Source organism: Momordica charantia (assembly GCF_013281855.1).
Source record: "Momordica charantia cultivar OHB3-1 chromosome 2 unlocalized genomic scaffold, Mcharantia_2.0 BLBB01000002.1, whole genome shotgun sequence".
In the NCBI taxonomy this organism is placed as follows: domain Eukaryota; kingdom Viridiplantae; phylum Streptophyta; class Magnoliopsida; order Cucurbitales; family Cucurbitaceae; genus Momordica; species Momordica charantia.
Window position 1 is genome coordinate 15,568,483 of NW_028275160.1, and position 72,089 is coordinate 15,640,571.

Genomic DNA, 72,089 nt, shown 5'->3' on the forward strand with positions numbered 1-72,089 from the left:
TGAGCTTAAACCAATGATGTTCCAAATGTTGCAGACAATTGGACATTTTGGAGGGCAGGAACATGAGGATCCACATGATCATCTGAAATCATTCATTCAAATTGCAAATGCATTTCGATTACCTGGTATAACAGACGATGCTCTGAGACTAACACTTTTTCCATTTTCTTTGAAGGACCAAGCTAGAGCATGGCTCAATGCATTTCCACCGGGATCCATCACCACATGGGGGTCGTTAGTGGAGAAGTTCTTAACAAAATTCTTCCCACCTACTCGCCACGCTGATATCAGAGAGGAGATCATCTCCTTTAGACAGTATGATCGTGAACCTGTTCACGAGGCGTGGGAGAGATTTAAAGAACTAATCAGGAAATGTCCGAACCATGGCTTGCCGGCATGCATCCAGATAGAACATTTCTTTAGAGGTTTAGATCATCCTACTAAGATGATGCTAAACAATGCTGCCAACGGAGCCTTTACAAAGAAGACATTCAACGAGATAGTTGACATCCTAAATGACTTAGCTTCACACAACGAACTATGGTGTTCGCAAAGATCTAGGGCAGCACCAAAGAAGCAAGATCCAGCTGGAGTTTTGGCTCTGGACATTGCGACCTCGATGCAAAAAGAGATGGTTACAATGAACCAGAGGCTAAAAGAGATGGCATTGGGAATAAAAAATCCATTAGCCACGCCGATACAACCTGTGCAGTCGGATTATTGCACTCCTGCCCCTGTTTGCCAAGACAACGATCTCATTTGTTCATTTTGCAGTGAAAACCATATTTATGATAATTGTCCACATAACCCTGCTTCTGTTTTTTATGTAGGACATGGGAACAATAGGAACTTTAACCCATATTCGAACACCTACAACCCAGGTTGGAGGCACCACCCTAATTTCTCATGGGGAGGACAAGGAGGTTCGAGCGGTTTTAATCAAGGGCAGAGCCAACAGAACAAGCAGCCCTATGTTCCACCTACACAACAATACATCCCACCACCGCAACAGCAGTACAATCAGAGAACACAGACTCCACCAGTTCACAATAACAACTCAAATCTTGAGAATATGATGAAGGAGTACATGGCCCGAACCGACGCAGTGATACAATCCCAAGCGGCATCAATGAGGAATTTCGAGACCCAATTGGGACAGCTCGCCAATGAATTGAAGAATAGACCACAAGGTTCTTTTCCAGGCCATACTGAATTACCAAAACGAGAAGGGAAAGAACAGTGCAAAGCTGTCACCCTTAGGAGTGGACTGGCATATGATGGACCAACAATGCCAACAACAGATGTACAGATTCCGTCCACTGAACCAATTGTAAAGATACCAGAAAATCCAACAACACCAGAAAAAGAAAATATTAGAAAAGGTAATGAGGACACCCCGAGTGTTCCTCCACAGGTACAGCCTTCTTTTACCCCTACTCCCCCGTTTCCACAAAGATTAGTTAAGAAAAATAATGATTCCTAGTTTAGAAAATTTTTAGATATTTTAAAACAACTGCATATAAATATACCATTAGTAGATGCTCTAGAACATATGCCAAATTATGCTAAGTTTTTGAAAGATATAGTTTCTAGGAAGAAAAAAATAGGAGAGCATGAACTGGTAGCTATGACAAAATGTAGTAGTGAAGCTGTAGGCAGCCCGCTACCCATGAAATGTAATGATCCTGGCAGTTTTACCATTCCATGTTCCATAGGAGGAAAAAACTTAGGTAGGGCATTATGTGATCTAGGCGCTAGCATTAATCTTATGCCATTATCAGTTTTCAAATCTTTAGGCATAGGAGAAGCTAGACCTACTACGGTTACCCTCCAACTAGCAGATAGATCTATCATAAGACCTGAGGGAAAGATAGAAGATGTTTTAGTCCAGGTGGACAAATTCATTTTCCCTGCGGACTTTATCATTCTAGATTGCGAGGCAGACTTAGACGTTCCCATTATTTTGGGAAGACCATTTCTAGCCACTGGGGATACAGTTTTTAATGTAAGGAAGGGAGAAATTACAATGAGGGTAAATAATGAAGAAGTTAAATTTAACGTTCTAGATGCCATGAAATTACCAGGAGACTTTGAAGAGTGCTCTGCTATAAATAGCTTGAATCCTGTTATGTTTGATGAGTTTTATGACTTATTAGTTACAGAGATTGAAGAAGAGCTTGATAAGATAGCAGAAGGACCAGAAGATGTGGCTAATCCTATTGAAAAAATACAAAAAGAAGAATGCAAGTCGTTACTTCCGTCCATAGTGGAACCACCCACGTTGGAGCAGAAGCCATTGCCGTCGCATTTGAAATATGCGTATCTAGGGGATAACGACACTTTACCAGTTATTATAGCTTCCAATTTATCACCTACTAATGAATATTCTTTATTGCAGATTTTGGAGAAGCACAAAAAGGCCATTGGATGGACGATAGCAGATATCCGAGGGATAAGCCCAGCCTTTTGCATGCACAAAATTCTATTGGAAGAAGATGCTAAGAACTCTATTGAGAGTCAAAGGCGGTTGAACCCGAAGATGAAAGAGGTTGTAAGGAAAGAAATTCTTAAATGGCTTGACGCCGGTGTTATATACCCAATATCCGACAGCAGCTGGGTAAGCCCAGTACAGTGTGTACCAAAGAAAGGGGGTATTACCGTGGTGGCCAACGAGGAGAATGAGCTCATCTCAACCCGAACTGTGAGCGGGTGGAGAGTTTGCATTGACTATCGCAAACTCAACAAGGTAACAAAGAAAGACCATTTTCCTCTCCCGTTTATTGACCAGATGCTCGACCGTCTGGCAGGTAAGGATTTCTATTGTTTTTTAGATGGATATTCGGGTTATAATCAAATTACTATTGCTCCAGAAGACCAAGAGAAGACAACATTTACGTGTCCGTATGGTACGTTTGCTTTTAGGCGAATGCCCTTTGGACTATGCAATGCACCCGCGACTTTTCAGAGGTGTATGATGGCCATCTTCTCTGACATGGTAGAAAATATTCTAGAAGTTTTTATGGATGACTTTTCTGTTTTTGGAAATTCTTTTGACGCATGTTTAGTTAATTTGGAGAGAGTATTGGAGAGATGTGAACAAACAAACCTAGTCCTAAATTGGGAGAAGTGTCATTTCATGGTACAAGAGGGTATTGTTTTGGGTCACAAAATTTCCAAGCAAGGAATAGAGGTAGACCACGCTAAGATAGACATCATTTCAAAGCTACCTCCTCCTACAAATGTCAAAGGGATTAGAAGTTTTTTAGGGCATGGGGGATTTTACCGCCGCTTTATAAAAGACTTTGCTAAAATTTCTAAACCCTTGTGTCAATTGTTAGAACATGATAGACCATTTGTTTTTGATGATGACTGTTTAAAATCATTTGAAATATTGAAAGTTGCTCTAAGTTCAGCTCCTATAATTATCGAACCTAATTGGGATTTACCTTTTGAGCTCATGTGTGATGCTAGTGATTATGCAATAGGAGCTATGTTAGGACAACGTAAAAACAAGATCTTGCATCCTGTGTATTATGCTAGTAAGACTCTGACCGGTGCACAACTCAATTACACTACTACTGAAAAGAAACTGTTAGCAGTTGTGTTCGCCTTTGATAAGTTTAGGTCTTACTTGATAGGCACAAAAGTCATTGTTTTTACTGACCATTCTGCTTTAAAATATTTATTTGCTAAAAAAGATGCTAAACCACGTTTGATACGGTGGATTTTGTTACTTCAAGAGTTTGATATTGAAGTTAGGGACAGGAAGGGTACTGAAAACCAAGTTGCTGATCACCTGTCTAGATTGGAATCCCCGCTCTGTGATGATGGAACTGTTATACGTGAACAGTTTATTGACGAGCAACTCTTGCGAGTTGATTCAGTTCCGTGGTATGCCGATATAGCAAATTATTTGGTAAGTCGAATAGTTCCTTATGAGTTCAACAAGCAACAGGTAAAGAAATTTTAAATGAAGTTCGATGTTATCGTTGGGATGAGCCTTTTTTATATAAGCTAGGACCTGACAATATCTTACGCAGGTGTGTCGCAGAAGAAGAGCACGAGGCGATATTAGACGCTTGTCATATGTCTCCATATGGAGGACATTTTGCAGGACACAAAACCGCAGCCAAAGTTTTGCAAAGTGGGTTCTTTTGGCCCACTCTGTTCAAAGATGCACATAAGTTTGCCCAGGTTTGTGACAAATGCCAACGGACAGGTAATATATCTAAACGCCACGAAATGCCTCAAACCCCGATCCTGGAGATTGAAATATTTGATGTGTGGGGTATAGATTTTATGGGTCCATTTCCATCTTCTAATGGTAAGCTTTATATATTGTTAGCAGTAGATTATGTTTCGAAATGGATAGAAGCCATTGCAACTGCTACCAATGATTCCAAAGTTGTTATTCGTTTTCTGCAAAAGCACATTTTTACGCGTTATGGAACCCCGCGTTGTCTGATAAGCGATGGGGGGGCTCATTTTGTGAATAGGTCTATGCAAAAGTTGCTGACTAAATACAATGTGCGTCATAGGGTTGCAACAGCATATCATCCTCAGTCGAATGGGTTAGCCGAAATATCTAATAGGGAGATAAAAAACATTTTAGAAAAAACTGTAAATCTTAACCGTAGGGATTGGTCTTTTAAGCTTGATGATTCACTTTGGGCATATAGGACAGCATTTAAGACTCCCCTCGGCATGTCCCCCTATAGGCTAATCTTTGGAAAAGCATGTCATTTGCCTCTTGAGCTAGAATATAAAGCATTTTGGGCTACTAAGAAATTAAATTTTGATTTGTTGGCTGCAGGTGAAGCGAGGAAGTTACAATTGTTGGAATTAGAAGAACACAGGCACTTTTCTTATGAGAATGCTAAGTTGTTTAAGGAAAAAACTAAACAGTGGCATGATAGGCGTCTTCGGCCGAACAATCTTCAAGAAGGTGATCTGGTTCTGTTATTCAACTTTAGGTTGAAACTTTTCCCTGGAAAACTTAAGTCTAGATGGTCTGGTCCCTTTCAAATTTTTAAAGTCTACCCATATGGGGCAGTGGATCTAGTTGACTCTAAAGGAAATGTTTTTAAAGTAAATGGGCAGAGACTTAAGCCGTATTTTGGAGAACCAGTGGATAGAGGAAAAACCTCTATTCAACTTTCAGGTCAATAAATGTTTGCGAAAAATGTTTTTCCTTCTTATCCGTTTGGAAAGAACAAAAGTAAAGGAAGGAAATTTTTGTATCTTACATTCTTTTTGTCTAATTATAAAAAGTTTTGCTTATTAAGAATGTTTTTGGAAAACGTTGAAAAACAAAAAGAAAGAATGAAAAAAAAAAAAAAAACATTGAAAAATTTTACGCAGGCGCCTGGCGCCTGCCCTTTGCGAAAATAAATCACGCAGGCGCCTGGCGCCTGCCCTGTTTTCCAGCAGTTCGAATTTCATTTTCCTTCACGGTTTGGGTTTTAATTTTCGATAGCATGGGCTTTATTTTGGGTCAAACATTAATCCTCTATGATTTAGCTTTAAGAACTTCTCTTCAAACTCAAATTTTGTTTCCCTAATCCTATTTTGTATTCAAATTTGTTTTCTTTTCCTTTTAGGTTTAGGAAACTTGGTTGAACTTAAATGTCAATCCCTTTCCATTTAGGATTTAGTTTGGGGAAAGCTTTAAATAGACCCATTGCCTAAGCTTTACAACTCCACCCAAACCCACACAACTCTCTTCTTCCCCTTGTTTTTTCGGCAAAAACCCACTCCCTTCATCACCCTTGTTTTCGATTTTCAGCCACCACCAAAGAGAAGAAGAAATTTCCAGCATTTGCTTACATCTATGGCTTCCTCTTCTCAACATACTTCACTTCCTACCTCTTCCACTCAAGCTCCAAATGCCACAAGCATTCCTTTTCCACCATTGGAGAACTTCCAACACCACATGGGTTCAGATTCTAAGCTAGCTGCTGTTAGGGGAGGAAACCCGCTTCAAACATTTGAATGTCCTCCATCCCAAGCTCCTACACAACATCCTATAATGAGCCCACATGGTTATGTTAATTTTCAGCAACTACCCACCTTTAATATACCTCAAAACAGTGAGTTTAGGGCTGAAAATCCTCAACAACTTCCTCCAATGATCAATCCGGGTATGTACCAACCGTTTATGTTTAACCCGGTTCCTTCCTATCATTTTCCCTTGTCTCAAATGCAAATTCCAGCTAGTGTTCATCCTTATGGAATGCCAAACCCATCTACTCTAATTCCTAGCCTTCCACCTTATTATGGAATGGGTCATTGGGTACCTCCACATAATTATGGGATGATTTCACCTAGAGTTCCCCCACCAGCTCAACTTCCATTCCTAGAAAGAGGACCTCAAGCACCCCAATTGAACCCTAACATATCGAGTACTTTCAACATGGGACAACTAAAACCCTTAGAGCCTCCTAGGATGCCAACACCAACCAATATGCCAATGGATGCAGGAGATGAGCATGGAGGAGAGCAAGAGAAGAGTCATAGCCATAGGCTAGAGCCCGGGGTTTCGATAGGGCAAAAGAGGAAGGGCAAGGAGGTGATGATAGACCCAGAAATTGAGGAAGATGAGAGTAGTAGGCGTCTGACGCCTAAGGATTCATCTATGGAGAACAGGGACGAGGAGCAGTTTTATTCATCTCCATTGATTATTACACCGGAAGATGGTAATGATGATTTTCTACTGGTTTCACGAGGACATTGTTCAAATATGCCAGAAACAGAGGATACCGAGAATGAAGTGGTGAGAACAGATACTCAGGAACCTTCCCCATTGGATACACCTACAGAAGGAGCATTTTGTAGTCACCAAGAGTTGCCTACTGGGGCAACTGGATCTACTCCGTTGGCAACGGATGAGTATGTCACACCGATGGCCACTCTACCAGGGGTAAGGGATGCTCACACTATTCCTTCTAATACAGTTAACCCGCTTGGGTGTGATACAGGTAGATCCAAGGTTGGGGAGAATAGTACTCATGAACCTACCAGCGAAGAAGATCCTGAGGACACGCAGACGATAAGGGAAATGTTTTAATACAAGAGGCGGGAGAAAAAGAGTTCAAAACGACGTGCAGTTCAGGCTAAGAAGCCAACAGTGCCCGTGAATGAACCTAAAACGAGAGCTGCGAAAGCTAAAGCAGCTGAAGCTAAGAAGAAGGTAGTGGCACCTGGGCCAGTTGATACAATTGAACTGGACTTGTCTGAGGGAGAGGAGGTCGAGACGAAATGGAACGCAGCAAATTTAGCCACTCGAACTTCATTAATGAAATCCCGTAAGATTATGACAGAATTGGGATTTGATCTCACCCTAGGAGATGTGCCTGATGATTGGAGGGAGACCGCCAGAGACAAAGAATGGAGACCACTCATTCAGCCCATACAATGTGAGGCTTTGGAGTTAGTCAGAGAATTCTATGCTGCAGTCCATCCCCAGTCACATATAGCCATAGTGCGCGGGAAGGAAATACGGTTTGATGCCACTCAGATCAACTACACCTTCAACATTGAGAATATCAGAGATGCTGTGGGCAATAAGATGTTAGTGACTCCGACTCTGGAACAGCTTGATGAGGCTCTAGAATGTGTTGGGAAGCCCTCTGCCACTTGGGATTTGACTACTCATGGCAAGGTACGACTAAAACCCGAGGATGTTTCCCTAGCTGCTGCAAGATGGTTATACATAGTCAAAAACAGAATTCTGCCAACGGAGCATGATGAGCATGTCACTCATGATAGGGCATTGCTGGTTTATGCCATGCTAAAGGGCATAGATGTGAATTATGGAGAATTGATCAATACCAGTATCCATGAGTGTGCCCACCGGACACGTGGTAAGCTTTATCACCCACGTTTGGTCACTTCTTTATGCTTGCGACAAGGTGTACAGCTCCCTGAGGATCAAATTAAGAGAGATGCCCCAATTGTGGAAGAGAAGAATATTCGGCGTATTATCGCCCATGCGTTACAAAGAAGGGAAGGTACTGGGATGTCTCCTACATCGGAGATCCGTCGTCTTCGAGAGGAGAACCACCAGCTGCGAGATCAGGTTCGAGAAGTCGTGCAACATATCTATAACTTAAGGGCTTCATTGGATTTTGCGGTTTTACCTTCATGGCCTCCAACGCTAGCTGCTATCCTTGGTCATCCATCTCCCAGTACTGACACTGATCCTAGTCCACAACCTCCGACTTCATGAAGGGGAGGTTCCTTCTTTGCTATTTTTTGTGTTTTCTTCTTTTGGTTAATGACGTAGTTTGCATATTCTAGCATTACTACGCATGTTTTTTTTTTTTGTATTGATTATGTTTCGAGCTCAGTTGAAGCATGAATAAATTAGTATCGTTTATCTTCTGATCACTTAAAGTATGCCTTCACTTAACCTTAGTTTAGCTTTTCACATGCCTATTTTGAAGCATCTGTGCTGTGCATGTGATTTCATGTCAATGATGATTATAAGAGATTGTTGAGTTTTCTGTTCTATGCCTGACTAAGCTTGGAGCTATTTCCTTTGTTTATGTGATAAACTCATTTTCTTTTATGTCTTTTTGATCTTTACAAACTTTAAGCTTTTTCTTTGCCCCTATATAGGAAGTCCTTGTCCTTTTTATTGTTAAGTCTTTTTCATCCGATGCAAAAGTCTTTTCCCAGTGAGGACACTGTCTCTCTTAAGTTAGGGGGGGACAGTCGTTGTGTGAGTCGTTGTTTCAGAAAGATAAAGTGTTATTTATATTTGAAAAATCATGCTATTTTCTTTTGAAAAAGAGTCAGTTCGAAAAACAAATGCTATTAAAAAAAAAAGAAAGTGTTGAAAAGAAAAAAAAAAACACAAAACAGAAAAAAAAAAAAAAAAATTTTGCAAAAGAGTAAAAAGAGTCTTGTTGAGAGAAAATAAGAGTGGGGAAAAGATTTGTGTTAGAAAGAAAAGAGTGGTAAAAACAATGAGAGTTAAAGAAAATGTAGTTATGATTTCCGAGTCCTACTGTAGACACCCATTTAGTTTTAGGTTGGGTGTTGACTTTGAAAATAGCAGTAAGGATGGTGATAAGTGACTTCGTGTTTCTCATTGTCGTCGTTTTATGACCTAGCTGTTAGTTTCAAAGTCTTTCTACGAGTAGCTGTGGTTGAAACCGATGTTAGTGTGTGGAAACCTCAGGGGCTAGTAGCCGATCTTTCAGATGTAAAAGTCTTAGTGTAAGAAGGGAGTGTGCAGATTCCTTAGGGGTATTTGAAAACGTTTTCTGTTTTTGAAAGAGAAAAAAGATTTTGAAAGAAAAAGTTTTTATCATTTCAAACTTGGTTTATAGTGACTAAGTTTACAAAGGCAATAGAATGGTAGGCTTTGACATCTTTTCCTTGAGACAATTTATGATTGAACATCTCGGTTGCTTTTGCTTTTCCTTGTCCATGTGTTAGAAAGCTGATTAAAGTTGCTAAGTTTTGCTTGAGGACAAGCAAAAAGTTAAGTTTGGGGGTGTGATTACGCTTGTTTACATGCGTAAAAAGAAGGTTTTAGATGCTGTTTTTACTATGTTTCAGCTTTGTTTCGGATTTTTCTCGATCGTTTGAGTTCCAATTCATGCAAAATTCATATATTATGGTTTGTGGTTGGCTTATATTGTATTTATGACATTTTAGGACCATTTGGGAGTGCAAATTAATCAAAAGAAGCAAAAAGACGGAAAAACTTCATGGGAGGCGCCAGGCGCCTGGGAAGCCTGCAGAAAAACTGTTTTTCTTCCAACTTTGCCCTTAATGAAACGCGTCTTCCAATGCGTTTTGGTGGTTCCAACTGATGCATACGTGTAGAAGAAGTGTTCCACTATCAGTTTGAGCACGATTTGGTCAGTCAAAAGAGTTGGAAATGGGTGATTCACCATCGTTTTAGGACCTACCTAACCAATTCTGCACAGCTATAAATTCCAGCAACTTCTCCACCAAATTCATCAAGCCTTGCTTCCTTCTCTTGATCATTTTTAGTGTTTCTTTGTTGCTTTCTAAGTACTTTTGAGTTGCTTTCATTAGTTGCTTTTGGTTTTTAAATCCCGAGTACTTTACATTCTTTTATTGAGCTTTGTTTTGTTTCCATTTGTACTTAGTTATTTTCTACTTATTCAAATATATAAAAATCTAGCACTTTGCTTATTCTCTCTTTGCCTTTACTTTATTTTTAGTTAAGAGAGTTGTGTTTTTGGAGGAAAGAGCACGTGACACTCCCCCTTGCTTGAAAGAGAAGGGCGAAGCTCTCAATCCCGATAAAAACTCTCCGTTAGTTAACTTTTGTTTTTCACACATGCATTCCACATTCAACCATTTTACTTGCTGTATTTTCTTCAATATGTCTTTCTAAATTCTCGTCTCTAGCCTGGTTATGGATAGTTAGCCTTTTATGTCTAAAAAGGGTTGCTAAGAAGTAGTGTTTTTTGCTTTCCATTCATTGCTCAACATGTTTTCCCAAAAAGTTAGGATTTAGAGAAGGCCACTGTAAGTCTTAACAAGTCAATACTGAAAAGGTTGCTTATTTGCATTGTTGAGTGGTTAAACCGAGGAGAGGAGCGCCTTAGACATAAGGGTTCCGCTTAAGTAGCCTAGACATAGGACCTTAACCCGAGGTTGCGACTATTTCCATCCTAAAACTAAGATATCTCTCATAATAGACATATTAGGGAATGTCTTAGGACTTTGAACTTGCTTAGACATAAGTCAAGTGAGAAGCGTAGTCGTTGGTTTCTAAAGTAAAATGCATATTGTCCTTAGCATGTCCTTGATTCTTTGATGGCTAACTTGAAGTAATTCGGGCTAGGTTTTATTATTATAAGTCCAAATCCCAAATCCAAAACCATTATTTGTGACCACTTCCCATTTTACAAGAATCACTCATTTCAACATTCACTATTCTTTAAAACTTCAGAGTTTGGAAATTATTTAGAAGTCCTTGAGGATCGATACTTGGATACTCCATCCATTTTATATTACTCTGACAGGTGTGCGCTTGCATCTATATAATTGTTACCACGCTTAGTGCGTGCGTTCAGCATAAACGCCCAGTCACCTACCTTCAAGACAAGATTCATATGGAGGTAGTGAGTAATTTTCTAACTCGCTTGGAAGTCCACTCTTAACCAATTTCCCAGTCCTGTTGAGATTTATGTGATCTAATATTAAGTGCCAAAGATAAATATTTTCTTTAGGAGAAGTTCTTTGCCTTTTATGTTGAGTTTTAGCATTTTTAAACAACTATGTATTTAAAATTTCTTTAGTTATGGTTGGTCTAAACCGATATAAGTTGTTTTCAAGCTTTGTAGAACAAATATAAACACCATTTCGTGAAATTAACATTTCATTTGTTCTAATTAGGGGTGAAAGGAATCGAACCGACTCGAAAAACCAAATTGAACCGAACCAGTTCGGGTCGGTTCGATTTGAACAAAACATGAAGCGAACCAAACCGAAGTTATTCAGTTCGGTTCGGATTTAACCAAATTAGGTTTCATTTATAACTCCTCTTTTCTCCCCCTCCCTCATTTCACAATAACCTACGCCGCCCCCTACCTCTCACTCCTTCCCTACCTCCTTCTCTATTTGAACGAACCCCGGTGGAAAGCAACACTTTCTATCGGTGGCAGCACAAGGCGATGGAGGCGGCCAACAAAAATGAGGAAGGGGGCAGCGGTGGAGGTAGGACGAACTGGAGGCGGAGGCGGCCAACACTTTCTACCAGAGGTGGTAGGGCGAATCAGAAACCTTGAAGTCGCGGCAGTGGAGGTGGCGACGAGCTTGTGTTTGACATGGGAGATGAAATCAAAGGTTGTTGCTAATTTGGGAGTTTTTGAGCAATAACCATATGAAATTTCTCAACAAAACGCTGATTTCATCTATCTTTTTAAGTTTCTTTTGAAAAAGAAAAAGGAAAAATCGACCAACAAAAGTCAGAGGGAAAAACCATTACAGAAAAAAGAGCTTGTGTTTGAGGTTAACTTTTTTTAAAAATAAACAATAAAACTTTTGGTGTGAAGTGATTAAGAGGAGGGAAAAAAATGTAAGAGCTTTTCTGTTAGTGTTTCTTTTGAAAAAACAAAAAACAATTGGACCATTTCTTTTTCTACTTTTTGGTTTCATGGAAAAGAGGGAAAAAGCCATAGGGTTAGAAGGATAAGGAAGAGAAGAAGAAGAGAAAAAAATGGAATTTAAGTTGGGTTGGGTCGGATTTGACTTGAAAACTATTGGTTCGGGCCGGTTTTCCCCAAAACCCGACCTGACCCGAATCGATTACACCCCTATTTCTAATAGACAAGAAATTGAAATTAAGTTCCTATTTATTTTGGGAATTACATACACATTATCTAATAATATATATGAATTCTTGTCTAAAACGAACTTTAAGTCCTCCATTGCGACTGCCGAGATGACATCTCCCGTTTTGACCTTGAGAGTCATCTCCTTAACTTCAAGCTGTCTCCATAAACTAATTCCCTGAAATGAAGAACAAAAACGGTTAGTGACCTCTGAATCAAGTATCCAGGCAGAATCATTATTCTCCACTAATCAAGTTTCAAGTACAAGTAAATCATATTTACCATCTTTGGCTTTCTTCTTTTTGGGAAGGTATTTCAGGCAGTTTGTCTTCCAGTGCCCATCCACGTTGCAGCGGAAACACTTTTCTTTGGTTGTAACTTTTGCCATCCCTTCTTGGAAGCAACAGTAGGGTCAGTTTTAGGTCCCTTACCACTATTCTTTTTCTTTTTGAAAGTTTTACTTCTAGAAGGAGAAGGTACATATTTGGTTTTTGAGGTCGAACCTCATAGAACCGTTTTGAGGTGACAACATTTGCCTCTACTTCTTGTCCCTTATGTTTCATAAGAGATTGAAAAATCTATAACTCATTTAAGAGTGTGATAAGGTTATACTCTATCTTGTTCATAACAACATTGCTACGAAACTGTTGGAAACTCTTCGAAGAGATTCCATGATAACCTGACTCCCCTCGTCTATGACAGTCCCGTTCATCTCAGCCACATTAAAGTGGACCATCATATTGAGAACGTGTTCTCGCATTGATATTCCCTCTTTCATGCGGACGTGAAAATGAACTGAAAACATCGTGTTGGGCTTGGTGGATGGTTGTCCAAACATGTCCTGCAATGAATCCATGATCTCACTAGCGGTGATCATTCTCATACTTCTTTTCCAACACATTAGATATGTTTGCCAGGATGTAGACCCTGACCTTGTCATTGGCCTTGGTTCACCTGTCATAGGCATCCCGACCAGCTCGGCATGCATTGGGTGCGGGAGCCTGAGGACACTCCTTAGTCAAGATGAACATTAGATCCTCTATCACGAGAATCATAGTCAAGTTCGTTTTATATTGTTTCTAGTTTTCACCATTAAGTTTTTTAGCGGCAAGCATAGCGATAATTAAAGTAGACATGTTGAAATACAAACAAATCTATATTAGACATTTGCATTACTCATTAAAACAAATCAATTTTAGTAAAAAGTAATAATGCACCATAATAATGAAACTTATTTTTGCAACGATGTTTAGTGATTTAGAGCAACAGCTACGATGGGGCAGTCAACTACTCCTTCACTGAATTGAGACATTCTCAACTACATATTACACCAGAATAACTCTTATTTCTATAACAACTAGTCACCGTTTGTTCGATCAAGAAATTATTAACTAACTTAACAATTTCTCGTAAATGTGACCCACCATTTTCAGACCCGACGAAGGAAAGGACAATATTGGTGCAAAACCTAAGAAACCTTTTCCATTTCTAGAGTTCGCATTGATTTTGATTCCATATAATAGACCCTCTGTAGGGGTGGCCACTCCAGGGGACACGTAGGCCGTGTATCTTATATACTTGGTATATATACCTAATCCTCCCACTTAGTATTTTAAAACTAGGGTTTATTACTTAGGTAAAATCCAACTTAATCATATTATCTAAGTTTATTAGTTTGCCTAATATAACTTTTATATTGGATTTATTTAACACTAATGTTTTAGTTTATTAAACATTTTAACGAGCTTACCACATTATTGAATGCTATAAAATATTGACTAATTCAACTTCCAGGTCGATTCCCAAGTAGAGGTGTTCCCTTACGGTCACTTAAGTACCTCAACCGTAGATAGAACTTTCCTTAGACAGAGTTTCCTTATAGGCAATATTTTATACTAATATTTTATTTAGTCATTTTAAACCTATTTAAAACCAAAACAAAAGGCTAATTCTAATAATATTAGAAACTTATAATAAGGTCTAATTAATTTTAAACCCCTTTAAATTCAATTACATAAGGACCCTATGTTTTCATGCAATTCTTTATTATAGGTTTTAATTTCTATTAACTTTATAACCTTTGTAAATTAAAGAAATTTAACCTATAAACATACAACGATGACATACATAAATATAACAATTATATTCACTAAAGTAATGTCATGCTCAATACATTTCAATTTTCATTCAATTAATATAACAATTATATTAACTACTCATGAAAATATAAAACAATGCAAACATATATTATAACACTTATATACATATGGTGCATGTAACATATGGTGGGATTTTAAACTATATGTCATACTTTATGCAACATATATAAATAATTAAACAAACATTCATAATGCATAGTAATTAAATAGCAAAATAGACTGATTTTTGGCATTCTATAACAAAAAAAATAAAATAAAATCTCCCGACGCCGCCCCTCTGTAGCAGCCTTGGGTCCTTTCAGGTGTTGGCAACAAATTGGTAGTGCCTGCAGGGGCAATTCTAGTTTGTTTCTTTTTTCTTGTACTCTTTCACAGTAACTCCTTGCCACAAACAACACGAACTTACAAACTCGATTTACAGAATTAGATGTCCAAAACAACGGGCTCTTAAATTGATCAAATCAACTTAAAAATTGTAAATCTAATGCCAAAAATAAAAAACATCTATTAAGCAAACCTCATACATCAAATGTAGAGTAAAATACCCACCATACTTTTCATTGTAATTCAAAACAAGATTGAAAGCAAAAATTAGCTTTGATATCAATTGAAGGTATCAAATCCAGCAACGGAAGTGCGTGAACGCTTGTTCTTCGATTTTGTTTTAGAAGAACTACAAAGAAAAACAAATAAGCAAAAAAAGTAAAGATACACTACCTTTGAAGACCCTTTATAACGATAGCACCAACGCCACCAAAACACCTTCCCCACTATTCTCTTGGCATGGACCGGTTTGTGGGAGCCGTCTTTTGAAAGTGAGGAAATTTGGTAGTCGTGAGAGAGGGTGTTCAATCTTTAAACAAAATCCACCACTCCTATCTTATAGAGAGGGAGAGGAGTGGGGAGGAAGCAACCTCCCCACCCACTAACTTTCCACCTCCTTGCGAAATGCAAAGAAGTGGGTTGTTTAATTTCATTTACTTAATTCTTAAATTATTGAACTAATTAATTAATGATAATTAAATATCATATATTTAATGAAAGCTTTATTTGAATCATATTCAAGTGTATATTTGTAAGGATAGTATTGTAATTTTGAGTTCAAAAAAAAAAAAAAAGAAAAGTGGGAAAGTGAAGCCGTGTGTGAAGGTGTTGAGGGAACACGTGTAGAGGAAAAATGGGAAAACAGAAAAGATAGAAAAAGGAAGAAAAGGAAAGAAAAAAAGAAGGGAAGTGTAGGGCACGAAACAAAACAGAGAGAGAGGAGGCTGAAAGGGAAGGATTTCATTGCTGAAGAAGGGGGAGGTGAAGGTGGTTTTAGATGAAGAAAAAATTGTAACAGGTAATGGATGGAAGATTAGTTTGTGGGTTTTCTTCTTGTGTTCAATGTATCTCTTGAAATAGGTGGAAACTCTGAATATTTGGTTTGTTTGAACTTTTGTGATGGTTTTCGGCATCTGTGCGTCTTTTCATTGTTGTAGATTTGAGGAATCTGTTGAAATAAAAGAAGAAGAAGAGAAGAAATGGAGGGGAATAAATAGAGGTTTTCGTTGGTTGTGGTTGAGGGAGGAAGAAGGTGAATAGTAGAGGAGAGAAAATGTGTGGGTTTAAATTAAAAATAAAAGCAAATGAAAAAGCAAATGATTGGGAAATTGAAGCTAATCACGTGTGACGAATGGGTTTGGAAGGTTATCAAGGTGGGATGTGGGTCCCACTTGTAAGGAAGATGAGAGAGAAAGAAGTGTAATTGCATGGTAGAGAGAGAATGAGGTTGTTGATTGAATTTGTGGTTTAATTTAAAGAATTGTACAGTTTAATTGGAAATTGAGTGTGAATTGAATTTTAGTTGGTTATTATTTGAGGACTAACAGAAATTGGAGAAGCGTACCATCCGAACTCACCTCGTTCATAGGATTTGTGAGTGGTTACTTTACTAAACGTTTTGGATATTATTATTAGAATTTGTGAGTGGTTATTTTACTAAATATTTTAAGATATCTATTATAGAACTTCAAGAAAATATATATTACGTATGTTTGATCATTTCTATTGAGAAATTGGGTTTGTTGAGAATTTAGAAATGTTTTTGAGAATTTATGAATGTTTCTAAGAATTTTGAAATGCTTTATGATTTTCCAGAGAAACTGCTGTGCATGGTTAGAAAGAAATATGTTTAGAAGTGATTTAAGAAAGAAATATGAGATTGAGAATAGTTTTCAAACCACCATATTATTGTATCCAGGTGATTTACCCGTATGCTATGTGAATGTGTTTCTATAGTATACCCAGAAATAGAAGGTCTTTGGGACCATTTTACTCCACGCGTTGAGAGAAATATTCTGCTGTGTATATTGAGATTACTTTATGCCAGTGGACCAGAAATAGAATTATTATGTTGTGCGTATTGAGATTATTCTACGCTGGTAGACAAAAATAGAATGTTGATACATATGTGGTGTTGAGTTTTTTTAACCGTTTTAGGTTTGAAAGAAGATATTTGATATGTATTTAGAAAGTATATGTTGTTACAAGTTATATGAAGCTTTACTAGAAAAAGCTTATAATTTCAGTTTAAAGAAGTTTGTTATAAGAGTTGAAATTTGAGTTGGTTTATGGAAGAAGTTTTACGAAACTATTTTCTTATTAAATTGTCGCTCACTGAGCTTCCTAGCTCACTGTTTATCATTGTTTTTCTCCACCAGGCTGCATCTGAGTTTTAAAGAGATAGCCGACTAGTTTCTGCCACTCATCGTCTCAGAACTTGCATATCACTTTGTATGTACATTTAGAATGACTTGTAATGGAGTAGTTGTACCTTTTGAGGTTGTACAACATGTTTAGAAGTCGTGGCCGAATAGTTATTTCTGAACTGAATTATGTTACACTTTATGTTTTATATATTGAAGAATAATCTAAATTAGTCTTAGAAATTTAGAAAGAAGTTGACTATAGACTTGGTAGTTGGTTGGGGGTCTGTGGTCGGCGCGGCTTGTCTTAGAGCTAGTAGGTGTTTAGGGTGGGTCGTGTCAGTTTGGTATCAGAGCAAAAGAAAGATCCTGCATAACATGAATAGAAGATCCATTAATGGTTTATGTTATAATTGTGTGATATGCATATCATTTTATTTTATTACGTGAGGGCAGAACGTTGAGGCTTAATGAATTTGAAACTCAACAGGTCCCTGGTATGCAGAATACAATGGCAGAAGACGTAGTTGGTGAGTCTAGCCACCAGCCAGTAGATTCACAAGAGGATATAGTTGATCAGGATGAACGTGTAATGGAAAGAATTGCTGCATTGGGAGCAAGGATGTTATGGAGGGATCCTGAGAAAGACTTTAAGATCAAGCGACTCAGAGCTTTAGGGGCTACTGATTTTTCTGGGACAGCAGATCCAACTGATGCAGAATTGTGGATAAAAAAGTTAGAAAAATGTTTTAATGTGATGGGTTGTCTAGAAGACAGGAAAGTCTGACTGGCTACATTTTTGCTACAAAGAGGAGATGGTGAGTGGTGGGAGTCAGTTATAGCGAGACAACCAAAAGCTGAAAAATTAAGCTGGAAAGAATTCAAAAACTTGTTTAATGAAGCATACTACCCACGATCCTACAGAGATGCAAAAAGAAGTGAGTTCTTGAAGCTAATACAGGGGTCGATGACGGTAGCAGAATATCAGAAAAAATATGTAGAACTTTCAAAGTATGCCACCACTATCATTGAAGATGAGACTGATCGATGTAAACTGTTTGAGGATGGGTTGCGTGAGGAGATTCGAAGCTGTACTACTGTATCTGGGTGGTAGGAATTTTGACCCTTGGTGGAAGCTGCAGCAAGGGTTGAGAAGAGTTTGTTAGACAAGAAAAATCAGAGGGAAGTGTCAAAGAATGTACGTGACACTTTTTCTAACTCTACCAGTTCTTCGAGTGGTAGACATTTTCGAGATAGTAGTAGGGGATTTTTGCTTGGGGTATCGGGTCGAGAGAGTTTTAAACCAAGATATCGAGGATCACAAAACTTTAGAGCGAATGTAAATTTTCCTCAACAGACTACGAGTGGCTCGAGTCAGTATATAAGACCTTTTGGTAGTCAACAATCTGGGCAGCAAGCGGAGTCTGTTTCTAGTTATACTAGATATCCTGTATGTAAGAATTGTGGTAAGTGGCACAGGGGTGAATGCCTTTGGAGGGCGAGCATTGTTTGTTATAACTACGGGCAAGCAGGTCATATAAAAAGAGAATGTGCTCAGTTGTGGCAGGAAGGTAGTGCGTCCCAAGGAGCTTCCTCGAGATCGACTGTATAGGGACGTTCAAATTCACAAGCAAAACCTGTGAGTGAGGGACAACCAAATACATGAAATTCTAGTGGTGTTAAGTCGAAGGGTCAGGTAGGTAGACCATGTGGTCAGGGAAAGATATTTGCAATGACGCAGCATGAGGCCGAAGAACTGCCAAATGTAGTTACAGGTCGTTGAATATCTTCGATAAAAATGCTCATGTTTTATTCGATTCGGGTGCTACACATTCATTTATTTCTATCATGTTTTCTGTTGGGTTAGATAGAAAGTTAGAACCCTTACCTAGTGAATTGATAGTAGCTACATCGGTTGGTATATCTTTTATAGTAGACACTGTTTATCGTAATTGCATGATTGATTTGGGTAATAGACAGTTTAATGTGGATTTAGTCCCATTGAATATTCATGAGTTTGATGTTATTTTCGGAATGGATTTCCTATTCACACATCATGCATCGATTGACTATTATCAGAAGGAAATTATATTTAAACGGCCAGGGGAAACTGAGATTATCTTTAGAGGTAAAAGAACAATTCGTCCAGCATGTGTAATATCTGCAATGAAGGCTAGTAAATTGTTGAATAAGGGGTGTACAACATACTTAGCATATGTTATTGATCCGCGGACTAAAAAAGGGAAGCTTGAAGATATACCAGTTGTGTGAGAGTTTCCAGACGAATTTCCAGATGATTTATCTGGCTTGCCACCTGATCGAGAGGTTGAGTTTGTGATTGATTTTATACCAGGCACTGCTCCGATATCTCAAGCACCATATAGAATGGCTCCTACAAAATTAAGAGAATTGAAGACACAATTGCAGGAATTAGTTCATAAAGGTTACATTAGAGTATGTCACCATGGGGTGCGCTAGTGTTATTTGTGAAAAAGAAAGACGGTACTCTGAGGTTATGTATTGATTATATACACTGAACAAGGTAACCATACAGAACAAATATCCATTGCCTCGAATAGATGATTTGTTTGATCAGCTTAAAGGTGCTGCAGTGTTTTTAAAAATTGATTTGCGATTCGAATATCATCAGTTAAAGGTAAGAGAAGCAAATGTGCCGAAAACTGCATTTAGAACATGATATGGGCATTACGAGTTCCTGGTTAAGCCTTTCGGGTTGACAAACAGAAATTGGAGCAGCGTACCAGCCGAACTCACCTCGTTCATAGGATTTGTGAGTGGTTACTTTACTAAACATTTTGGATATTATTATTGGAATTTGTGAGTGGTTATTTTACTAAATAATTTTAAGATATCTATTATAGAACTTCAAGAAAATATATATTATGTATGTTTTATCATTTTTGCTGAGAAATTGGGTTTGTTGAGAATTTAGAAATGTTTTTGAGAATTTATGAATGTTTTTGAGAATTTTAAAATACTTTATGATTTTCTGAGAAACTGTTGTGCATGGTTAGAAAGAAATATGTTTAGAAGTGATTTGAGAAAGAAATGTTGTTAGAAAGAAGAAGGAAATAATTTTAGAACAATTTATGAGATTGAGAATAGTTTTCAAACCACTATATTATTGTATCCAGGTGATTACTCGTATGGCATATGAATGTGTTTCTATACTATACCCAAAAATAGAAGGTCTTTGGGATCATTTTACTCCGTGCGTTGAGAGAAATATTTTGCTGTGTATATTGAGATTACTCTATGCCAGTAGACCAGAAATAAAATTATTCTGCTTTGCATATTGAGATTACTCTGCGTCGATAGACCATAATAGAATGTGGATACATATGTGGTGTTGAGTTTTCTTAACCGTTTTAGGTTTGAAAGAAGATATTTGATATGTATTTAGAAAGTGTTTTTAGAAAGTATATGTTGTTACAAGTTATACGAAATTTTATAGGAAAAAGCTTATTATTTCAGTTTAAAGAAGTTTATTATAAGAGCTGAAATTTCAGTTATTTTATGGAAGAAGTTTTACGAAACTATTTTCTTATTAAATTGCCACTCAGAGCTTCCTAGCTCACTCTTTATCATTGTTTTTCTCCACCAGGCTGTACCTGAGTTTTAAAGAGATAGCCGACCAGTTTCTGCCACTCATCGTCTCAGAACTTGCATATCACATTGTATGTACATTTAGAATGACTTGTAATGGAGTAGTTGTACCTTTTGAGGTTGTACAACATGTTTAGAAGTCGTGGCCGAATAGTTATTTCTGAACTGAATTATGTTACACTTTATGTTTTATATGTTGAAGAATAATCTAAATTAGTCTTTAAAATTTAGTAAGAAGTTGACTATAGACTTGGTAGTTGGTTGGGGGTCTGTGGTCAGCGCGGCTTGTCTTAGAGCTAGTAGGTGTTTATTGCAGGTCGTGTCAGTTTGGTATCAGAGTAAAAGAAAGATCTGCATAACATGAATAGAAGATGCATCAATGGTTTAATAGTAATTCTTTCATAAGTCTTGATCCTTGTTTTACCTGTTACTAGCTTGTAGGGGGTTTAATGGACCTAAAGATCGAAAGCTCTAACGATACGATATTAAATCATTAAACTCATTAACCAAAATAACCAACATTCGTTAATTGTGGGTGACTACACTAAAGACCCACAATTGCACTCTTTATGGTGTAGAATATTTTGCATCCATGGATATTGACAATTAATAGTAAGTCAATCCTTCATGAGTGTTCGTAACTTCAGATGGGTCAAATTATTGTTTTACCCCTGAGTTACCTCTTTCTCCTTAAGTACCAATGATCCTCTAATGAACAAACCTGTTTATGGTCGAACCATTAAATAGAAGTCCATCTCGGGTCAATGAGAGGGTGGGTCGTCTGTTCAAATTCCAAAGTCAGCACTTAAGAGAACACTCATCTACTTACCCTAAAGTTGGGAACGAGTGAATTCCATCTTGTGTAGTTATGTTCACAACTCTCCACTCTAGGGGTGTTCATGGGTTGGGTTGAGTTAGGTTAGAGGGGTTTTAGGGACCAACCCAAAAAATCGGGCTGATCAAATTTGTTACCTGAAAGACCTGTACATACTCTGCAACCCAACCCAACCCAACCCTTATATTTTTGGGTTGGGTTGGGTTTGTTTATTGGGTTGCTAAGAAATTTCGTGCAGAAAATGGGAGATAGGAGACTAGAAGGGAGGGAGTTGGGAGATGAAAGACTAGAGGGGAGGAAGGAGTGAGAAGACAACCACAGCGATGCCATCTCCAACAACCACGATTCGTAGAGACTATCAGATCTACCTCGATCCTTCTACCAATTTAGATCCCAAACCCTAAGGCAACTTCTACCCCCTAGTCGACTTCGTCATGTATTACAGCTTTCTCGCTTGGCTTGGACCTCTTCGATCGAACGGCGACTGAGAGAGAGGAGAAGAATATGAGCGGAGATGAAGGAAGGGAGACAAGGGAGGAACACGAGAGAGGGGGAGAAGATGAGTGAAATATTAGGGAAGGGAGACGAGGGGGAGGGAGTGAGAAGATGAAAGAGAGGAAAAGAAGATAAAGGGAGGAGGCGGCTAACAAAAAAAACTATAATTATTAAAAAAAGAAAAAATATACATATATACATATATATATTTTAAATTTAATGGTGGTTCAGTTCGGTTCGAGTTGAACCGAAAAAAACCTTATAACTCGTGAACCGAACCAAATTTTTAATTTTAAAAAAATCAAACCCAACCCAACCCGAAAAATTTTCTAACCCAACCCAACGAACCGTTGGGTTGTTTGGTTGCTCAGGTCATCGGGTTTTTTGGACACCCCTACCCCATTTAGTCTCATCCCCAAAATGGTAGGAACATTGAGTCAGCGACTCGGGCCACTCTCACTCATACAAATCAAAGAACGATCCCTTATAAGCAGGATTCCATAACTCACTCAGGATTGAGATTGCGTTACCTAGTCTTCCTATGAAATAATAATCTATTAGTTAACAGTATTACAACAAAAGATTAATTATTTCGCGGTCTGGTCTTATACGAGCTCATTGCATAGGATACTCCCACTCGTATGTCTCCACATGAATGATTTAGATTAAGTCGCTTGTAACTATTACAAAGTGGGTCATATTCGTAGTGTTATCAGGATAAGGTACCCAACGTTACTCATATACTATAGACCCTTTAGGTTATTACTGGTACATTATCCACTTGTATATTGAATATATACCGTATATTAATTATATACTGTATATCAAATATATACCATGTATATCAATTATATATTGTATTTCAATTATATATTGTTCCAGTTATATATGACATATCCTCAAATGTTAGTTTATTGGATTTAGGTTAATGCAATTTTAAAAAGAACTTCAATAACAACTTTATTGAATAAATATTTGTTTTACGTTTACAAACCACGATACTAGAGCATAAAAGCCAACAAGAACAACATAAGAAAGAAGAGAAGATTCTTACATTTTGTTCGTGAGGAATCCGAGGAAGATAAAAAGGGAGTTGATACAGTGAACGGTATTTTCTTCTTCCCTCTTCTTTGTTATAGAGTTAAGCAACTAAATACATTAATGAGGCTGCGAACTCTTTATTAGCTTTCAGAAGATCGTAATAGGGAGAAATAACTGTAACTTGTATTAGATCTATCTTTGAGCATAGAGCACGGATACTTAGGGATAAGACTCACATAAAATGGCTTTAAATTGTTGTGATATATCGTTGGTTCAAATGAGCTTTGGACTATCGTCGAAATATGGGGAATCTGGAAGATGTCGTGTCTGTTTGGCCAATAGTTTTACAACCTTGTTGTTGGAACATCGTTTAGTAACATCATAGTAACAGGAACACAACCCCCCCCCCCCCCCTCTTTTCTTTACATTTGAATATCCGTTTTCACTTATCCGTTCTTGTGCTTGTGTTCAGGGTTTGATACTTTTCAATCTATTTTATTAATTTTTAATGCACTTTTATCTTATTTGCAAAGTAGCGATTATCCAAAAATATCTCATGTTTTTTTTTTCCATTTCTTGAGTGAAAGTTGAAGTGTTTAGTTACACAATTTATGTGGATTCGATCTTTTTATTACTTGCTATGCGATTTGTGTATCCTTGCATAAGAGTTGTTAAAATCGTTAACACTATATAATTTAATATTCTGAGGAAGCTCCTAACCTTTTTTTTTTTTAAATTTTAGGAGGTTTTGTTTCAACTATAGCTTTGACTTTGTTTGAGTCCACCTTGATTGTTTATGGACTCACAATAAAGCCTAACAATTTTCCAAAACAATCTCCAAAAATGCATTTTGATGGATTCAACTTAAGTTGGGACTTTCTCAAACGTTCAAACAACTTGTGTAATATGCTAACATGCTCTTCTCCAGGGCGACTTTGCAATTATATCGTCGACATGTACATCAATTTCTTTATGCATCAAGTTAATAAATAATGAAATCATGGCCCTGTGATATGTTGCCCCAACGTTTTTTTTAAACCGAAAGGCATGACCTTATATCAAAATGTTCCCCACAATGTACTAAAAGTTATATTTTTTTGATCCTCAGGTGCAACTTAATTTGGTTGTATCCAACAAAACCATCCATAAAGGAAAAATGTTGAAAACCCAATCATGTTATAACCAAAACGTCAATATGTGGTAAAGGAATATTGTCTTTACAACTTGCTCGATTCAAATCTCTATAATGTACACATATCCTAACTTTTCCATATTTCTTGGAAACATGTATGATATATGCAACCCACTCAAGGCATTTGTTTACATGAAGAAAACTTGCATCAAGTTGCTTTTTCACTTCTTCTTTGATCTTTAACTACATACCTGGCTTTAATTCCCTCAATTTTGGACGGAATGGTCCACATCCATTATTTAATTGCAAACGATGTGTGTCTATACTCATATCTAGTTTTGATATATCTTGATAAGGCCAAGCAAACACGTTATAGTATTCATGTAACAACTCTATTAACTTACTTCGACTTTTATTTTTAGTGCTGCCTCAAATCCCAAAAACCCCAACAACAATTATGGAATCAACCTAAGGAAAATTTTAAGTACAAATTATCTTGATTATCAATATATCAAGAGTAGATAAAACTTGTTTCTAAATTCATATTCGAATCACTCCACAGGAGATATGATCAACACCACTTGAATGATCCTAACATGTAAGTTATCACGAGATTGCAAAATACATGAGCTCTTGGCTAAGAGAAGGACTGTAATGCTCATTTCATTACACCTAAATTCTATATTCTCATTTTACAAAGGCCACAAACATGCATTTATAGAGTCACTTAGCCAATCATATGAAAAGTTCTCAAGCAAATGAAAGGGCCTTACTAGAAATTAAAGGACATTTAAATGAAAAGACGTGTAACTCTGAAGAAAACGAAAAGACACATAACCGACAAAAAATATGAAAAGACCATGAAATTAAAAGACTTATAACTATCAAATTAAATACCACATTCAGCCAATTTTACCTTATTAATGTGTGTTTCACTTTGCTAGAGATTCATATCCTTTCCTTTTTCAGTTTGAAATGTTTGCTGCTCATCGATTTGTGATGTTTTAGTGCTTCAGGCTTATAACATCTACCACTCCTAGTCATTCCGCTAATTTTGGAAATATTGGTCACAATGAGGGTTTCCCCGTTAAGAGCATGACTACCATAGTTTCATGATACTGATTTATTGTCCTTGTATTTGTAGGAACTAGGAATTTGAATAATGGATGAATTGGCTGGAACATATGCATGTCGTTGTTTGAAAAGAATCACCAATGATGCTAGCTTGATATTTTGATGGTGCTTTTTGTTAGATCATTGAACCTTTATTTTTATTATTATAAATTAATGCATTTGTAGCAGAAATTGTTCTTTACTTTTGTTGAGCTTTAGTTGGAATTATTATTTTTTTTTTTGTTAAGCTTTAGTTGAACCGTTATTTTTCCGTTAGTGTCTAGTTTTAGCAATAGGGTTTCTTAGTAACCTTATTATTTTTTATTAGTATCATTGAATAAGGAAATTAGTTGTTTATTTTATTTGATCAGTTACAGAATTTTATGATGGTATCACAGCCTTAATCTTGCGACAAAGTCCTACTTTGAACAACTACAATAACTCATTTTACTGAAGAATTCTCTGAACTAGTACTACAAAATCTGATCACTCAGACAATCACTTCAAGACTGTAAAAATCAAAGATGGAAATTTTCTTTTGTGGAAGCTACAAATTCGTACTGCTTTAGAGGGATATGGCATGGAGAAACCCATTGATCCTGATGCCACCAGCATTCATTGAAACAAAAATGGGTTCAGGAGAAACTCAATCGACCACCAAAATAGAAAATTCAAAATTTCTAACTTGGAAGCGGCACGACAAAATCATCACATCTTGGCTCTTTGGATCGATAAATGAAGACATTCTTGGTGAGATGATTGATTATAATTCGGCAAAAAAGGTTTGGGCCATTCTTGATAATATCTATTTGCATCTATAAGCTTAGCTAAAATCATGGAATTATAATCCAAGTTAGAAATCAAAAGAAAAGAGGACTTAGCTTGAAATATTATTTTTCCAAGGTTAAGAATCTCATTGATTCTTTAACAGTGAAATTCTGAAATTCTTTTACAGCAGTGGGTCAAAAGATCTTCAAAAATTATCATATTATGCATATTCTTGCTGGTTTGTGGCTGAATTTGATAGGTTTCTGTTATCAGTGTTAAATCACGTCCTTTGACTTTACAAGAAGTATATTCTTTGTTGTTGACTCAAGAAAGCAGGAAGAACAAAAATTCAATAAATCCTTAGGGTAGTACTCCCTTAGTTAATCTTGTAGTTGAATCTCAAAATAAATAAAAAAAAATCCAATTCTAATGGAGTTCTCCAACGAAATAACAACCAGGGGCGAGACAACTTTAATAATGTAAGTTCCGTAAAAATTGGAATAGTAATAGCAAGCCTCAATGTCAAATCTGTGGCAAATTCGATCACACATCTTGGAGATGTTATTTCCATTTTGAACATTCTTATCAAGTTGTTGGTGAACAAATGCCTCACCATGGCAATTCTACCCAGCCATCAAATTTTTCTTTTGCCCTTGGGAATAATATGGTAGCCATGATGTTATCAAATGATCTCAATACTAATACCAACTAGTATCCAGAGGGCCACAAATCATGTTACAAACAACGTTAATAATCTTGCTACTGGTTCATAATATTCTAGTGAAAATAGAGTCAAAGTTGGCAATGGAACAAGTTTGAAAGTTTTACACACTGAAATCTCCTTTTTGTCTTCTCCTTCTAATAATGATGTCTTTCACCTCAACAACCTTCTTCATGTACCTTTAATTACAAAAAAAATAAACTTATTAGTGTGCGTCAGTTTGCTCAAGATAACCATGCCTTTTTTCAGTTTCATCCCCATGTTTGTTTTGTGAAGGATATTTCAACTGACCAAACTCAACTTCAAAGGAAGGTGTGTATAAAGGGTTATATCAGTTTGTGTTGGAAAAGGCTCATCCCAACTCCGTTCCTCGTACTCTCTCTTCAACATCTTCTAATCACCATTCTGCTCCATCTATGAATAATGCATCGGTATCTCATATGACTTTCAGTTCTAATACTTGTAATTCTTCAATTTTTGAGACTTGGCATCGTAGATTAGGCCATTCTCGTAATGCTATTGTCAATCATATTCTTCATGCTTGTAATATTCCTGCTAAGTCTAATAAAAATTCTCTTTGTCATGCTTGCGCAATTGGCAAAGGTCATAATCTTCCTCTCTCCTTCAAAACATAGTATTTATGCTTTTCTCCAACTTGTTGAGGCTGATGTTTGGGGCCTGTCTTTCAAATCATCAAGAAATGACTTACAAGTATTGGATTAACTTTGTAGATGTATATTCAAGATATACCTGGATTTATTTTCTTCAAAATAAATCTAATGCTTTCAAAGCCTTTCTCACTTTCAAAATTCAAGTAGAAAAGATTTAGGTTGCTCTATTCTTCGTTTACAGACAGATGGGGTTGGGGAATTTCGTTCTTTTCTTCCTTTTCTCCAATCCAATGTCATTGAACATCGTGTTACTTGTCCATACACATCACAGTAGAATGGTATCTCAAATTGTTAATATGGGTTTGACTGTCATTTCTCTGTCCTTGTTGCCTCTTGAATTTTGGGATGGTGCCTTCTCTCCATCGGTTTACTTAATCAACAATTTGCCTACTACGGTATCTCCAATAGAGTTTCTTTTTAAATTTAAACCTGATTATCAATTTCTTTAAGTGGTTGGATATGTCTGTTTTCCCTCCTTAAGATCCTATAATAACCTTTAAATTCAGCCAAGGTCTACTCCTTGTTTGTTTCTTAGATTAGCAATTTGCACAAAGAATATAAGTGCTTATCTCAATCTAGTCGGCTTTATATCTCTAGGCATATCCTTTTTGATGAATCACAACAAAATTCTAGACATTCAGCGACGAAAATTTTTAGTCGCTGAAGCCTAAATTTCGTCGCTGATACTTTTTAGCGACGAAACGGACTATGTCGCTAGTTTCGTCGCTGATTCCGTGTCGCTGAACGGTTTCAGCGACGAAACAGTAAAATGTCGCCTAAGCGACGTTTTCATTTCGTCGCTCAATTAGCAACGAAACGTTTTTCGTCGCCAGCGAAGCGACGAAAGCAGGGTTTCGTCGCCCCCTCTCTTGGCAGGCGACGAAACACGTTTCGTCACTAGTAAAGCGACCAAAACGTTTCGTCGCCTTGTTATTCGTCGCTTTTGTTTTTTTGTATTAATAATATTATTTCATTGTTTTCTTCTTTCCTAATTTCAATGCTAAATTTCAATTCTAAATTTCAATCCTAAATTTCAATCCTAAATTTTCACGATTTCCATACAAATATTTTAACATTTCAATCCTAAATCTCAATCCTAAATTTTCACGACCAAAACAATGCATTTCATTGTTTTCTTTATTTCTCATCCAAAATTTGTTTAATATACTTTTTCCATAATAACAAAATTTGACCTTAAAATTTTTTGCTAAATTTTCAAAATATAGCAAATATCTTTGAACAATTTTATCATTCATAACATTGCAAAGTGTGTTATTATAAAATTAGAGTACAAAAGAAAAATAACGTCAAGCATCTAACGAAATAATCCTCTCCAACGTCCAAGCCTCCACCATCCTTGTAGCATCAATCCTGCACAAAGAATTGTATCAATTATTTTTGTAGTATAAGTATAAAAGTAGATTCTACATGAATAAATAAAATCAAACCAATAAACTAAACTAACTAACATGATAGTAAACACAACAACGAAATGCATAATAAATACCAAATACATCAAATGCCACAAACCCGCCCCTTTTTGTTACAATACCAAACACATAAACTTATAACCCAATGTCACATATACCCATCCAATGTCACAATACCAAACACATAAAGGCATAATAACCACTAACCCATATCTTCCTCCCAAAAAAATTATCACATGAGATCAACAATTAAATTTAGAACACTTTTTAAAACTTATTCCCTCCCCCGATGTCACCAACGTCACAAACTTATTTCCACTCCAACCAAACGTTTCAAAACAAAGCTTTAGATAAACTCAGACATATTCCAAAGGTAAAATATATTCCAAAGAAAAGCATACATACTCAATACACACGTAAACGCATAACACCCACCCATATCTTCCTCTCCTAAAAATCACACGAGATCAACCATTTAAATTATAACACTTATTCAATATTATCCACCCCCCCCCCCCCCAATGTCAGGAACGTCACAAAATCTTTTACTCTCCAACCAAACATTCCAAAACAGAGTTCCAGATAAACTTAGACGTACTCCAAAGGTATATATTCCAAAGAAAATCAGACATTCTCAATATCATACATAAAACATATCATACTTCAGACAAACATAATCTAGAAGATATACTCTCAAAAGTTTTAACACTTGAGCACATAACCATAACATGAAGAAACTAATTTCACGACATACCTTACTATTCGATGAACTTCCTCACCCCGAAAGAAACATTTGTTGCATTTCGAGAAGTTTCCTGTTAAACTCCTGGCTTCGAGCCTCCAATGCTTTTTGTATTTGTTCTTGGGTGGCAATTTGTTGGTCTTCGTTCGCTTTTCGTTGAGTTGCCAATTCTTCCTCATGCTTGTGAAGACGATCCTCTAATGACTCCACATATTCATCAGAGTATTTTGATGATGATCCTTTGTTTCTGGTGGGTTTCGGTCCATATCTCATTCCTATTATATAGTTTGATCTTCTCCCAAGGACCGTCTCCATGATTTCTTCTTCTGTTTTTTCGTCTCCTTGAGAAGCATGATATGCCTTTAAGGTAATCATTTCTTCCTAAAAAAAATAAATGTGTCGTTAAGAGCTTTAAGATATATATATCTTACATCAATACTTTAAGTATGACAAAATTAAACGAATACGTACATACGAATTCCTCGCTTCCTCATTAATCCAACCTTTTTCCTCCGAATAATGCATATTGAAGAATATATGAATGGGACTTAAATATGTCCCATCTTCTTTTCTCTATTAAAAAAAATTGTTAAGTTGTAGTAAAAATAGTAAGAACCTAAAATCTAAAGTAGCAATACAATTCAAATAAATTATTTGGTTCATACCGAATCTTCTCGATGACACTGAAATGGTTTTGGTCCACCTCGATGATTGAACCTCAATTTACTACGTGCCATCTTATTTCTGGCAGATTTTTCCTACAAAATTACATGTTTAGTTAAGAAATGATACTTATAAACTGATAACAAAGAATTAAGATCATATATTAGTTACCTTCCATGCAGGAGATTCCCATCTATCACACAATATGTTCCAGTGTTCTTGTTTTATGTCTTTATACGGCTTTTGGCGAGCACGTGCTGGATCACGTGATTTTTTGTAATGGCGATGTAGTTTCGCTCGATAATCTTTGAATCGAGTTCCAATCTCGTATAAAATATATCTATGCACATGTGGCTGAGATATATCGACAGCAAACTTCTCCTACAAAACGTAGTCATTAAAACAAGTTAACAACATATTCAATTATTAGTGGTCAACAAATACAACATAAGTTACCAGCAACATCTGAATGATTTTATTAGTCTCTAGGATCGTTATCTCCTTTTTCTTTGCACGCTTCGCATCAATATAGTTGCGTGCCAAATAGCCTATCTCGCTGTTAAACGAAGCTGACCCAGGTCCAACTGGTCTACCCTGTTGCTCCGTCCATTCCAGCTTGATTTTTCCAACTCGATTTACGACTCGTAACAAGAATTCGCCACGAGTTTCCCCTTGAGCTCGTGTGATTCCAGCGATGGTATCCTCACCTTCACTGTCTGATGACATTCTGTCCACATAATGAAAATAAGAAAACAGAATACAAGTTGTTAGGATTAGTCCGAAATAAAAATTATAAACTAACAAAACATATAATATACCATATTGAATTACTCATCAATGTCAGAGTCATCATCCATTTCATCCGACGATGTTGTTTCATCATATTCATCTTCGTCCTCGTCCTCGTCCTCATCCTCTATTTCGTCTTGTACTACATCTATATCTTGTGCAAGTCTATGTTCGGTTTCTCCATTATACTGTTTATTTTACGCCAGGGATGATCTTTATGCAAGAATCGACGATGTCCCATATAGCATATTTTACTATGCAATGGGGCAGATGTAACGTCTTCGTTACAAATTGGACATGCCTTATATCCTTTCGTACTCCATCCCGAGAAATTGCCATATGCAGGAAAGTCATTGATTGTCCACATCAAAGCTGCATGGAGTCGAAAGTTCTGACCACTGCAAGCATCATACGTCTCAAAGCCACTACTCCACAACTCCATCAACTCATCTATCAATGGTTGTAAGTAAATATCTATCTCCTTTCCTGGAGCCTTTGGCCCTGGTATGAGTAACGACATGAAAATATATGCTTCTTTCATACATTTCCATGGTGGCAAGTTGTATGGAACCAACATTACTGGCCACGTGCTGTAGGTCGTTCCCATATTGCCAAATGGATTGAATCCATCTGTGGCCAATGCTAATCTAACATTTCTTGGATCTTTTGCAAACCAGAGATATTGTCTATCAAAATGTTTCCAAGCCTCAGCATCTGCTGGATGTCTTAGAACTTCTTCTATGTGTTTTCTCTTTTCCATATGCCATCTCATGTCTCTACCAGTATGTTTTGACAGAAATAATCTTTCTAGTCTCGGCTTCAATGGAAAATGTCTCAATATTTTGTGCGGTATTTTCTTTCCTTTACTCTTCTTAATTTTGTAACGAGATTCATTACACTGTGGACATCTATCTACTTGCGCATTTTCTTTCCAAAATAGCATACAATCATTTTTGCAAGCATGTATACTTTCATATCCTAAACCTAGGTCACACATCATCTTCTTTGCACCATAAGAAGATTCTGGAATTTTAGAACCATTAGGAAAAACTTCTTTCAATAACTGCAATAGCATATCGATGACTTATTACTCCAATGATTGAGTACTTTGATATGCATTAATTTAACCAAGAAGGTTAGCGAGGAAATTGATGTACATCCAGGGTATAACTCTTGATTAATTTCCTCAAACATCGATTGGAACTTATTACTTCCACTTTGAAAGCTATTAAACAAAGTAAACAAAGTCAGAAAATCAAATCGAAGAGAAAGCTATTAAACAAAGTAAACAAAGTCAGAAAATAAAATAATGAGAAATTGAGAATCTCGCAAACCTGTAATGCTCACGGAAGCGTCGAAGATCTGCGCCAGCTCCAACCAAGCGTCCACCAGTGCCTTTCTCACGTTCTCCTCCGTCAGATCCAGAGGCCGTTGATTTGGAACTGCCGCTGCCCAAACGAAAAGAAAACTTGGGGAAGAAATATAGGACAGAGGGGGTGCGACAGAGATGGAGGGAGAAAAGAGAAAAGGAGAAAAGAAAATTGGGGAAGAAAGGAGGAGGGGCGATTAGGTCGAGGGGATAAGCGACGAAATTAATTAAGTCGCTTACCCCCACGACGTCGTTTTGCCAGCGCGTTTTAAGTTAAGCGCTGGCAAACGGTGTAGAGCGACGATTATGCGTTTTCGTCGCTTTTTTCAACGACTAAAACACATTTCGTCACTTTTAACAGCGACTAAAACGCATTTCGTCGCTTTTTGCAGCAACGAAAACGCATTTCGTCGCGTTTTTTGAGACGAAATTAGTTTCGTCGCTTGTTTTCGTCGATGTTTAGGGAAGAGAATACCCTGGACACGTGGAGGACCCCTATTGGTGCTCCAAGATGACTCATGAGTCATGCCCAGCTCGGGCCGCCGAGATCACCACCACTAGCGTTGACAGATGCTAAGTATGAGGGCCGAGGTGAACCTGGCCGAGGTCCGATCTACCGGGAAGCTCGGTGGGGGCCGAGCTGAGCTACTGTCAGCAGCGTGATTGTCGGGTGTAACCGTCGGTCCCGAGATTACCGGGTGTAACCTACGGTCCCGAGATTACCAGGTGTAACCGTCGCGAGATTAGCGGGACTACCACCCATAAGTAGAGGACCTCACTCTACGATCAGGTACGATGATTTTTGACCTCGAACTAAACTGGGAATCCGACCTATACTGACTTGATCGTCGGAGTGCTCACCTTTTTGTGCAGATCCGCCCAAGTATTCAGATCGGTCCGGAGGCCGAGTTCGAGCTGCAATCTGAAATACACTGTTGTGCATATCCTTGCATAAACAGTCGCTGAAGGGCAGAATTGTTGTAGTGAATTATGCTTTCCGTTTCATTCTCTCTCATACAAAATAAATTCTTCTTTGTGGCCTAATATATGTCTCTTTTCCTATTCTTACGTCCATTTCCAACACTATTGCACCTATTTTATTTGACACAACTTTTATCTCGTACACCACCTACTCCTTCTCATGACCTATCTTCATCCAATGGTCCTTCGGTTGCTCTTCGTTTTATTCCTTCTTTGACCAATACTTTACCCACTTTTCCTACTGACTCTTTCTTTGCCTAGCACATCAAATACTATTTGTCCTTTACCTATTGATGTGCCCACTTTACCATGTGACCCATCAGCCCCTATTTCATCATCTTTTTCCAATCTGCCAACTCTTATTCACCTGCTCCATGTGTTGCCAATTCACACTCTATGATAACTAGACGGAAGAATGGTATTTCTAAACCAAAGATATATCTTACTGATTTTTCGGCGAGGTTGAGCCCCGCACTGCAAAAAAGGCCTTACGCTGTGAGCATTGGAATAAGGCCAAGCTAGATGCTAAAGGCTTTCTTCAAGAGACCGATATTGACTATACTAAAACCTTTAGTCTGATTGTCAAGCAACCTACTATTCTGATTTCGCTTACTCTTGCTTTAGCTCATGGCTGGACACTTCGACAAATAGATATTAACAACGCCTCCCTCTTTGACATCTTATCTGAAGAAGTTTATATTACTCAACCTTATGGTTTGGAGGTTTCTTCTAAATCTCCTTGAGTTTGTAAACTCATAAGGTTCTATATGGCTTAAAATAGGCTCCAATGACATGGTTTGATAGACTGGGTATATTCTCAGACAAAAAATGTAGAAATTGACATCTATTTTGTTGGAACTCAAATCTAATATGTAAAAATGATCCATATTATTAATAATATTATTATTAGTATAGTAAAAATGATCCATTAAAGGTGCATTTCGAGAAACGAACTCAAGACCTCTCGCACACAAAGCAAGAATCATACCACTTTACCAAATGCCCTTTCCATTCATGATCATGCCAACTATCAATTACAATATTAAAAAATGTGACCTGTTGACACCTGAAAATTATAATTAAATCAGTCTGGTTTTTTTTTTTTAATTTTATTTCTAGTTAAAGTTTCTTTGTTTACTTGCAGTTTATCGCGAAAATAAAAAATCCATGTGAATGAAATGCATGTGCAATGTTTAAACATTTGATATCGTGGACTAATTCAAAATTTTATTTTACTTTAAATATTTTATGCAGCTCAAGAACCTTATGCTAAAGTCAAGGTTAAAAATGTCCCCAATTTTACGGACATGTCGATGTCAATTGATATTTTGGAAAAAATCATGGAAATTATAGATATATATTGATACAAAATTTTTGGATTAGTAAATAATCCTTTAATTAAAGTTTAATTAGCCCATCATATCACTTTTAACCATCATATCAAAATATATAAGTAATATTGGACTACGATGGGAGACATAACAGTGAAATGCTGCCTTGACTTCTTGAATGGAATAAAATCGATAAGGGATTGGAATCATACGTTTATTGCTTTAATTCCCAAGTCAAAATGCCCTACGAGGATTTTGGATTATCGTCCTATTAGTCTGCGTAATGTTTTCATATAAGCATTTTTCTAAGGTCCTTGCTAACAGAATTAAGAAAGTCTTGGGAAAGTTAATCTGAGAGAGCCAATCGGCCTTTCGGCCTTTGTTCCAGAGAGAGTCATTACAGATAACATTGTGATAGGTCATGAATGCCTCCATGCTATAAAGAAGAAAAGGAAAGGGAGAGATGGCTATGCGACCTTAAAGCTAGATATAGTAAGGCTTACGATAGAGTGGGGTGGTGCTTTGTGGAGAAAATGATGTCGAAGATGGGATTTCACTCTCATTGGGTGGCAATTATTATAGACTGTATTTCTACACCGAAAACCATGGAAATGCATAAGGGGTCATTAGTCCTTAGCGCAGCATTCGACAAGGTGATCCGTTATCGCCTTACTTATTCCTTATCTGTGCCGAAGGTTTATCAGCTTCTATCCACAGAGCTCATGTCACGCAAAGGATCTCAAGTATCACTATCACTCCTAATTGCCCGAGTATTTTGAATATCTTTTTTTACCGATGATAGCCTCATTTTCTGTAAGACAAGTATTTCTGAAGTATGTGCTATTAACTGTATTCTTTTTTATATGAGCGAGCTTCGAGGTAGAAAATTAATTTTGAAAAGTATGTTTAATGTTTCTCTCAAAATGTTGGTTGGGATTTTCCACGGTACATGCAGATGGTGATGGGTATGTGTTTAGTCCCTCATTTGGGATATTATTTGGGGCTCCCTTCAGCCGTTTGGAGGAATAGGAATAGAGATTTCAAGGCCATAAAGGATAGGGTTTGGAGGGTGATTCAGGCTGGAAGGAAAATTCTTTCTCTTGTGGGGAGGAAAGAGGTGTCGATAAAAAGTGTGGCCCAACCTATTCCCGACTTATGTCATGAGTTCTTTTATCTAGAATGGTATTCTTATTAGTAGACTTGAGGGAGCTAATTGGTGGACTTGGCATTATTTTAAGTAGGGGGCTCTATATGTTTAAGAGTGGGTACAAACTGGCAATGAATTCTAATATGTTGGGGGTGTTCAACTATTGGTAGGGTCATTCGGTATGTTGCGAACTCGAGACCTCTTGCACCCAAAGCGAGAATCATACCACTAGACCAAATGCCCTTTTTTGGATTCTTTATTTTCAGCTGTTAATCAACATCTTTTTTAATCCTCAAGGTTTGTAATTTATTCAGGTTTCTTATCCATCAGTGGAGGTTATATTTGTGCCATCATTTCTTTTCATCTTTGTGCATACTCTTTAAAGTTCTTTGTGATTTTCTTTTCTAATCGTTGGAGATCCCGATGATGTGGTGTCATATCCAAATTGTGTTTATACTCTTTGATAAAAAGATTTGCCAAGTTTTCCCATTTATAAATATGGCCTCCATTTAACTATATGCACCAACGGGATGTCAGACCTGTCAGGCTATCTTGAAAAAAATGTATCAAAAGCTTCCCTTCATGGAAAAGTGACACCATTTTTCTACAATACATAATCAAACAGTTCCTTGGACAAGACATTCCGTCGTACTTCTCGAACTCGGGTACCTTGAACTTTGGATGGATAACAATATAACGAATTAAACACAACTATGTTGTATCTATACATCCAAATATGTTAGCGCCTTCTATTGCTCACAATCGTTCTTCCATGAAATCTAATTTCCCTTTTGATTCAGAATCTTCGACTTTTTCTATAACTTTCCCTACAATGATAGATTCATGAATATGAATAGGATCATTCCTATTCTTTCCTTGTCGCACCTAAAGGGATTGAATCCCTTATGATAGCATGTGAACGCTTTGTTTGAATTTAACGTTTTAATTAAAATACAGAGAGAGGGAAAAATAGGAGAATCGTGATTACCTTCGAAGAACTGTTCTTCAGTGTAAACGAATTGACACCACCAAATCTTCCTCTCTATTCTCTGGATGTTAAGAACTCGATTTGTGGGCACCTTCTTAAAATTGAAAATAAGAAAGGTCTACAATAATAGTGAGAGAGGGAGAGAGAAATTCTTCTTCCGCCAAAAAAATGCATAATCATTTTGCTTCTTTATCAATGAGGTGGGTAGTTACGCACCTCATAACTCCCCCACTCACCTGCAAAAATGCATGAGAGTGGATTAATTAAAATTAATTAAATTAATTATTTAAAAAACCAATAATTAACTAATAACATATATTTAAATCAAACTCAAATGTAATTCTCTCCTAACCTATAGTTTTAATGTTTATCTCATGCACATTAATTTTAACCTATAGTTTTAATATGAATCCAATCCATATTTAATTTGATTTGAATCTTATTGAAATAATGCTCTCATAATAATATAGTATAATTTTGAATCTAATTCAAAATTAACGTTATATTATATTAATTGCATCTTATACAATTAAGTTTAATTTTCTTTAACACATTTGACGTGAGTTGGTTGTGAATTTTAATTCTAATTGTTTTGGTGTTTTCGCTTGGGATATTCTTTTGAAGACCGTTACTTTTAAACAAAAATAGATTTTTAGTTGGGGGAACTAGAGGAATGACTCTATTAAATAATACTACTTGAAAAATGGCCAAAAGTATCCAATATCACAAAAATGGCTATTTATAGTTCAATGCTAGAATTTAATATAGACAAATATACCCTCCTACCAAAATAGCTAAATTATCCTACCATTGCCCCTTAAATTTTATGGCAAAAATACCCTTGAAACAACTTTTTGCTATAGCTTGATTTTAGGAAATAAAATAGTGAATCAAAATTTTAAAGTTCAAAAATTTCAAAAATAAAATCTAGATTTAGAAATTTAAAAATTTCAAAAATAAAATAAAACGAATACTTTGAAATAAAAAAAAGATTAAAATGCAGAAAAATATGAAAAATATATGGCCTAATAAAACGTAAATAAAAGTGGAAAATGAGTAGAAAAAATAAGATTGAAAAATCAATAATTATTTTTAAAACTATGGAGGGGTGACTACATTTGGAAACACCATAATTAATACCAAACTCACGAACCGTCTCCTTCTTGCCAAAAAACGTAATCGATCAGAAAATAACCTACGTAAAAGGTTACAAATAAATGTAATGACAAACTAGAAACGTGGTGAAACACCTGGACTAAGATGAAGTTAAGATATTTTCTGATTCATACATCGTATATAATAATACTTATGTGGTACTGAAAATAGTTTACTTACACTATAATGAGCGACTTGCTTGCATCATTTCATTACTTAGTTTTTACCATGGTTAAAGATAATCTCTATCTAATATTGGGTAAATAAGCGTATAGACAGAATAAAGAAAAGATGCGTTAGATAGAATAAAGACAGAGTAAATAAAGATACACACAGTACCTGGATTTTTCTTGGCTGCAAAAGACGAGATGAGATCATATGACTGCTCATTATGACTATAATGTCTCGTGAGGAAGGAAACTCATTTTCCTTTCTAATCATGTTCCCCATCTTCTACTGTTTTCTCTCCACTCTCAATAATTATATTATCTTAAATATCGATTCTTCCAATGTTTGATTCTAATTTTTGCAAATTAGAACTCAAGTTCACAAATTAAAATGGGATTCCAATGGCACAATTCACAAATCAAAAGAATCAAGCTAGGGCAGAGCTTCACTTCGAACGAATATGATAGCAAGCGGTTTAGATGACATATTTTGTGGCAAAAAACTATCAAGGAGAAGAAAAAATCTTCAGTTCTTGTATTGTTGAATTGAATTCTTCTTATAATCTAAATGCTTACTATATAAATTTCGATCATAGAATCTGAGACTCAAACTTTACAAGTCATTCTCTGTTCGATTTGTTGATCCCTCCATGTCTCAAGGAACTTGAGACTGTTGGATTGATAAAGAATGGGGATTGCTGAATGTAAGAATATATAGGAGATGGTGATTGCAATGGGCTTTACTACCCAATTAGTTAGGTTTCTTATAGATTTTAATTAGATTATGTTGGAGACAAATTAATAATATTTTTAAAAGTTTGACTGATATAGGTAGATTCGATTGTTTGATAATCTAGATTTGGTAGCTTTCCAATGTAGAGATTTTAGGGATTTGGTGGTTTGATAATGCGATTTATGGATGTGGGTGGTTGAAACATAGAGGGATGAAATGAAGAAATCATGCAAGGGCAATATGGGCATGAAATGTGCGAAGGGATAAATATAGAATTCTAAGTATGACCATATATCCAATTTACGAAAATTTTTGTCATTTTTCATTACGATCTCCTTGTGTAGTCATTACTTAGGATTTCCCTTTTTAGTTTCACCTAGAGGCCTATTTTTAAATTGGGTTTTGGGCTTTTGGGTTTTAAATCAAAAGGAAGAGAACACAAAAAAAAAAAGTTGACCATTATTTTCTCATCTTCCTTCACCCAGCCGCCCACCCTCCTCCGACGACATCCGACAACCTCCAACGACCGGCGACACCACCACCCACTCCGGCGAACGGCGACGCATAGCTCTGGCGCGTCTGGCGGCATTTTACATGGGTTGGTAGCAAACTGGACAGTGCAGCAACATTTCTGTAGCGGGTGGTGGCGTCTCGGTGTTCCGTTGTTAGTCCATGACTCGTGGTAGCTTAGGTTGGGTGACCCACACTCTTTTACAACGACCAACGGCAGATTACGACGTTTTTGGTGTGCCCTGCAACTGTGAAACGCAAACAACATCCCTTTAGTGGTGTTTGGCACTTACCCACGCCAATTCGAAGCCCGATTCACGTTACCCACCCTTGCTCGAGTTAGATCTGAGTTACCCACACTAAACGAAGTCGTTTTGTGTTGATGGACAACTAAACGAAGTTGTTGGAAGCAGTTTCGGCGCATTCCACTGATACAAAACGTGGATAGCAGCAGTTTCGTGGTGTTCGACGCTTACCCACACCCATTCGAAGTTTGATTTGCGTTACCCACCTTTGCTCGAGTTAGATCTGAGTTACCCACACTCAAACAAATTTGTTTTTGTGGTAATGGACTCTTTGAACCCTCCTTAGCATTGATTTTTATGACTGAAACTGTTTTTTTAACATGCTGTTTTATTTTTATTTGAATGCCTAGGTGTTGAATCAATGCAAAAATTAGGAACGTTGGGAGTGCGTAAGTAGTTCTTACTTGTGGAGATGTTTGTTCTTTGATGTATGAATTGTTATGTGTGTTTGTGTGCCTATGGACATTGTTGCATGAGTGCTTGCAGTTGATATTACTTTATAAACGTTGTTATTGATATAGTGATGATGAGTTTAAGTGGCACCATTTTTCTACAATACATAATCAAATGGTTCCTTGGACAAGACATTCCGTCGTACTTCTCGAATTCGGGTACCTTAAACTTTGGACGAATAAGAATATAACGAATTAAACACAACTGTGTTGCATCTATACATCCAAATATGTTAGCGCCTTCTATTGCTCACAATCATTATTCCTTGAAATCTAATTTTCCTTTTGATTCAGAATCTTCAACTTTTTCTATAACTTTCCCTACGATGATAGATTCATGGATATGAATAGGATCATTCCTATTTTTTCCTTATTGCACCTAAAGGGATTGAATTCTTTACAATAGCATGTGAATGCGTTGTTTGAATTTAACGTTTTCATTAAAATACACATAGAGGGAAAAACATGGGAAACGTGATTACCTTCGAAGAACTGTTCTTCACTGTAAACCAATTGACACCACCAAGTCTTCCTTGTTATTCTCTAGATGTTAAGAACTCTATTTTTTGCACCTTCTTAAAATTGAAAACAGGGAATGTCTAAGAGAAGGAGAGAAATTTTCATTCAGCCAAAAAAATGCAGAACCATTATGCTTCTTATCGATAAGGTGGGGTAGTTACGCACCTCATAACTCCCCCACTCTCCTGCAAATATGCATGAGAGTGGATTAATTAATTATTAATTAAATGAATAATTAATTATTGGTTATTTAAAAAACTAATAATTAATTAATAACATATATTTGAATCAAACTCAAATGTAATTATCTCTTGACCTATAGTTTTAATGTTTATCTCATGCACATTAATTTTAACCTATAGTTTTAATATGAATTCAATTCATATTTAAATTTATTTGAATCTTATTAAAATAATTCTCTCGTAACAATATAGTCTAATTTTGAATCTAATTCAAAATTAACTTTATATTATATTCATTGCATTTTATACAATTAACTTTAATTCCCTTTAACACATTTGAACGGTTCAAATTATTTTCAAAACTAAATGTACTTAACTATCGTTTACAAGCTAGTAGAAGGACCTAATGGACCTACATATCAGAAGCTCCAACAATACAAAATTAATTGATTAAACTCATTAATAAAAATCAACATTTGTTACCTGTGGGTCACTTCACTAAAGACCCATAGTTGCGCTATTCTCACGGTAGATTATTTTATGTCCATGGATATTGGCCATTAACGGTAAGTCAATCTATCATAAGTGTTCGTAACTTCATCTGGGTCAAAGTATCGTTTTACCCCTAAGATACCTCTTTATCTGTCAGTACCACTGATCCTCTAATGAACAATATGTATATGGTCTAACCATTAAACAAAAGTCCCTATCGAGCCAGTAAGAGAGTGGAACCCCCTATTTAAGTCCTAGAGACACTTAAGGGAACACTCATCTACTTACCCTAAAGTCGGGAAGAAGTGAATTTCATGTTACGAAGTTATATTCCTAACTCCTCACTTGGACTCGTCCACAAAATGATAGGCATATTGAGTCGACGTCTTGGGCCACTCTCACCCATACAAATCAAAGGACAATTCTTCATAGGCAGGAGTCCATAACTCACTCAGAATTCAGATCGAGTTATATGGTCATCCTATGAAATATTAATCTAATTAGTCAACACTATTACAATTAAAGATTAATAATTTTGTGGTCTGATCTTATACAAACTCATTGTATAGGATACCCTCACTCGTATGTCTCCTCATGAACGACTTGAATCGAGTCATTTGTAACTTTTACAAACTGGGTTGTATTCATAGTGTAACCAGAACAAGGTACCCAACCTTATTCATGAACATGATCCGAATGTATATCTACTATATACCGTGTATATCAATTATATATTGTTCGAGTTACATTAAATAACCTCGGATGTTAGTTTATTGGATTTTGGTCAATCAAGTGCCAAAAATAAACATCAATATAGACTTTATTGAATAAATAAAAATCGTTTACATTCACTATCCACGATTTTAGAGCATAAACAACAACATCAAGGGGTGAACTCGTTAAGGCACCATGAATGTTCGGTTTTGAGCTGCCTCTTCCCCAAATGAAGCTATTGCAAGTGTCTGAGTGTGAAAAAATTGTTGTCCATGGATAGAAGTCATGCCATTATGAGAAGGTACTTAAGGAGTGAAACTAGGAGAATAAAGTGGAGTATCCTCTAATCCTCCAATCAAAGAGTGTGGTGCTTTAGCCACAGACTTCCCTTTCTGCATCATGAGTAGGTCAACAATTTTTGCCATTTGTTCTTTCAAATGCTCAACTAAAAAGTCTTCTGACTCTTTTCCATTGGATTGCAATGGTCAAATGTTATTTCTAAGCTCAGATCCATATTCTGCAAATATCCAAGCTCTTCTAGCCATTGCCCTTATTATTTCTGTAGCACCGCTTATGTGACCTCTCATATTTCCATAATTCTGAATTAAGCTCTGGTTTTCTTGTCAAAGAATCACTGAATTAGCTTTAGTATTTAAAAGTGACTCATATTTTCCCACCAATTCTCTATGTTCTGATAACATCCTCACTACGGAATCTTGACATTTATGAATCTGATATTCCGGATTCAACAACTTGTTTATTACGTGCTTCAATCTGTTAGGGTTTATTCCCTACAATCTTATAATTAATAAATATTTTATTATTTAATTGAAAAATTATTATTTAATTATTTTGAAATATTTATTATCCATTTTTATGAAAATTCAAGGTTATAAAAACAATCTTCAGCAGTATGTAGTTGATGTATAAAGGTACATGTCTCCTAACCCAAGAATTACAAGATACCTTGCCTAGTGTTTTTATTGACCTTTTACAGGAATTCAAGGATGTATTTCCCGAGGACATGCCCAAGGAGCTACCACCATTGAGAGGAGTAGAAAACAAGATAGATTTCATCCTGGGGTCACAAATTCCTAACCGGGCAGCCTACCGAACCCATCCTAAGGAGGCCGAAGAAATCAAGGATGTATAAAGGTACGTGTCTCCTAACCTAAGAATTACAAGATACCTTGCCTAGTGTTTTATTGAGCTTTTACAGGAATTCAAGGATGTATTTTTCGAGGATATGCCCAAGGAGCTACGACCATTGAGAGGAATAGAACACAAGATCGATTTCATCCCGGGGTCACAAATTCCTAATCGTGCCTACCGAACCCAAAAGCAAGTAGAGAAGTTGATTGCTCACAGGTATGTAAGAGAATCACTTAGTCCTTGTAGTGTTCCCGTTTTACTTTTGTCTAAAAAATGGCGCATGTGTGTAGATTGTAGGACTATTAACAAAATCACCGTTAAATATAGACATCCAATACCAGGTTAGATTATATGCTTGAAGCATTGCATAGTTATAAATTGTTCACTAAAATTGATCTAAAATCCGGATATCATCAAATTAGGATGCAAGTAGTTGATGAATGGAGACCGGATTCAAAAATAAATTTAGTTTGTATGAGTGGTTAGTAAGGTTTTTTTGCTTAATTAATGCACCTATCACCTTTATGAGGCTTATGAACCATGTTCTAAGAGATTATCTAGGAAAATTTGTTATAGTATACTTTGATGATAGACTAGTATATTCTAAGTCTATGAATGAGCATGTTGAACACATGAAGTGTGTACTAGTTACTCTTAGGGCTGAGATGCTCTATGTTAACCTCAAGAAATGTAGCTTTTGTATGGAGAGAGTCAACTTCTTAGGTTTCATCGTGACAAGCCAAGGAGTGGAAGTGGATCAAGAGAAGATCAAAACCATTCAAGAGTGGCCAACACCCAAAATGTAAGTGAGATAAGAAGCTTCCACAATCTTGCCAGATTCTATAGGAGGTTTATCAAGGACTTTAGCTCAATTGCTTCACCACTCAATGAGCTAGTCAAGAAGAATGTGAAGTTCCAATGGGGTACCGAACAAGATAAGTCATTCAACACTCTTAAATCTTGATTATGCAATGTCTTATTACTTGCTTTGCCAAATTTTGAACTAACCTTTGAGATTGAATGTGATGCAAGTGGCATTGGAATCAGAGTCATGTTGATGCAAAATCAAAGACCTATCATGTACTTTAGTGAGAAACTTAGCAAAGCAATGTTGAACTGTCCAACATATGACAAGGAGCTATATGCATTGGTGAGAGCTTTGTAAACTTGGCAACATTACCTATGGCCGAATGAATTCGCCACAACACAGATCATGAAAGCATGAAACATTTAAAGAGTCAAGACAAACTCAACCGAAGACATGCCAAATGATTGGAGTTCATAGAGACATTTTCTTATGTGATCAAGTACAAGAAAGGTAAGGAGAACATAACAGCCGATGCACTATGAAGAAGGTACTCTTTATTCTCTACATTAAGTACAACACTTTTAAGGTTTTAACATCTCAAATCTATATATGGCTTTGATCCATATTTTGCTAATCCTTTTGAAATTTGTACTAATGGAGGAAGTTGTGAGCCTTATACTATGTTTGAAGGGTTTTTGTTCAAGAAAGGAAAATTATGCCTTCCCAAAGATCAACCCGAGAATTACTTGTCAAGAGAGCACATGGAGGAGGACTTATGGGCCACTTTGGAGTTTCCAAGACATTGGACATGCTTGTCGAACACTTCTTTTGGCCAGGGATGCGACATGGAGTTCATAAGGTATGTGAAAATTACGTAACATGTAAGCAAGCTAAGTCCAAGATGATGCCACACAATTTGTCTACTACTTTACCCACTACAATAGCACCATGGCTAGATACATCAATGTATTTGTGCTACGGTTGCCTCGGTAAAAGAGAGTTAAGGATAGTATTTTCATTGTATTGGATTGATTTAGTAAGATGGCACACCTTATTCCTTGTTCAAAACTAATGATGCCAAGCAACTTTCGGATCTATTATGTAAAGAAGTGGTAAATTTGCATGGAATCCCACAAACTATTGTTCGTGATAGGGATGTTAAGTTCTTGAGTCACTTTAGGAAAGTCTTGTGGGGCAAGTTGGGTACAAAACTACTATTCTCCATAACTCGTCACCCACAAACGGATGGACAAATCGAAGTCGTTAATAGAATCATGATCACTTTACTTCGGTTCGTCATAGACAAAAATTTGAAGAATTGGGAGGAGTGCTTACCATTTGTAGAGTTTGCATACAATCGAGCAATACATAACACTTTAGGAGTGCTTACCATGGTTTTAATCTTTTAACTCCACTTGATTTATCACCTCAACCTTTTACAAGTTTGCTACTCTTGAAGCTAAAAGTAAGGTAGATCTCATACGCTCATTACTTAAAAAAGTGAAGGAAAGGATCGAGAAGAACAGTCACAAAGTTGCCACACGGGTCAATCAACACCACAAGCATATAATGTTTCAAAAGGAGATTGGGTTTGGGTGCACCTAAGGAAGGAACTGTTTCCTAATGAGAGAAGTTCAAAACTCAATCCAAGAGGAGATGGACCCTACCAAGTGATTGTAAAGATCAATGACAATGCATATAATAATGATCTTCGAGGTAAATATGGTGTTAATGCTTCTTTAATGTTGTTGATTTAACTCCCTTTGATGTAAGAGAAAATCTTGATTCGATGACGAATTCTTTTCAAGAAGGAGAAGATGATGCGATCATAATGGCACGTAGCATACCTCAAAGACCAATTGCAAGAGCTCATGCCAAAAAGCTTCAAGGAGTCATTGATAAATATGTGCAATACAAAATTAGCTTCGTACATGAAGAAGAGAATAAAAGAACCAAGGTCCAACACAAATGCCCCGTAGAAATTTCAGTACTTGAGGAACCCATTGCAAGGATGACATGCCTTGTCATACGCAGGTCCACGCACGCCAGTGCCCACACACGTATGCTCACCCTATGCTTGCCTCAATGAGCACACGCCCCTGCAAACACAAGGCGCTAACCTCACAACGCCCCAAGGGCCCCCATTGTCGCCCACGCCAGCGCGTGTTTCAACCCTTACTAACCTTGCAAGGGTTGCGCGCCCCAGCCCTACTAACCTTACAAGAGGCCAGCGCCTCCCTCAGTGCACGTGCCCGTAAGTCCATGCGCGTGCCCATGCTCAATCACCCGCATGTCTCACCTGCCATGCTAGCGCCCCCTTGCACAGCCGCCTGCCCTCGCCCAACACACACTGCTTGCTTACGCCCAATGTCACGCCCACCGCGCATCCCATGCCGCCAGCCACCACTCTTGTGCCACCCATTTTTCTACCGCCACTCCCATAGGCGCCCCACCCCTTTGGTGCCAAACCCTTTGCTTTCCGCCCACTCCTATAACATTTTAGGAAATTGTTTTCAGTAATTGTTTTAAAACAATTTTTAATTTCCATAGAATTTAAGATTATTTTAATTTTTGCAATTTCCTTGTAAGGGTAATGCTTAGCTTATAAATAGGCTTGTACCCCCTCTTATTTTAGATATCTATGATTTGATATAAAATTTGAAAATTGAGAGTTTTCTTACCCTTTGCATTGTGCAAAACCCGTCCCAAAATATCGATTTTCTTTGTGTGGTTGAACTTAGGATTTGAATGCTTGTTTGATTGGTCATCAAACTCGTGGATGTAGGATCGGTATGGAAACACTAGGGGGGGGGGGGTGAATAGGGTTGCTTACAAACTTGTAGATTTAAAAAAAATAAAATTAAGAATAACAAAGATCAAATAAAATTTAAATGCACAAATTAAAAATGAGTAGAGAGATGACACCTGGATATTTTATAGTGGTTTGTAAATCTCTATTCCACCCCTCAAGGCTTCTTCTTGGGTATTTTACTACAACGACTTTCTTGTGGGTGAGAACCGAATCGATCAACCTTTTTTTTTGTCCTAGGCTAAAGAGAAACCCACGATTTTTTTTACTGGTCAGGATCCAACCAATTGTGTTTTCTCACAACCTAAGGTGTACTCACACCTTAATACACAACCCAAAATGTAAAATGCAATAGACACTTTGAAACATTAAAATTATTAGTAAATAAAATTTGTTGTCATCAAAACATTCTGTGTGACTGAAGCTCATAAAGCTAACAATCTTCCCCTTTTTGATTATGACAAACCACTTAAGAAAAATATTCTCAAAGTGGCATGAGTATAATAATGTTAAAAGAATTCAATCACAAATGGATAATTCAACCAATATCACAATTAATCACAAGTACTTAATAATATAAATACTCATAAGAGCTTTAAAAGGAATCATCAAAACATGCAAACTACAATAAAAGTATAAACTTTCAGGCTTTCCTCTCTAAAAACTCAAAATCATTTCTTTCAAGTGAGATTATAAAAAAAGAAATAATTTTCAAACTAAAAATACTTAATACCAAATGTAGGAGTCAAGCTCAAAAAATTTGATATAAAATAAAGTAAGTTCACAACAAATTTAATAAAATTTATTTTTAACAAACAATTGACAAATACCGAGAAATAAATTTCAAACCAATTTTCTTAAGAATGAATGATTCAAATTAATTTCACACAAAAGAAAGTAATCCGCAAAGATTTTAAAAAAACTAATCAATCATCAGTTCCATAACAATTGAATCACAAAAAATAACCACACTTTCACTTATTATGAAAGTCAAAAGCAAAAATTAACATTTTAATCATCCCACAATCAATAGTAGTAATGATGATAAAATAAAGTTCATCAATCAAACAATTCAATAAAATTTAAAGTTAATATGCATGTCTAACAAATATAATCAACTATTAACAAAAGCATTAATGAAGAATGAGAAGAAATTTTCAATTCGCACAATATCATAATATCTTTGAAACTTTCCGTTCAAACAATCCAAAAATTTCAAATGTAATATCATAAAATATCTCAAAATTAACTCAATATTTAATTTTAAAAAAATAAAGATACCAAAGAGGATTTTTCTTCTTTTTTTTTTTTTGCCCAAGTAAATCAAGAATTGCTTTCTGATAGGATTTCCATTATGTGGTTCAAGCAATCATAGAATTCAAGTGCACCTACAAAACAATTTACCAAATAGTTTTCGGTACCATATTTATTTGGGTCCATGTACATTAGTCTCAATCTTTGGAACTTGTTGATGCATGGATTTTGACCCTCCGACTCTTCTTCTTGCACACACCTAACTCGATGATAAGGGAACCGATACCTGTAAAATCAAACTGCTCTAAACCGGTGTGACCTTAGTCACACGGGCTCCGATGCTTAAGTTAGCGAGGGAGAGTTGAGAAAATAGTTAGCTAGGGATAAGTCACTTGCTTCCTCAGGGTTGGATCTCACTGCTATTTATAGCTGTGAAGATGATTCCAGAACCTCTGTAGCCAAACCCTCATTCAGCGTTGCTGGGCCTGAGGGATCGTTGATCGCAGGCGGGAGATTCACGGGCTGGGCCGTGGGCCGACCAGGGGTCAGATCAAGCAGGGGTCGGGATCGAGCAGGGGTCGGGACCGAGCCCTCTCGGCCCAGTTGGTTCTCCATCGGTCACTTTCCTCGTTCTCTGCCTCGATGTTAGGTCGTTCTTTGGGCTGGCCCGTTACGTCGCGGGTCGGTCTCCCCCAATCGATAATTTCAGGCTTCAACTCCTTGTCCCGTTTCGGGTCGTTTTTGTTCTTTATAACAATGACCCCCACTCTCAAAACAGAAGAGGAATAATTGTGTCAAGATCTTTGTTTTGAGAGTACTTGTCGCTTGTCGATACCAAGAGATTACTGTATATCAGTGGCTAATAATGTCAAGGTTTCTAACGCACAGAGCTTCTACCAAAAGCTTTTGATCCAATTTTGGATTTTAGTACTTGGTTCCTGCCACTGGTTTTGTGCCTTGAGCTTGTCGATACTATTCATGAATTGGAAGTTTTTTCCAATTTTCGTTGACCACAATCAAGTCTTCTGAGCCTGGTTTTATTGTCATCTGAGTTTAAACCATTTACTTTTGGCCTTGGGATCTAACTTTAACAGAACTAATGTCCATACTTAGGGTTTCTAACCTATTTGGCTTTTGCCCATGTTTTATACCTCAAGGTTTACTCTCGGGTTTCTAACCCACTTGGCTTTTGCCAATGGCTTTTATACCCTTAATTTAGTCGGCACCCTTAGGTTTCTAACATATTTGGCTTCTGCCGGCTTTTTACCCCAAGTTAAATTTACATCCTCTAGTTTTTAACCTGTTTTGGCTTTTGCCATATGTTTTCTACCCGTGGGTTTCATTGATTGGTTAGGCTTGCCTGTTTTCTGTTTTAACCTTGCTGGGCCTGTACGCATGCCTTTTCAGCACCTCGTGATTCTTTTCCCTGGTTTCACTGATTGGCTTTTAGCTTATCGGCCTGCTTCTAGGTCCGTCCCAAATTTTGAGTTTCTTGATTGGTTGTAGATATGTAGATATTCAGGTCGTAGGTATGTAGAAATTCATATGATGCCCCCTACTTGAGAAATTTATTTCAGAATGAACATAAAAACTCAAGTATCACGTCGAATGTCGAAGACTTTATTAGTAGGAAGATTGTCCTGTCAAAGATTTAGTTACAATAACCTTCGAGTTGTAGTATCGAGCTATTCGATTTTTGTATTCAGCCGTTCGTAGCCGTGCTATTTCTCGATGTTCTTCTAATAGGTCGAGGTTGAGCTGTACGGGTTCGTTGTTGTCAAGTAGACTGAACTACTCTACCCTTGGAGAGGGGAGTCCAATTTCAACTTGCACTACCGCTTCAGAGCCAAATGATAGTGAAAATAACGTTTCTCCTGTCAGAGTACAAGGTGTTGTTCTGTAGGCCCATAATGCGTTGGGAAGTTTCTCTACCCACAACCCTTGGAGCTTTTCTAATCTGGTCTTCAGAGTTCTTTTGATCATTTTGTTGACTGCTTCAACCTGCCCATTAGCCTGCGGATGTGCTGGCGAGGAACAGATGTGCTTAATGCCGAAGTCCCTGCAAAATTCTCGAAAGGCAACATTGTCGAATTGCTTCCCATTATCATCGATAATGTTGTAGGGTATTCCGAAGCGGCAAATTATGTCCTTCCAGATGAAGTCGGTGACCTTTTTCTTAGCAATTGTTGCTAGGGCTTTCACTTTGGCCCATTTAGTAAAATAGTCGACTGCCACTACTACAAATTTGCTCTGGCCCTTTCCTAGTGGGAGAGGCCCTATAAGGTCTATTCCCCACCGAGCAAAGGGCCAAGGACTCATTATGCTTGTTAGAGGCTCTGGCGGTTGTTTAGGTACTGTTGCAAACCGTTGCCATTTGTCGCATTTTTTGGTGAATCGCTTCATGTCCTTCAGCATGGTCGGCCAGTAGTACCCTTGTCGAACTATTTTGTGACTTAGGGATCGTGATCCAGAATGGCTCCCACAAACACCCTCATGTATCTCTTTCATGACGTAGTCAGCTTCGTCGGGCGTTAGACATTTTAAAAGCGGCAACGAGTAGCCTCTTTTGTACAGATTGTCGTCTTTAAACATATATCTGGCTGCTCGTTGTTGTAGCTGCTGGGCCTCTATCTTTTCAGTAGGCAGGATCTTGTCTCTCAAATATTTAATCAAAGGACTCTTTCAGTTTTCTTCTGGTTGCCCTTGCTCGTCGATATCCATTGCTTCTTGAGCTTCTATGCTTGGCTCGGGTAGAATCTCGACCGGTACAGTTCTGCCTAGGTCAGTTTCATAAGCTGTAGCTAGTCGAGCTAACGCATCGGCGTTGACGTTATGAGCACGTAGAATTTGTCGAATCTCACATTTTGAGAACTGGTCGAGCTGGTTTTTTACCTGTGAAAGGTATTTCGCCATTCGCGGTTCTCTAGCCTAGAACTCTTCTTTCATTTGACCTACAACCAGCTGTGAATCACTTAGTATCAGTATGTTCCTGACCCCAACGTACTTGGCCACTTTTAGTCCTGCTAGTAGAGCTTCATATTCGGCTTCGTTGATGGAGTTGACTTTGTTGCTTTCATTTTCATAGTTTTATAACCCTTTGGGCATAGCCACTGGTTTTATACCCGCTGTCGTTTTTACTCCATCTCATGTTTTAATTGTGCTAGGTCAATCGACCCACTTCTGGTTTGGCCGTGTTGAGATTGTTTAATTGTTCTTTCCAAATTTGTCGATTAATGTAGATTCTGCTTTCAAAATATGTCGATTAATGTAGATGTGTGCCTCATTACACCTGGTCGGCGTCGAGCAGTGGTCGGATCCGAGCAGAGATGTGCTCGGCTGGGTCAGACCCAAGCCCTGCTCGGCTGGGTCAGACCCAAGCCCTGCTCGACCTACTCGGCTCGGGCTGGTTCTACCAAGCTTGCATCGCTGAGTCGGTCATGACCTATTGCCTCCTACTCTCAAGGTAGTGTATTGTCGATATCCTTTGAGAGTATGTTTGTAGACGAGGCAAGGTGTTTTATCAAAGTCGCTTGGCATCAAGTTTTGGATTTAGAAAATGGAGTGGTAGGGAACCAAGCTAATGGCTATTGAAGGGAGTTGGGCATCCATGAAACTCAATCTTCCATGTCCTACAGTGGCATCAACCAGTTGATCTATTCGAGGCAAAGGAAAAGAATTCTTTGGACAGACCTTATTTAGGTCCGTGAAGTCGATGAACATTCTCCATTTGCCGTTTGGCTTCTTTACTAGCACTACATTGGATATCCACTAGGGATAATGTACTTTCCGAATGAAGCCTGTTTTCAGTAGCTCCTCCACCTGTTCAGCTACAATATCGTTCCTTTCTTGGTTGAACGGGCGACGCTTCTGTTTCACTGGCTTATAGCTATCGTTGACATTAAGTCGATGTACCATGACTCCTTGCTCGATTCCCGACACGTCCTACGACGACCATGCGAACACGTCAGCGTTGCTTCTGAGGAAGTTTATCAGGCTTTTCTATCCTCATCCCCAAATCTGGTTCTGATGTTGACCCGTCGATCTTCGGCTGTCAGATGGACAGATTCTACCTGCTCAGCCGATTCTCCCCTGTCAAGGGTGGTCGAATTAAATCGATGACCAGGGCTCGGTCTTGCCTCACCTGAGAGGTTTGTCACTTTATTCAGGCTCATCACTGGTTCTCCCCTATCAAGGGTGGTCGGATTAAGTTGATGACCAGGGCTCGACCTTGCCGCACCCGAGAGGTTCGTCGCTTCATTCAGGCCCGATGCTGGTTCTCACCTGTCAAGGGTGGTCAGATTAAGGCGATGATCAGGGCTCGGTCTTGCCTTACCCGAGTGATCGGCCGTTTCACTCTACATGCCTCGGATCGGGATTTCGCTTCAACGAAGCTTGCTTTACTGTATTGTCCCTACAGACGGCGCCAATTGTTGATGCATGGATTTTAACCCTCCGGCTTTTCTTCTCGCACACACCTAACTGAATGATAAGAGAACCGATACCTGCAAAATCAAACCGCTCTAAACAGGTGTGACCTTAGTCACACGGGCTCTGATGCTTAAGTTAGCGACAGAAAGTTAAGAAAATAGTTAGCTAGGGTAAGTCACATGCCTCCTAAGGGTTTGATCTCACTGCTACTTATAGTCGTGAAGATGATTCTAACCTCTGTAGCCAAATCCTAATTCTGGGTTGCCGGGCCTGATGGATCGTTGATCGCAGGCGGGAGATTCATGGGCGTGGTCGTGGGCCGACCAGGGGTCGGGACCAAGCAGGGGTTGGGACCGAGCAGGGGTCGGGACCGAGCCCTCTCGGCCCAATTGGTTATCCGCCGGTCACTTTCCTCGTTCTCTGCCTCGGTGCTAGGTCGTTCTTTGAGCCGGCCCGTTACGTCGCAGGCCGGTCTCCCTCAATCGATGATCTCAGGCTTTAACTCCTTGTCCCGTTTCGGGTCGTTTTTGTTCTCTTTAACAGAACCCATTTTTTTTTTAATTCCAACATTCATAACATTCATATAATTCAATTTAGATAAGTAAGATGAATATGCTTTATGACCAAATTTTTCGCAAGAGAAGTAAGAAATATTATGCATTAATATTTCTTTCACGAAATGTCTATGCATACTATTTTTCACATAAATGTTTCCTTTAACTGTGTTTTGAAATTTTGCTTTATAAGAAATATTTCTCGTAGGAAATCTAATTTGATCATTTCTCCATTTAAAGCAATTTTGTCTGATATGACCTTTAACACCACAATAATTACATAGTGGCACAAATGTTGCATCATGCATAAATTTTAACTTAGCATGAAAATAATTAGGTACAAATTTAGGTAGATCACGCTTATGCACATCACATTTCGGAGCAACATTACACAAAACATCAATATGCACAATAGAAGAAGCTTTAACAAAAGTAGTTTTAGAACTAGATGAAGTACCACTCTCATCGACATAACCAAGTTCTCTTTTGTCACTTAACGGTTTGCCCATATCAATAATTTTATCTAACTTTTGTCCAAAAATTGTCCATTTCTTAATAGATTCTGTTATGGGAAGAGGAAAATAGAATAGTCCAGACAAGAAAAAGGAGATTAGGCGAAGGAAAAGGACACGAACCAGGTAAGTACCGAAGGCTACCAACAAGGGTCGGCCCGCTCAACGCCGACCAGTCCTCAGCATCGAGACCTTCTCGGCGCCGAGGTGTTCTCAACCATTGGTTGAGAACGCTTCGTGGTCTCTCTCATGACCTCTACGTCGGCTGACCCAAATTTGTCTTGTCTTAATCTCGATTCGACATTTGGCCCGCAACGAAACATATTGAGCCCAAAAGCCAAGATTGCCTGAATGACCTAGGGTTTGATTTATGTAAATCGTAGAGAGGCTAGGATTTAAGACCATAAATAGGGAGAGGAGCCAAACCTTAGAGGTACGTTGAATATACCATACACTCTATACTCTACAACTTCGATATTAACTTAGGCATCGGAGCCTGTGTGGTAAAAGCCACACCTGTCTTAGAGTGGTTTTGTTTTGCAGGTCGTACTGGTCCGTATTTAGAGGATTGGTGCGAGTTTGGGAGAATTTTGTGGAGCCAAATTTCTGCATCAACATTTGGCGCCGTCTATGGGGACAACTACAAGATTCAAAGTAAATTTGACCGAGACCAGCTCGGATCCGAGAAAGTTATAATGAAGCAAGCCAACACAAACTTTGGTGGGAGTTAGCAGTGTTTTGGAAAAACTGGTCAGCCAGAAGAAAACACAAACGAGGCGATCGACCACCATGGAGGAATCCAGCTGAACCTTGGTCACCATCTTGATTCATCCGCTCTTAGAAAGGGAGAACCGGCGGAGGACGCAGAGTCTATCCCTCTGACATCAAAGGACCAACGAGTCAACATTGGAACTAGGTTAGGGGTAGAGGAAAGAGCAAGCCTAATTAATTTCCTCAGAAGCAACGCCGACGTGTTCACGTCGTCACACGAGGAGATACTGGGAATTGATATGGAAGTCATGGTGCACCGACTCAATGTCGATAGGAACTGTACACCAGTGAGGCATAAACATCGCACCTTCAACCAAGCTAGAAATGAGATTGTGTCTGAACAGGTAGATGAGCTACTGAAAGCAAGGTTTATTCAAGAGGTACATTACACTAAATGGATATCAAATGTAGTACTAGTGAAGAAGCTCAATGGTAAATGGGGAATGTGCATCGACTTCACAGACCTGAACAAGACCTACCCGAAGGATTCTTTCCCTTTGCCTCGGATATATCAACTGGTCGATGTTGCCACTGGACACGAGAGACTGAGTTTTATGGATGCCTACTCTAGATACAACCAAATTAAAATGCATTTGCCTGACCAAGAAAAGAAAGCTTCTTTCGTCACGAGCCGAGGTCTATATTGCTACACAGTGATTCCATTTAGGTTAAAGAACGCTGGTGCTACATACTAGAGGATGGTATACCGAATGTTTGCAGCATTGATTAGCAGAAATATGGAGGTCTGCATGGATGACATGTTGGTAAAGAGTCGGCAAGGCAATCAATATGAAGCAGACTTAGCAAAAGCATTTAAGGTCTTAAGAATCTACAAGATTAAATTGAATGCAAGCAAGTGCACATTTGAGGTGACTTTAGGGAAATTTCTTGGCTTCCTAGTGCATCAATAAAGAATCAAAGCGAACCCTGATAAAATTTGAGCCGTGTTGGAAATGGATTCGCCCAAAAATTTAAGGCAATTGCAAGGACTTAATGGAAGAATAGCAGCACTCAACATTTTTGTAAGCCGCTTAACCGGAAAGTGTCTCCAATTCTTTAAAATTTTAAGGAAAAAGGGACAATTTGAGTGGACGGAGGAGTGTGAACTCGCCTTCAAGGAGCTAAAACACTACCTGGGGGCGGCGTTACTCCTTCCCAAGCCTATCCCCGACGACGAGCTTTATCACTATATTGTCATATCAGACACTGTAGTTAGTTCACCGTTAGTGAAATAAGATAATGGACGACAATCTCCAATTTACTACACGAACAAGGCGATGGTGGATGCAGAGACTAGATACCCGCAGGTAGAGAAGTTGGCACTGGCACTGGTCACTTCGGCTCGGAGGTTACGCCCATACTTTCAAGCCCATAAGATAACTGTCTTCACCAACTTCCCTCTACGACAAATCTTGCAAAGACCTGAGACTTCAGGACGACTGGTAAAGTGGGCAGTGGAGCTCAGAGAATACGACATCCATTACAAACTAAAGACTAGAATCAAGGAGAAAGCTTTGGCAGATTTCATAGCAGAATTAACACCAGGAGAACACCAAATCTGTAACATCAGTTCACAGTTGGTTTTGTGCGTTGAAGAAGAGCAGCCTTAGACCCTTTACGTGGATGGGTCCTCAAATCTTAGGGGTTGCGGAGCAGAGCTTCTACTAGTCTCCTCAGACAGGGAGAGATTCGAAAATGCACTACAGTTCAGTTTTCATACATCCAACAATGAGGCCGAATACAGAGCTCTACTAGTAGGATTGAAGGTGGTACTGATTCTCAGTGATTTGCAATTGATCGTAAGTCAGGTAAAGAAGAATTTCAAGCTAAGAAACCACGAATGGTGGAAAACCTAGCTCGAGTGAGAGATTAGCTCGACATGTTCTCAAAATATGAGATCAAGCAAATTCCCCACTCCCAAGATATTAATGTGGATGCATTAGCTCGGATGGCCGAAGCCTATGAGACCCACTTAGAAAGAATCGTGCCAGTAGAAATTTTACCAGAGTCGAGCATAAAGGTTCAGGAGGCGATGAATATCGGCAAAGATGAGCGACTCGAGGAAAATTGGATGGACCCTTGATCAAATACCTAAGAGATGGGAACCTACCTAGTGAGAGAATAGAAGTTAAGCAACTCTAACGATAGGCAACTAGATATGTTCTTAGAAATGGAAACCTGCATAAAAGAGGTCACTCTCTACCGTTCTTAAAGTGTTTAACACCAGAGAAGGTTGATTATGTCATGAAATAAATACATGAAGGCATATGTGGCAATCACTCAGGGGCACGATCTCTAAGCAATAAAATTGTCCAACAAGGATATTATTGGCCAACTATGTTAAAAGATGCAACGCAGCTCACTGAAAAATATTACAGATGGCTGCGGTTCGCAACATTACCTAAACAAGCACTTGAACCACTAACAAGCATAATGAGTCCTTGGTCTTTCGCTCAATGGGGAATAAACCTCATAGGTCCCCTCCCCACAAGGAAAATGCCAGACCAAATTTGCAGTAGTAGTAGTCGATTATGTCACCAAATGGGCCGAAGCTGAGGCCCTAGCTACAATCACTGGGAAGAAGATTACCGACTTTATCTTGAGAAGTATAATTTGTCGCTTTGGAGTGCCATACACTATTATTAGTGATAATGGGAAACAATTTGATAATGCAGCGTTTCGAAGCTCTTGTTTGGATCTAGGTATCAAGCACATTTGCTCTTCGCCAGCACATCTACAAGTTAATGGGCAGGTCAAAACAGTAAAAAACATCATTAAAAGGACTCTGAAGACTAGATTAGAAGGACTAAAAGGATTATGGAATAAAGAAGTTCCCAGCGCACTGTGGGCTTACAGAACGACACCGTGTACGTCAACTCGAGAGACACCATTTTCATTGTCATTTGGTTCTGAAGCAATTGGGTCGGTAGAAATTGGTCTCACATCTCCAAGAATAGAACAATTCAACCTTCCTGAAAATGATGAATCCATACAGATCAACCTCGATCTATTGGAGAGAAATAGCACGGCTACGGACATCAAAATATAAAAATCGGATCGCTCGATATTACAATTCGAATTGATAATTTTTTATCAGTGGTTTGGAAGTTATCGCATTATCGAAAACACTGTGTATTGTGGAGATCCTGCATAAAACTTTCTAAATTTGAAGCTGGACGTTTTTGGAGAAAATCTTTGGGCCACCAAATCTTGTCCAAATTGATTTCTTTTTGACAAATAATTCTAACATTGATTATATTTTGATTTAGCATTATTGTTGGATTATTTTGACGTATTTGGACAGCTCAAAAGAAGGAGAACAACCGCCTACCCACTGGGCCACCCAAGAGAGACCATTTGTGCAGCTCCAGAATTTTCTTTGAGAGAGCACCCACCTCCAATGAATTCCAAACCTTTTGGCAGCCCACCTACTTCAAGTACACTTGTTGTGCTATCATTTGCCACTGGTTAGAGCCTCATCCGAGTTGTATACATCACACACCCTTCACCCAAAGTCACCCTATTTACCACAAAGGCTACTGTTTTGTTGGTAAGTGTTCTTTTTTGTGTGTTTGCACTACAAATTGGATTTTGTACATCTTTTTAGTTAATTTTTTATTTCATTGATTTTATTTGAATACGTTTTTCTTTGTTTAGCTTTAACATCAATTTGCATATTGTTGTTGAGTCCCAAGAACCAAGAGCATTAGGCTTATGGTTGTATTTACCTTTGTTTGTCTTCGATCATAGCTATCATTTGGTATCATCATTCGGTATCATTGTAACCATCATTTGGTATTCTTTTGAGTCTTTTCTTTGGTATCACCTATACCATTGGCCCCTAGTCAAAAAAAAAAAAAAAAGAGAGAGAGAGAGAAGGATATTTTTGCAAGTTACTTGTAGGTTTATACTCACTAGTTCTAAGACCAATTCGTCACGAGCATTCAAGTGAGCATCTCCAAAGGGTATCCACACCAACATGCACCCTACCAAAGGAGAGGAAGTCGAGAGGATAAGTAAGGGAGTGAGAGTAATTTTTCTTTGTTTATACTAACCTTTACTTGTGTAGTGATGGCAACAAGAGGCAAATCTCAAGGAGAAGGAACAAGTCCACGATGTGCAAATTATAATAACCATGTTCTCAATGTACCTCATCAAAGGAAGAAAGATCACCATTCTAGTGGCTACCTTGGACATTCAACTCCTAAACTTCTGAAGTTCCATGGAAGTACAAAGCCACAAGAATATCTTCATTGGGAAGACCAAGTCGAGAGCATCTTTGCACAACACCATTGTAGTGAAAGCATCAAGGTAAATCTTATTATCACTTGTTTCAAAAATTATGCTATAACATGGTGGGATGCTTTGTTTTTTAGTAGGAAAATGAATCGAAAAAGTCGAATCACCTCATGGTGAGAACTCAAGTCATTAATGAGGAGACAATTTGTTCCTAAGTCATTAGTCAAGTTGAAAAACTTGAGACAAAAGGACAAAAGTGTTGTAGCTTACTACGATGAGATGTGCTCGTTACTTGAGGAACTTAACATCTATGAAGATTAGGAGGTAACCATGGATCAGTTCTACAATGGACTCAATGGAGAGATTGTCAAGGCGATTGCGGAAAGAGAAAAAATTCGACCTTGTACTAGGTTGGATGAAATGTTACACCTTTCCAAGATGATTGAAAGAAGGCATCAACAAGAATCTTCAAGGTATGCTAATCATAGACCTAATAATCATGAAATTCCTACTTTAGGAAAGATTAGCTTGTCTACTTTAGTCCCAATAGTAAAAAGAGCATGATTTACTTTGTGGAACTAAGTGTGGTATACCTACTACTAGTGCTATAAAGGTATTGCATGACTTTATCTCTATTGTTAAGGAAGAAAGTATTAAGATTGAAAATGAAATACTCTGTAATGCTATGAAAGTTGATCCTATTTCATTAGAGTGCAAAGTATTACATGATTGTATGCCTAGTGTTGAAAAGGAAGGTAATGCAATTGAAAATTAAACACCTTGTGAACCAATGCATGAAAATCATATTCCAGTTGATTACAAGTTGTTGCAGGAGACTTTACCTATTGTTGAGTAAGAATGTGGTGAGAAAGAAGAAGACATGCTTTGTGTAGCCATGCATGAAATTTATATTCCCATTAGTAACAAAGTAATGCATGAAGTTGATGAGGATGAGAGTAGCATCGTAGAAAGAGTGATTCTTAATTACAGCTAAAGATTAATTATTTAGCGGTCTGGTGTTTTACAAGCTCATTGTTATACAAAGTCATTTGTAACTATTACAAAGTGGACCGTATCCATAGTGTTACCAAGATAAGGTACGGAACCTTACCCATATATTATAGACCCTTTAGGTTATTACTGGAACATTATTATCCATCTGTATATGAATATATATTGTATATATATACACTGTCTATCAAATATATACACTGTATATCAAATATATATGCTGTATAGTAAATATATATTGTATATCTATTATATACTATTCTAGTTACATGACATAATCTTGGATGTTAGTTTATTGGATTTGAGATAATGTAATTCTAAAAGAAACACCAACAAAAACTTGATTCAATAAATATTTGTTGTTTTATGTTTACAAATCACGAGTTTAGGGCATAAAACCCAACACCCTCAGCTTCCTGGCTCGATCTTGAGAGCTCCCGCTCATTGTCAGCACCAGAAGTAACGATGATGCTTGGCCTGCATTTAATTTTGACTTGGAGGCAGGACACTTTCTCCTCACTTTGTTAACATAAACTGACACCGTCGCTGCAAGAAAACGAAACTAAGTTAAAAGAAGATAGGAAAGAAAAGAAGATCGACCAGAACGACCATACCAAGCTCTGTTAGTCGAGGACTCAGAGGTTACGGTCAAGGACTTGGAACGTGATAAGGGAACTCAACAAAGCCCGCAGCAGAAAGAAGCCTGTCTACCACTAGCGTGTTGACGTGCATTCCCGTGCTTCTTAAAGTTAAGCAAAACTTTGGTGCTCTGCTTAGTGAGCTCTTGCATAGGCCTTGGGGATATTGTGAAAGATAGAAATGGTTAAATACACGTTTAAAAGGGCAAACTTAAAACTAAAGCAAGATTAACCCAACGTAAATTAAAAAATCTACAGGGAACCTAATAAAATGGCTCTTCTAACTCATCTAGCCAATCCCCATAAGCGTAGAACCACTCCTCCTTCCACTTCTTTACAAATGAATGACCCCGAATCACTGTGCCCAAGATCGTCCGAGCACACAGGTAGAATCGGTCCCCTTTCCTTGGTGCATTTTTCACCTTGAAATAGACGAGCGATGGGTCGGTATTTAAAGGTATAGGGTCATCCTCCTCCTCAAATTCTAACTACCATAACACCCCAAGATCGAACAAAATGCCTCACCTATTTGGAGCAAGTTGAGCTTGGGCATTGTTTGTTTGGCTCATAAACTCGTTACCAAAAGGGTGAAGAGGAAACCTAAATCCAAATTCAAAAATCTTCATATACAGAGTCACGCACCCTACGAGTGGGTTATGCTCTGTCTCGCTCTCCTTGGGCATACGAAGGCCTAAAGAAGTGGGATGTTGTATTGGACCCTAAGCGAATCTAGATGGAACTCAGACATTTAGGATCGACACCTCATCTTTCTCGTTGGTTCTCTCCCAATCCCTTTTCCATATGAAGAGGCATCGCTATCGCTCGACTCATACAAACTAGCCTCACCAGAAGGAGCACTCTCATAGGGGGAGTCTTCCCCTAACTCCCTATTGAGACGTTCAACAAGGCTATTCCCTGAATATCTACTATCCTCACCACGCTCCAACCTGCCTGAAGGTTCTATGCATAACCAACTTGCAAAGTTGTTATTATGAAACTAAAGGACTAGCTACTATATACCGAGCTTGCCGCACTATATGTCATATCACTATGGCTAGACATATTGAAAGCAACTTTTGAGAGCGAGTAAAAAGGGAATGACGTAGAGAACTCCGAGCATGCAAGTCAAACTCAATGAATCAAGAAGCATGGAAAATGAAACAAAACACCTCAAGTATTTATACTATCATCTGAACACATCCAAGCCATACACGTGTAAAGAAGTCAATAATAAATATCAGAAGGTGGGCGAGAAGTAAGAGGTAAGCCATTTGTTACTTCGACTCTTCACATTCTCAATGGCTATATTTCACCAACTCCGAGATGCAATAATGTCACCAAGTGGTCGGCTTTCGAACGAGCTAGAATAACTTCTCTACCAGGTCCGGGAATGACCTATTAGAGAGGGGGTCACTGTTGTGGGCATAAAATGATACTGCCACGTGGAGGCCACAAAATAGAAGATAACTCAGTGGTTTGAGACGATCGAGTCGAAAGAGCAGATGATCGACTACTTGATCGATCCCAACCACTCGTTTCATGCCATGAACGACTAGCTTTACTTAGCCAAATACTGGGTGCATAGATACAAACTCTGTATGACGAGCACGTGCATCTCCGACAGAAATGGTAGAAACCTAACATGCTCAATCGCCAGTCGGATGCACTGTCGGACACCCAAACTATAATTGCACAGCATGTTCACATATGAGTTGTTTTGTTTAAAAAATTTGATTGTTGTATATGAATTTCAAAATTCATGTATAGTTCTCTGTTATTTTTATTTGTAGAAGGTATCAACAAACTAATTCAATTTTTAAGTTAGTTGTTTGTTAGGAGGTCAAAATTATGTTATAGTCCAAAATTGAGCAATGTGTAATTTTATTTCCATAAATCTATTAAGTTTCCTCCATTGAAAAATTAAAGTTTATAAAATGAAATTGGGGATTAAAATACAATGTTTTCTAAAATTAAAAATAAATAGGAAGGAAATAATTTTATGGAAAAAAAAGATAGTAATAGATGTTGCTGGAGTTCGGCTCCCGTGCAAGTCTATGGTTTTCCTAAATAACTTTTTTTGTTATGATTTGATTATGCTTAATTACATTTGAATTTTTAAACAATTGCTCAAAAGATATTGTTTTTTCAAAAATTGTAACGATAATTTTATTTTGAGGACTGAGTAGTGCGCTTTTGTGGAGTTTCAACTCTTGTGCAAGTGAACCGTTACAAATTTTAATAAAGACTAAATTGTTACAAATTTTAAACTAGTGAAACTAAATTATTATACAATAAGTCTATGTTGGGATCCAAATTTGAACCAATTATATATCTATTAATCAATGCATAGGGATAAGTTACTTTGAGTTACATCAATTAAAACATGGGTTATTAAACCCCTAAATTATCTTAAAGATCGAGAAATTCATAATTTTAATGCGTATTTTAAACATGTAACAAATTTTGCATTTTTATTTTCAAATAGAGCTTAAGGTTGACTTTTTACAATTAATTGGATTAATTAGTATACTCGAATCAATTTAAATTGAACTAAAAAGAAACTTGAATTTATTAATTAAGAAAATATTTTTTATTTATGATATAATATTAGTGTCGAGGATTTATTCGACGGTATAATTATTAACAGACTACTCTAATTAATAAGTTTTGAATGTGTAAATGATATGTGAGACTTACGATTTTTATTTTTATCACAAATTATGACTAAACACTAAAAGATATAATTAGATAAGGGAGAAGTAATAAATTAGAAGGAATTGAAATTCTAAGACCAAACAGTAAATCGAAAGGAATTCAAAATTGAAATTCCTATTCCTGAGTAGATTATGAAATTTGTATCTCAATTTCGTATAAATAGGCAGTACCTTTGCATAAAAAAAAATCACTGCTCTCAAGTAAAAAATAAATGGCGCGTTCGACTAAATCAGTGGTCGCTCTCACTCTCCTCTGCTCTTCTTTCATTCTTCTTTTTTCCTTTGCTTCCGATGCTCGTCCGCTCAAGCTTTGTATGTTCGACGCAATCTATCAGTTCGGTGACTCCATATCTGATACGGGAACTTAATACGCAAAAATCCGATAACTCCATTTTCTCACCTTCCCTATGGAAAAACATTCTTCAAGAACGCAACTGGCCGCTGTCTAATGGCTTGCTAATGATCGATCAATTCGGTACGTACTTTCGACTTTTCATGTTTCATGTTAATATAATAATATGCTTATAGATAGTCCACTGCAATCATCCACAATTTTACAATGCTTTTCAAAATCCAAATTCAAATTTCAAATTTTCTCTCTCGTTGTTTTGCTCTTTTTCTATTCATCGTCAATTTCCAACGTTTGCTTCTTGTAATAAATTAATCAACATTTTTCTTTAATGTTAAATTATTTTCTTCCATTCTATTTTGTTTTCTTTTCATAATATTTTATTTCAATTTTATCTATACAACCTCCTCAAAATATAACGCCTTAGATGATCGATTATCTCACTTTACCTATATCTTAAATGACGATAATCAATAAAGTTTATTGTTTCGATTATTTCAGCCTTGGCGGCTAGACTCCCTTTGATAAACCCGTATTTGAACAAAGAGACATCGATGACTCATGGAGTAAATTTTGCAGTGGCTGGCTCTACTGCTTTACCTTCTGAAGTTCTTGCTCTAAACAAGATCTCATCTCCCGTCACCAACACATTTCTAACTAAAAAACTTGATTGGATGTCTACTCATTTTAATACTATTTGTTCACACCAAAGAGGTTTGTATATACTTGATCCAATTTAATGTAAACAGAGTATACGTATTCTATGTTCGAATTTTTTTTCTTATATTAATCTCTTGCTTTCACGTCCATCTTAAAGATTGCACCGAGAAGTTAAAGAATGCCTTGTTTTTGGTTGGTGAGATTGGAGGGAATGATTACAATTATGCTCTATTCCAAGGCAAAACTATTAAAGAAGTTGAAGATATGGTGCCCAAGTTGTTCAAACTATAAAGGAAGCTGTCACCATATGTTATTCTTCTTCTTTTTTATCGTATTTTATTTTATTTTGTTGTGAAGTATATGGTCTTTTTCTTCCTACCTAAATTTATTGTTCTTCTTTTTCATAATTGTGTGTTTTGCAGAGAGTCATAAGTCATGGAGCTACTCGAGTTATTATTCCAGGAAACTTTCCAATAGGTTGCCTACCAATCTATCTCACTGGATTTCAAACTAAGGATTCAACGGCTTCTGATGAGCTTCACTGTTTGAAAGATTTGAATGATTTAGCAAACTATCACAATAAGCATCTTAAACATGCCATTAGATCGTTGAGAAAAGAAAACCGAAATGTAAAGATTGTATATGGTGATTATTATAATGCACTCTTGTGGGTTCTACGACATGCTTCATTACTAGGTACGTTTCTTTATCGTGCGTTTTACACTATATGTTAATTTATGTAGAAAATATTATATATCTAATAAATTGGAACCATCTCTAATAGGGTTCGATGAAACATCTTGCAAAAGTCTTGTTGTGGGATTGGAGGTGATTATGATTTCAGCTTAATGCAAATATGTGGACTTCCTGGAGTACCAGTTTGTCCAAATCCAGATGAAAGAATTAGTTGGGATGGAATTCATTTGACACAAAAGGCTTCAATTCGATTTCAAATGACGTTTGTGAACTATCCCAACTGAATTTGTGATAACATTTATCATTAGAAACATTTTAGAAGTGTCTTCTTAACAACAGACACAGTGCACGTCAAAGTAAAAAATGAGAGACTTCCTTGGAAATAAATAAAAAAAATAAAAAAATAATGACAACGACATAAGTTACAAAATTATAAAAGTCAAATATAGCAAATTTTGCTTATCAATTTTTACGGGATTTTCTGCCCTTTAATTAATTATACAAAACTTAAAAAAAAGAAGTCAAAACACATAATATACAAAACTTCACCTTTAATTAATTATAAGTAGTAATACGAGGATTTCGAAGCTTTCGGAATTTTAGTAGTTACACAAATTGCATCCCTCTTTTACTTTTTCCAACAATAATTTTATCTTCTCTACACTTCTTTTCTGTTTCTTCTTCCCTCAATATTCTTTTCTTTTTCCAAGATAAAACACATATACACAAATCAGCAGATGTTTCGTAGTTACTTTATGATTAAAAAATATACTTTATAATCAATTTTGTTACTATTTATTTTAAGTTTGTCTATGATTATAATTCTTTAATTTAATATTTACAAAATTTCTAATTATTTAGTATAAATTGATAAATATTTCATTTCTTTTAATTTTACTATTCCTCCAAAGTTCAAAACACCCACCATGAAGCCGTATGACGGGTCTAAGGACCTGAAAGACTATCTTGAGGTCTTCGAAGGCGTCATGGACTTTCAGACATAATCTGACGCCATCAACTGTCGAGCATTCCAGATCGCCTTAACAGGAAGTTCTCGGCTCTAGTATAGAAGGTTGCCAGCAAGGTTGATCTCGACCTACAGCCAGCTGAGGAAAGAATTTATCAGTCAATTCTCTTTTCGGCACTACGACAGGAAGACAGCCACCATCTCGCCACCATTTGACATAAGGAAGGTCAGACACTAAGAGAGTACGTGACCCGCTTCCAAGAGGAGCAGCTCAAGGTCGTGAATTGCTCAGATGACTCGACCATGTGGTACTTCTTCACCGACCTGACCGATAAGACTCTAACAGTCAAGTTGGGAGAGGAAGCTCCGTCCACCTCTGCTAAAGTCTTGTAAAAGACTAAGAAGGTGATTGAGGGGCAAGAGCAACTCAGGACAAAGTTAGGTCGGACAAAAAAAAGGTCCGACCAGAAGAAATTAAACAATTGGGATAAAGGGAAGTTTGATTCTAAGTCTAAGGACAAGGACGCATCTTCTCAGCCCTTTCGGGGCAGATCTGATTAACGGGGGTCGGATTCAGAGTCCAACCGAAGAGGACCTCACAAACGGTACACCCCTATAACCATCCCTATCTCGGAGATCTTAGCTAACATCAAAGAGGTAGGGTTGGAGAAACTCCTCAAGCACCTCGAGAAACTTCGAGGAGACCCAGAAAGGCGCAACAAGGACATGTACTGTCGTTTCAACTGCGACCATGGCCACGATACCTCAAATTGCTGGGAGTTGAAGTGCCAGGTTGAAGACTTCATTCAAGATGGCTACTTCAAGAAACATTGCAGCAAGCCGGGCTCGAGCTCGACACAAAAGAAAGACGAGATGAAGCATTAAAGGATGCCACCTCAGCGAGATGACCGACCTACGGTAAAAAACACCATCTTTGTAGGCCCAAGTGGGGGCTAATTTGGAAATAAAAGGAAGAATCTTACCAGAGAAGCTCGACGCGAAGTCTTCGCCATTCCAGAGTAGAAGCGGACGTGCCCGATATCATTCTCTTACTCCAACTTGGAGGGGGTCCACTTATCCTACAACGATGTCCTGGTAATCTCACCGCTGATCGATCACGTACAGGTAAGAAGGGTGTTGGTAGATGGAGGCGCTTCAGCCATCCTATCCCTCACCACTTACCTGGCGCTAGGATGGACCAGGGCGCAGTTAAAGAAAAGTCTGACACCCTTAGTCGGATTCGCATGGGAGTCTGTCACCCCTGAATGATGCATCGACCTTCCCATCACAATCGGCCAATGTGAAACCCAAGTCACTCAGATGGCTGAGTTCGTGGTGATCGACGGTAGATCAGCCTACAACGACATCTTCGGACGACTTATCATCCATGCACTTCGGGCCATTCCATCAACGCTTCATCACGTTATGAAATATTCAACGGTAAACAGGGTTGGGATGATCCGAGGAGAATAAAAGACATCCCAAGAGTGCTATACTTCGACACTCAAAGAATCGGCAGTCTGTGCCTTGGAAGAAGAGGCAGCTCAGCCAAGCCTGGACATCCCACCCTCCGAGGAGGATCAGCTCAAAAGCAGCCAGCGTGAAGTGGCTGAGCCCACTAAGGAGTTGGAGCTTGTCCCCCTGCTCAGCTCAAAGAAGCAGGTGAGCATAGGCATCAAATTGTGGGTCACTGATAGGGAAAAGCTCATCTTCTTCCTCATATCAAACTTGAACGTGTTCGCATGGTCCCATGAAGATGTGCCCGACATTGATCCGAAGATAATGGTGCATCGCCTCAACATTGACCCATCATTCTGATCTGTTAAGCAAAAGAGATGGCATGTAAATAAGAAGATGAGTGATGTAATTGTTGAGGAAGTGAACAAATTACTTAAAGCTGAATACATAAAATAAATTTTGTATCCCGAGTGGTTCTCTAACGTTGTCATAGTTAAAAAGTCAAATGGAAAGTGAAGAATGTGTGTGAACTTCACCAATCTTAACAAGGCATGCCCAAAAGATTGCTTCCCACTTCCAAGGATCGACCAAGTCGTAGACGCTACGGCTGAGCACGAGCTGCTCACCTTCATGGACGCTTACTCTGGATATAACCAAATAAAGATGCACGAACTAGATCAAGCTCACACCTCCTTCATAACAGATCAAGACTTGTATTGCTATAAGGTCATGTCATTTTGCCTAAAAAATGCAGGCGCAACTTATCAAAGGATGGTAAACAAAATGTTCGCCAACCAGATCGAACGTAATATGAAGGTGTACGTGGATGACATGTTGTTGGGACTTTCTCTACCTTAAAAAAGATTAAAGACTCGTGCAATCGCACACGGTCACAAGTAATACTTGGAAGTAGTCCACGATCTAATCCTCGGGAACTTGTTGCTTTTCAAAATCAAGTAATGATGTGAAATGGTTCAAATATGCAATTGTGATTTAGGAAGAGAATAGTGATGAATGTTGTTGTTTGGGGGTTTTAAATAACAAGCAATTTAATAATATTCAACCTCTTTGTTTCCTACCTTAATGTTGATGCAAACATGGAAAACACACTTTATTGGCAAAATGCACCAAGTGCAAGTCTAGCTTTTCTTCGGAAACTGAGTTCTATTCTTTCACTACCGCTTTTGGTTGCTGCAGAGGCTAGGATAACCTACAATCATATGTCCATGTCTGCTTACAATCCTAGGGAATATGTATCAACTCATTTGCTTTATGGGTCAAAGGGCCTATATCTAGGACCATATTTTATGCGCTTATGTCTAAGTCACATCCCATATTGGTTTCCTATTATTTTACCTAACTCACCCTTCTTAGGGTTGGGCTTTAGTGTATAAATCAAGTTCCCATTGGCCAAATGGAAAAAAGACGAAAAGAGAAGTTTTTATAAACCAATCCAAGAAAGTGCCAGGCGCAATTCTGGGTAAATCTCGAGCGTGATGAAAATCAAATCATTTTGACTAAGACATTTCATAAAGACGTTGATAACTAATTTAGCACATTTTTAAAGGAAATAAAATGCACAAAAACATAATGAAAGTATTTTTCATTGAATTAAAACGAATAAACGAGTCGTACAATGAGTTCTAGCTTGACTCTTTTCCCTCTTGAGTGTGAGGGGAGTGTAAACTCGCTAAAGAACTAAAGAATAACAGAATAAATGAAAAACGAAATATAGAACTTGAATTAAAAGCAATACGGTAAGCAAAAGTATGGAAATACAAGGAAATAACAACTAAAACTTGAATTCAAAGACTAAGAACTAACATCATGAAAGAACTTATTTATTTGGTGCTTACTTAGGTCATTAGGAATAATGTTGCTAACCAGATAGTTCGCATAATCAGCATACCAAGGGACTTTAGAGATAGCTAACAAATGCACATCAACAAAATGTTCTCTAATCTCACAACTGTCATGCTGCAAAGAAGATTCTAACTTAGATAAATGATTTGCTACCTGGTTTTCTGTTCCTTTTCTATCTTTTATCTAACTCTTGTAGCAATAGTATCCACCTAATTAACCTAGGCTTAGCTTCTTTTTTAGCAAACAAGTATTTTAACGCAGAATGATCCGTAAAAACTATCACTTTAGTCCCAACCAAATATGAACGAAATTTATCAAATGCGAAAACAACAACTAAAAGTTTTTTCTCAGTCACATTATAGTTTAACTGACTACTATTTAAGGTTTTACTTGCATAATAAACAGGATGAAGAACTTTACCTTTTCGTTGACCCAACATTGCACCTACAGCAGAATCACTTACATCACACATTAGTTCAAATGGTAAGTTCCAATCTGGTCCAATTATGATAGGTGCTGAGCTAAGTGCATCTTTAAGTGTCTCAAAAGCTTTCAAATAATATTCACAAAAAACAAAGAGAGTCGATCCACATCTAATAACTGACGGAAAGGTTTAGAAATTTTTGCAAAATCTTTTATAAAACGACAGTAGAAACCCGCGTGTCCTAAGAAACTTCTAACACCTTTTACAGTAGTAGGAGAGGGTAGTTTGGCAATCAAGTCTATTTTAGCCCTATCAATCTCAATTCCTTTTCCTAAAATTATATGACTCAAGACTATACCTTCGTGTACCATAAAATGACACTTCTTCCCAATTAAGAATAAGGTTAGTCTCTTCACACATTTTTAAAATATTCACTAAATTCTTTAAACAAACTTCAAATGACTCACAAAACACAGAAAAAGCATCCATGAATATCTCTTCTGTGCTTTCTACCATGTCAAAAAAAATAGCTGTCATGCATCTTTGAACGTGGCGGAGCGTTACAAGGACCGAATGTCATCCTCCGGAATGCAAATGTCCTATAAGGACATGTGAAAGTAATCTTTTCTTGGTCGTCCGGAGCTATTGTAATCTGGTTGTAACTAGAGTACCCGTCTAAAAAGCAATAGCACTCCTTCCCTGCAAGACGATCGAGCATTTGGTAAATAAAGGGAAGTGGAAAATGGTCTTTTCGAGTTACCTTGTTTAGGCGACGATAGTCCATACACACTCTCCAACCAGTCACCGTCCTTATCGGGATCAACTCATTGTCATCATTAGTTATCACCGTCATACCACCCTTCTTGGGAACGCATTGGACCGGGCTAACCCAGCTGCTATCTAAAATGGGGTAGATCAGCCCGGCGTCTAACCATTTTATTCTTTCCTTCTTGACCACCTCTTACATTGTGGGGTTGTGCCTCCTTTGGCTCTTGACAGAATTCGTGGCTCCTTCTTCTAGGATGATTTTGTGCATGCAAAAAGTGGGGCTAATTCCTCTTATGTCCGCTATGGTCCATCCAATAGCCCTCTTATACTTAGATAAAACCTGCAAAAGCAAAGATTCATGCTCATTAGACAAATACGAAGAAGTGATAACCGGCAAAGTATCATTTAAACCTAAATAAGCATATTTTGAATGAGAAGGTAGGGGTTTCTTCTCCAACTCTGGAGGTTCAATGATGGAAGGTTGTAAGGCTTTCAAATCAGCTACTGTTGGCTGCAAAAATTCTAAATGCTCAAATGATGGCAAAATTGGGCAGTCGCACTCCTCGACTTCATCCTGGAGCCGCATCGCGTCAAGGACATTGAAGGTGACTTGCTCATCATTGACCTTCATAGTGATCTCTCCTTTCTGAACGTTGAATACTGTGTCACCAGTTGCTAAAAACGGCCTCCCAAGAATGATCGGCACCTCAAGATCTGATTCACCATTCAAAATTATGAAATCGGCAGGAAAAATAAATTTATCAACCTTAACAAGCTCATCTTCTATTTTCCCTTCCAATTTCTTTATGAACCTATCAACTAATTACAAAGTGACACTAGTAGGACTAGCTTGTCTTATATTTAACTCTTTAAAGACAGGAAGAGACATAAGTTTAATGCTTACGCCCAAGTCAAACAATGCTATTCCTAGGTTCTTACCTCCTATTGAGCAAAGGATAGTAAAACTACTTGGGTCCTTACACTTAACAGGCAAAGGATTCCCTAGAGCATCACTATTACACTTTGTCAGGCTAGCGTCTCATGCACTCCTAACTTCTTACACCTAGAAATAATATCTTCCAAAACTTGGTGTAGTTAGCCATTTGCTCAAAGGAATCTATGAGAGGTATATTTATATGCAAATGTTTTAGAATCTCAAAGAACTTCTTAAAATGACTAGCTTGATTTTTCTTAACTGGTCTTTGGGGGAAAGGTGCAGGAATCTTAATGTTACCTACCTTGTTGGGTGTCTTGCCCTAAACTCGTAGTTTGTATTTTGTAAAAACAAATGTCTATTTAATAAAGTTTATTCAATAAATTTGTTGTTGAATCATAGCTTTGCATTGTCTAAAATCCAATAAACTAAACATTCAAGGTTATTTATGATGTAATCGGAAGAGTATATATACTGGGTATATAGTTGATATATGGGGTATATATTTGATATACCCCTGATATACGAATGGATAATATCCCGTGAATAACCTAAAGGGTCTATAGTATATGGATAACGCTGGGTACCTTATCCTGGCAACACTATGGATACAGCCCACTCTGTAAAGGTTACAGACGACTCGATCCAGGTCGTTCGTGTGGAGACATGCGAGTGGGGGTATCCTGTACAATGAGTTTGTATAAGACCGGACCACCAAATAGGAAATCTTAAGGTGTAATACCGTTAACTAATAGATTACTATTTCTTAGGATGACCAGGCAACTCATTCTCAATCCTGAGTGAGTTATGGACTCCTGCCCGTGAGGGCTCGTCTTTTG

General features: G+C 37.7%; 1 protein-coding gene, 1 non-coding gene and 2 pseudogenes across 2 annotated transcripts; 2 read left to right on the top strand and 2 right to left on the bottom strand.

Annotated features, from left to right (window-relative positions):
- Nucleotides 1-283: 283 nt before the first annotated feature.
- LOC148212891 (small nucleolar RNA R71) lies at nucleotides 284-390 on the bottom strand. The gene has a single exon (XR_015789563.1). It is a non-coding gene; the product is annotated as a small nucleolar RNA R71 (small nucleolar RNA).
- Nucleotides 391-18,136: 17,746 nt separating this feature from the next.
- Nucleotides 18,137-19,706, top strand: LOC148212892 (uncharacterized; annotated as a pseudogene).
- A 9,108-nt stretch (nucleotides 19,707-28,814) lies between these two features.
- LOC111025525 (uncharacterized) lies at nucleotides 28,815-32,406 on the bottom strand. The gene is made up of 6 exons (XM_088120609.1): nucleotides 30,864-32,406; nucleotides 30,579-30,788; nucleotides 30,410-30,502; nucleotides 30,216-30,317; nucleotides 29,757-30,125; nucleotides 28,815-28,943 (listed from the first exon to the last, which is right to left on the bottom strand). Exons 1-5 carry the CDS (start codon nucleotides 31,131-31,133, stop codon nucleotides 29,778-29,780), a joined length of 1,023 nt encoding a protein of 340 aa, XP_087976735.1. The 5' UTR covers nucleotides 31,134-32,406; the 3' UTR covers nucleotides 28,815-28,943; nucleotides 29,757-29,777.
- Nucleotides 32,407-63,343: 30,937 nt separating this feature from the next.
- LOC111025526 (acetylajmalan esterase 1-like) lies at nucleotides 63,344-65,120 on the top strand (annotated as a pseudogene).
- The last annotated feature ends 6,969 nt before the right edge of the window (nucleotides 65,121-72,089 follow it).

What these genes read in the sequence shown, in the direction of transcription:
- LOC111025525 (XM_088120609.1), bottom strand. Translation starts at nt 31,133, where the DNA reads ATGTCATCAGACAGTGAAGGTGAGGATACCATCGCTGGAATCACACGA. An exon ending in GGGAATCTCCTGCATGGAAG is followed by an intron (nt 30,503 to 30,578) that starts GTAACTAATATA and finishes GTAATTTTGTAG; the next exon opens with GAAAAATCTGCCAGAAATAA. An exon ending in AGTGTCATCGAGAAGATTCG is followed by an intron (nt 30,318 to 30,409) that starts GTATGAACCAAA and finishes TTTTTTTAATAG; the next exon opens with AGAAAAGAAGATGGGACATA.